At 41.5% G+C, this 72,089-nt stretch overlaps 1 protein-coding gene and 1 pseudogene across 1 annotated transcript; both read right to left on the reverse strand.

Annotated features, from left to right (window-relative positions):
* Positions 1–13,884: 13,884 nt before the first annotated feature.
* Positions 13,885–14,530, reverse strand: LOC122229343 (annotated as a pseudogene).
* Positions 14,531–19,295: 4,765 nt separating this feature from the next.
* CLDN18 (claudin 18) lies at positions 19,296–38,668 on the reverse strand. The gene is made up of 5 exons (XM_042902998.1): positions 38,252–38,668; positions 27,714–27,878; positions 26,962–27,079; positions 22,712–22,822; positions 19,296–21,459 (listed from the first exon to the last, which is right to left on the reverse strand). Exons 1-5 carry the CDS (start codon positions 38,469–38,471, stop codon positions 21,288–21,290), a joined length of 786 nt encoding a protein of 261 aa, XP_042758932.1. The 5' UTR covers positions 38,472–38,668; the 3' UTR covers positions 19,296–21,287.
* Positions 38,669–72,089: the final 33,421 nt, after the last annotated feature.

Consider the following 72,089-nt stretch of genomic DNA (forward strand, 5'->3'; position numbering starts at 1 on the left):
TATATGAAATTTATTGTCAAATTGGTTTCCATACAACACCCAGTGCTCATCCCAAAAGGTGCCCTCCTCAATACCCATCACCCACCCTCCCCTCCCTCCCACCTCCCATCAACCCTCAGTTTGTTCTCAGTTTTTAACAGTCTCTTATGTTTTGGCTCTCTCCCACTCTAACCTCTTTTTTTTTTTTTTTTCCTTCCCTTCCCCCATGGGTTTCTGTTAAGTTTCTTAGGATCCACATAAGAGTGAAATCATATGGTATCTGTCTTTCTCTGTATGGCTTATTTCACTTAGCATCACACTCTCCAGTTCCATCCACGTTGCTACAAAAGGCCATATTTCATTCTTTCTCATTGCCACATAGTATTCCATTGTGTATATAAACCACAATTTCTTTATCCATTCATCAGTTGATGGACATTTAGGCTCTTTCCATAATTTGGCTATTGTTGAGAGTGCTGCTATAAGCGTTGGGGTACAAGTGCCCCTATGCATCAGTACTCCTGTATCCCTTGGGTAAATTCCTAGCAGTGCTATTGCTGGGTCATAGGGTAGGTCTATTTTTCATTTTCTGAGGAACCTCCACACTGCTTTCCAGAGCGGCTGCACCAGTTTGCATTCCCACCAACAGTGCAAGAGGGTTCCCGTTTCTCCACATCCTCTCCAGCATCTATAGTCTCCTGATTTGTTCAACATAGTGCTGGAAGTTCTAGCATCAGCAATCAGACAACAAAAGGAAATCAAAGGCATCAAAATTGACAAAGATGAAGTCAAGCTTTCGCTTTTTGCAGATGACATGATATTATACATGGAAAATCCGATAGACTCCACCAAAAGTCTGCTAGAACTGATACATGAATTCAGCAAAGTTGCAGGATACAAAATCAATGTACAGAAATCAGTTGCATTCTTATACACTAACAATGAAGCAACAGAAAGACAAATAAAGAAACTGATCCCATTCACAATTGCACCAAGAAGCATAAAATACCTAGGAATAAATCTAACCAAAGATGTAAAAGATCTGTATGCTGAAACCTATAGAAAGCTTATGAAGGTAATTGAAGAAGATATAAAGAAATGGAAAGACATTCCTTGCTCATGGATTGGAAGAATAAATATTGTCAAAATGTCAATACTACCCAAAGCTATCTACACATTCAATGCAATCCCAATCAAAATTGCACCAGCATTCTTCTTGAAACTAGAACAAGCAATCCTAAAATTCATATGGAACCACAAAAAGCCCCGAATAGCCAAAGTAATTTTGAAGAAGACCAAAACAGGAGGCATCACAATCCCAGACTTTAGCCTCCACTACAAAGCTGTAATCATCAAGACAGCATGGTATTGGCTGTACATATTTCTAATAGGTTGTAAACTTATTGTTAACTAGACACCACAGCTTTTATTTGGTGTTTCTGGAAATGAATCATCTCACTTCTTACAATGGGCGATGATGTATGTGAGTCCTCCAAGTTTAGTCTCCTGTTTGATACTCTTTTACCAATTGATCTCTTAAAGTAAGTACTGTCCTGAAGACATTCATTTTGTTCTTAACCATACAGTCAGAACCCATAATGAGGAAAAGACATTTCTTCCATCTGCAGTAGTCTATCCTAACCTTGGCCTTAAGGAATCTCTATGACTGGGGGGAGGAGCTTTTCATTCTGGCTTCACCTGGAAACCTTTCATGAAATGTTTGTGGGTTTTTGTTTGTTTGCTTGTTTGTTCTTTGCTTACCTCAGGTCTTTAGACTTGGACAAGCTCTTTCACATCGGGAAATAACCCCTAGTGAGTAAGAATGTCTGTATATGTGGTGTTTGGGAGCTGTTGTAGTTATTGTTTTGGTTTTTTTGCCAATTATTCCTGTGAAATAAAGCACATTTTTGTTTGAGTATGCCTCATATTGCAGTAGGTACTGGATTCCTGATTTAACAGAGGAGGAAGTGGATGCTCTTAGTGGTCTGAGCATACCAGGGTCTCACAGCAAGGGTCCGTACCCTGGCACTCACACCCTGGGGTTCATACGCTGGGATCACCCTATTGAATCTTCACCCTGTCACTCACACCCTGGGATACCATACTGAGACCACACCTTGGGACTCACACCTTGAGATTACACTGAAGAGGTGCAGGATGAGACACCCCAAAATGTGCCACTTTGGCATAAAGATTATTTAGAGTTAGAAGTAATAAAAACCCAGCAGATGCATGAAAGATGCTCTGCTTCCCCCATAACCGCCTACATTTACATCGGAAAGGAGAGCCTGCAACAGGAAAAGTATTCACAGAAGCCCCCTTTACAGAAGGAACTCATCTGCATAATAGAACAACCTTGTTTTTCCAAACATCCTCTTTCACCTTCTTGCTAATGAGTTTTCTCCCCTTTTTGTCTTCAGGCCTTACCCTTCTCCTTAGCTCACGTAAACTTCTTGTTGCTTCATTGTCTTGAGATTTTATGTCTGTGTGGATTCTCCCTCTGTACACTATTAAAGTTGATTTTCTCCTGTTAATTAGTCTCATGTCAATTTGATTCTAAGTCCAGCTAGGAATATAGGGCAGAGGAAGGTCTTCCTCCCTGACAATACTATAGTATCACACCAAGGGATCCACACCTTCGGATCATACCTTGGGATCACATCCTGGGACCCATGCCTTGGGATCATACCCTTGGATCACACCCTAGAATCCACACCCTGGGATCACACCCCGGTAAGCCTGGTTCTCCTTTCATGCTTCTCCAGCCCACAAGTGAGTGGTGCTGCCACGAGGTTCTGAAACCTCCAGGAAGTTAAGGCGCATCTTCCTGGGGTTTCAATTTTATTTGAAAATGAGGGGATGAAAGGTAAACATTTTATTTGGCAAATAACTTTAAAAGAAGCCCAAATTGCCGTCGTTTGCCCCCCACAACAGCAAACCAAGACTTAATTACAGTTTCAACCTATCCCAGGAATGTGATCTTTTAAAAGTCAATCTGAAATATACTGATTAGCACTAGTGAAATAACCTATATGATAAAAACCCTGCAGCCCCGCCTTCCCCACCAAAAAAAGAAAAAGTTCTGGCCCAAAACAATCCTTTCTTTTCTTTTGTTTATTACTTTTGCCCATCCCCCTTCCATTTTGTATAGCTCTTAGGAGCATTTCTCTACTTTCAACTCATGAATCGCTTAATAAAACCAATTAGGTTTTCAAATTTACTTGCTTGAATTTTGTTTTTTAACACCCTTCAAATACCAAAGCACGCAGAGGTATTCTATGGCGCAGAATGCAACAAGCACAAGAGAGACCCTACTTGAGTCCAGGCCCTTCAGGCCTCACAAGGACAAGTTTCCCAAGGCTATTTCCCTTGCTTTTGTTTTGTTTTAATGTGTTTTTTAAATTCATGTAGTATAAATGTTACCACTTTAAAATGCACAATTCAGTAGTTTATAGTATGTTCACGATGTTGTACAGCCACCCCCACCCTTACTCTGTTTTTAAGGGGTTTTTTGGTGAAAAAGTTTGGGAAGTGCTCTTTGCCACTTCTCCAAAGTAGAATTTGCAGCATCAGTGACAGGAGGTAGGAAAACAATTTTATTTGGTGGTGGTTGGGGGGTGCTTTGGGTATCATGGGGATGCATCTTCAGTTCCTCTCAAGTCCTTCCACTCAGGCAACTGCCCTTCTCTATTTGGGAGGCAGCCCGTTCCTTGAGTGTTCATGCTGCATTATGGATGGATTATCTATAGAAGAAACAAGGATGGATTCTTCCTGCCGTAGAAATTACTGAATCACAAAGGACTAAGCAGCTTAGAACCTGTGGAGACTCCTGAGAGAATCGAAGAGGTTGGATTTGCTTCCGATCAGGTTTCAATGCAGAGACAGGTGTCCTGCCAATTCCCTCATTCAAGGACACATTTGTCGTGGCATTAACAAACAAAGTCAGCCTCCCCCCCACAGACCATCAAAAGCCTGATCCAGTGTGAATTTGTGCCTTTCTATAATGATTTGCCTGGGATTCCAGACAGTTTAGATAATGGCCTTCCTCTCACTGTAGATGCCGTAGCTATTCCAGGGGGCCAGACTTGGTGGTTATGTCGCTTATCACTTGTCATGCAAATTCACAGGCAGACTCAACAATGGTGAGTCCCCTTGTCATTCCTGGCCGGTAGTTCGGCTGAAGGAGGACTTGGGAGTAGGAAAGCAGTCTTTGAACTTGCCTCTGATTTGGGATTTTCTCTTCTTGCCGACTCTCCTGAGATTCTTGAGTCAACTATATACTTTCTAAAAGTCATATAACAAAATTTTGTTAACTTTGGTCCTAGATTTCATGATTTGTACCCAATGCAAACTCTGAGAATTCAGTGTGTAGGAAAATGGCTCCTGCCTCTTTGAGAAATGGTAATTTATGAGGATAGGAATAACAGTAGCTATTCTTTATAGACTGCCATGTGGTAGGTGCTTTACACATATCATCTTTATTCCTTGCAACTACCTTGCAAGGTAGGAATTACCCCATGTTGACTGGGCTGCTGAGGCTAGGGGTGGTTAGTAACTGGCCCACTTTCACACAATTCGCTAGGAAGTGCTCTGACTCCAAATTTCCCAGGACCCCTCCTTCCACTTTCCTATGAACCATACTTCTAATTTGGTCTTTGTCATTGTGCAGTGAAACACCATGGGCTTTGAGTTAGACAGACAGGATTCAAATCTCAGCTCCAGTAATCACTCAATGCATGAGTCTGCAAGTCAGGTAACCTCCATGAGCCTCAGTTTCCTCAGCTGTGTTTGTGATAATGATGCTTTCGGAGGTTGTTATGGAAATGAAATGAGCTGAAACACTTCAACCTCCCCAACGTGGTATTGGTACATTGCATAGCACAGCAGGGTCTCAACAAATGATATTTTATCTTTCTTCTTTATTCATCTGTGTACCTGCCATGGCCCCTGATACAGAGTAGGTACTCAAGACATATTTATGAAAGTAAATTCAAAGGATTTTGCATGGCCTTGCTTCACAGGGACATTATGAAGTTGGACCCTCTCCAAAAGCTCCCTGAAAGAACAAAAGAAGTTTTGAAGCATGTCAAATGTACGCATGTTTAAAATCTTTAGCACGAAGCAGGAAGACAAGAATAATCCTAAAAATAACAATAGTACTACGATTCTGAAGTGAAATTCACTAGGTGGAGTGCTGTTGCTTTTTAAGAAATAGCAATAGTTGAGGATTGTTAAGTGCTCTGAAGCATAAGGGACAATAAATGTGATGAGAATGCCTCTTGGGTTTGTCGGATTGTTCAACAATGACTAGATTGGTTGGAGACAGTGCACTTTTATAAGTGTATCCTTGCTTAAGAGTAGATAAAAAATAAATACAAGATTTTTGAACGCATAACATGGGATGTTGAAAGAAGCGCATCCTCAGTGTGATACGGGGAATGGTTGGCTGACTTCCATCTTGGAGGTATTCAGGGAGGTGAGTGTATGGCAAGTGTACTACCATTCCCCAGCCGGTTCCATGACAGACATTGCTCATTGATCACGACATTCTCTCATACCTGAGTCCTAACAACAGTTAATTGGAATCTGTCCGAGTTGGCATTTAAGATCCAGCCATTTGTTGTCCCTGGCTCCAAACAAGGAGACTTTATGTCAGTTTAGTACCCAAGATTCGAAGACCACTCCTCCTCCCCGGGAAACGTCAGTTGCATCTACTTATCAGCCGGGTTGTGGTACTAAAGCTACCAGTACCTCTCAAAGTATGTCATGGAGATTTTAGTGAAGTAGTTGTTAATATTTTTCACTTCTTTTTGTAGTGAGCTTGCCCTAGAATTCAGATACAAGTCAATCTGCAGTAGATTAGAGGACAATCAAAATGAAACCATGACTCTGTATCCAGAATCATCCCTGCTCATCCTTGAAGTAAACTTGTTCTTTCCCACTTTTCTTCTCTTGGGATGGGATGTCCTAGGACATTCAGTTTTCATGTTTGTCATGTTCACCAAACCCATGTAGCACAGTGGAAATTTCTGGAAGAGCTGTATTCATCCATGGTCCTTGATGAAAACCTGGCATGGTTGTCCAAGTTTGTTTTTATTAGCTATTCTCATGCATTGGCTTTAACTAACAGTAAAATTGAGAGGGAGAGAGAGAGAGAGAGAGAGAGAGAGAGAGACTCCCAAGCAGGCTCCATGCTGTCAGCACAGATCCCAGTGCAGAGATATATCTCACAAACTGTGAGATTGTGACCTTAGCCGAAATTAACAGTTGGACACTCAAACGACTGAGCCACCCAGGCACCCCAAATGTTGTATTTTAATAGCAAAATATCTTTATGTTGCTGTAAAATAGACATTAAAAACATACTTATTCAGTAAGTGAATACAGTGAGTCTTGAAAATATATTATGTGCATGAAACTCAATTTGGAAAACAGTGAAGTAAGTGCCAATCTTCGTGTTCAGAAAAAGGAAAGCCAGCCTCCACGTAAGAAAGAGGATGTGAAAGGATTGCATGTAAGTGGAGAAGCCTCACATTCAGCCTCTTTTTAGGGTTTCCACTCTACTGCAGCTTGAATCAGAGCAGAGGAAGGGAACTGGAGGGAAGGCAGCTGTGGGGTTCACAGTTGCATCTTTACTCCTTGTCTGTGCTGCCCTACTCTGCAAACCACACTCCTCAGCAGCTCTCTGAAGTTAAGCTGTCCACTGCAGAAGCCATGATCGTTCCCTTGAGACAGTCTGGCCCAAAGACTGCTGCTTTGGAAAGGCTTTTCCTCCACATCCAGGAGGGGAAATATGCTTAAAGAGAGGGGAGAGTTGAACTATTTGCCACTAACAATAATGACTAATTGACACTATGTAATCCTTCTGTGAATAGTTTCCAGCACTATTGATTAAAAGCAGAGTGGACTTAGTTTTATTTCTTTTAAAATCGTATCTTCCCTACAGCTTTCATACATACACACAATTCCCCCACTATCACCCTAATGTGGAGAAGTTATTTTAGCAAGTAGTTTCAATCAATTCAGTGTGCTAGGCATAAATTTCCTTTGTTTGTTTGTTTTTCTGCTGTTATTCTTTCAGAAGCTGAGAAATCTTCCTTTCTAGAGAGGTCTAACAAATTGATAGCTTGGTGAGAAATATGAAATAAAAAAATATATATTTTTTTAAAGCTGACACTACTTCCTACTGTGGGCCAAGACACGCAGAGAATGACCATTATTTTGTTGTCTTTTGTACTGGCTTTGCTGATCATATTAAGACCTATTAGGAGATGCCTTTGAGATATGAGGCTCATGAGGAAATTTGCCTCCTGGAAACTTCATTTCTATATCAAGTGTCTGCAGAGTAACATTTGCACAATTGTTCTTTCAGTTCAGTTGGTTCCCAAAGTTAAGAATTTCCTGGTTTAGTATTGTGTTTAGAGACTGCCAAGATTTGCCCATTACTATTATTCACAAACAGTTATTTGCTTCTTAATGTGGCTCAATTGATACTCCCAGTTATGTGGGGGAGTGTGGAATATTGACAGCCGCCCAGAATTGCTGTGGTGGTTATGGGGAAGGCTAGATACTGTGCACTGACTCTCAGATTCTCAGGCTTTGAACCTTGCATTATACCTAGTGACATACAATGTTCTATTTAATAAGATCTTCATTTCTTCTTGAAGATCCTTGTTTCCATGTGGCATCATTTCCCTTCAGTTTGAAGAACTTTCTTTAGCATTTTTTTTTTTTGTAGTCAGATCTGCTGGAAATAAATACATGGTTTCCTTTTCTTGGAAAACTATATTTTGCCTTCACTTTTGAAGGATATTTGAGCTGGGTATAGACTTTTAGGTTGAGAGTTTTTCTTTCAGACCTTAGTATCATACCAATGTCTTCTGGTCTCCCTTGTTTCTTTTCTTTTTTTTTAAATTTTTTAAAAAAATGTTTGTTTATTATAATTTTTTTTTTGAGAGAGAGAGAGACAGACAGAGTGTGAATGGGGGAGGGGCAGCGAGAGAGAGGGACACACAGAATCTGAAGCAGGCTCCAGGCTCTGAGCTGTCAGCACAGAGCCCAATGCAGGGCTTGAACTCATGAACTGAGAGATCATAACCCGAGCCTAAGTCGGACACTTAACCGACTGAGCCACCCAGGTGCCACCCAGGTCTCCCTTGTTTCTTTTTGATATTATACTATAAGTCCCTGAGGTTTTGTTTTTGTTCAAACTTCTTTTTCTCTGTTCTTGGATAATTTCTATTGATCTGTCTTCAAGTTAACTGAGGATTTCCTGTCCTCTCCATTTTGCTTTTAAGTTCATATAATACATTTTTATAAATTTCAGAAATCATATTTTCAGTTCTAGAGTTTCTGTTCTAAAAAAATAGTTTCTACTTCTCTGCTGAGATTTCTTATCTTTTCATTCATTATAAGCACATTTTCTTTTGTGTGTTTGACCATAGTTACAATAGCTGCTTTAAAATCCTTATCTGCTATTCTATCGCTGGAGTTATTTTGAAGTTAGTCTCCCTGATTACCTTCTCTATGAATAATGGGTTATGTCCTCTACATGTTAAATAATTTTTATTCTATCCTGTGTGTTGTGAATATTATATTTTAGAGACAGGGTTCTATTATGTTCTTCCAAATAGTGCTGATTTTGTTTGTTTATTTGTTTGTGTAAACAATTAACTTGCTTGTACTCTTACCACAAACTCTGTGTCTTGAGGGCATCTCAAATCTCCATTTAGTTTTTTATCCTAAGCCAGATGTTTACAAGTCAGCCCTGTACTTGTATAGTTCAGGGTTGAATCAGAGAGTTAGGGAAAAGTTTACATACAAAATTTGGACATTACTCCTCTCAGTCTGTTTATTCCAAGATTCCCTTCTCATTTTATGGTGGCTCTGGTTTCCCTAAACTCTGTTCTTTCATTCTTCAGGCCATAAAGAATGCAGGTTTTCTCACTGAGTTTTAGCTGCTCCATGCTGCTTGACTTTGACCTTCATTTGGGCCAGAAGCCACTAGAATGGTTTTATGCCTTTCCTTTCTTCCAAGTGTCATCTATCCTCAGAATATCCCTCTCTTTTTTTGCTCTCCAGTGGCTTCAGGTGGCTGTTTTTTATAGTTTTTTAGAGTTTATATTTGTTATCTGCAGGAGGGTTAGTCTGGCAGGAACTTTCTAAGTCATACTAGAAGTTGAGTTCCTCCAGACTAGTTTTGGTAATAATTTCTGTGCTATGCAAGAGCTCCAAGCCAGGAAAAACTGGTAGAAGCACTGCTTGTAGACCATGAAGTCTTATATACAGCATGGAACATGGGTTCATTTTCCTCACAGGTGATTTCTTTCCCATCCCTAGTGCACAATCAGTAGCACATTTCTGTTCAGTGTTTGTCGGCTAGTGAAGACAGTGTTTCCATTTTTCTTTATGTAGTGAGCTCAGTTCAAATATCTACATGCATGGGGTCTGATGCTTCTCAAAGGAGGTTAAAATATAAACCCATGATGCATGTCTAGTGGAAATCCCCTGTGGGCCATGTGGCATCAACTTCCACTCATCACTCTGGCTTTAAGTTCTTTCTTCATTTCCAGCACTTGTGGTTGCCATGCTCTAGTTTGGCTAAAGATTTTTTAAAAAAAGTTTATTCAGTTTTATCCAGCATTCCTATGTGTTTGAACTGACCATGGGGTGGGGGTAGGGTTCCCATGTCAGCTCAGCTTGCTGCCTTGATTGGGAGGCAACTGCTTAAGCTCCTGATGATTCAGGGTCCCATTTGCCTAGCTGTCTTCTCTCTGAGGTTGGGAGGAGGGGAGGCTCTCATCCAAGAGGAATACCACCCATCCAGTTCCAGACTCTGCCCAAAATCTTGGCATATGCTTCCAGGGGCTGAGACGGGGTAGCTGAGAAATGCCATCCTGTGTTTGATTTTAAAATGTTCTATACCAGATCTGCTGAACCAGTGTTCTAGGACCACACTGGGGCACCTTGCTTCTCTCCTGCTTCAGAGTGACTTTCTTCTCTCCAAGTATAGACCTCCCCCTTCTAATTTTGGAAGCAGACTTTGTTCTCTCTTATTGCTAAAGCCTTAACCTGTGTGTCATGATCCAAGCGTCAGTTGCACAGACATCTGCAATCTTTCTTCCAGATCTTCCTGCAAACAGATCTCCCTCATGGTGGTGTGCTCTGCTGTGTGACAATTCCCAAGGAGGGCATATAGTCTCCACTTCTCCCACCCTCTCCTCCCTGCTCCCTGTCCCTTCATTTCCCCCAAGGTCCTATTTTTTTCTCTATACACACAAAATGTGGTAATTAATTTTTTCCCTTCAAAGCTGTCTGAAATTTTCTTCCCTAAAGAGATTGCTGTGGGATCAGCACATTTGCTGTAGCAAGAAGGTTAACAGAAGGAATTTAATTTGCTCCTTTTCCCATGTCTTCTGGCTGGTCGGTGGAGTCATCACCTGGGATAGGCATGCCAATGGGAAGAGAGCTGAGAGCGGTCCCAGCCCTGGCCCGGGAAGAGTAGGGGTGGGGAGAAAAAGCCAGCTGATTACATAGGCAGGACATCTTGCTGGTTGTTCACCACAGCCTTAGTACAACCTTGCCTCTCTGCCCTGTCTTCCTCAACAGTCCCACTTTTTTTTAAAAAAATATAATTTATTATCAAGTTAGCTAACATACAGTGAATACAGTGTGCTCTTGGTTTTGGGGGTAGATTCCCATAATTCATTGCTTATATACAACCCCCAGTGTTCATCCCAACAAGTAACACGTGGTTTTTTTTTTTTGTTTGTTTGTTTTGTTTTTACCAGCAAAAGAGAAACCAAAAGAGTAAGAGAGAGAGAGAGAGAGAACTGCTTTAAACACTTAACTCCAGCTATTTCTTGCAGACAGGGCTTCTCAAATTTCAATGAGCACACAAATTACTTGAGGATCTTGTTAAAATTCAGATTCTGATTCAATAGGTCTGGGATGGCATTTCTAAAAAGCTCCCTGGTAATACCAAACATGCTGGTCCTTCCTTTGTCCCCGTCTGTCAGTACCAAAGTCCTACAGTTTAGAGGTATAGCCAGGAACTAACATCAAGGGGAGGGAGTCTGGGCCCTGGGGCAGAATGCCATCTGAGATTTTTCCAATACTTCATGGTCTCTGCCACAGTGGGACAATACCAGTGGAGGCAAAGAAGGAATGAGAGGGCATGACATCTTAAATTTGGGGTCTCTATCTTGGCAACAAAACTGTACTTTTATATACTTCATAAATCTGGTTTTTGCTCGGGTCTGATTTCAAAAGGGGGAGAAGTCCACACTGAGAAACAGAAATCTCTATGTGACCAGCATGTGCTATGGAACTTTACCAGTTTTAAACTCCTGTATGTACACACTTAGGCCAGTCTTAAGAAACAATTGCATCAGTTGGGAATACATCCAACTTCCAGTTACAGAAAATCTAGTGACAGTGGGGTTGACTGGTTCCACGTAATGGGAAGTCTGAATCATTGGGGATTGGGGTGTCATCTCTGACCTCTCTTTCTGTATTCCTCCAGAAGTTGGTTCTCAACCCCAGCCAGACCACTTGGGGAGCTTTTAAAAATCCCTATGCCCAGGTGACTGCCTAGAACAATTAAGTCAGAATTTCCAGGATTAGGACCTGGGCATCAATATTTACAAAACCTGCCCACGTGATTGTAATGGTTGAGAACCTCTTCTCTTGGCCTTGCTGCCACACAGCTTCCTCCAATGCTTTTCATCAGGGTCTTAACAACCTGAACTGCTTCCATTGGCTCAGTGCCTGATGGTGTTACCACCAGCATCTCCGTGATTCTCTTGGCCTTTTCAGCTTTGGTTCCCAGATGGCTGCCATGGCCTCACTCGCTCACTGTGTCTGCATTCTAGGCAGTAAGAGGGAGAAAGGGCAGAGACAGGGCTCAGACTTCCACTCACATCTCACAGCTGGAAATGTGCCATGTGGCTTCTGCTAGGACAAATGTGGCTGGATAAGTGACTATTCCAGCCTCTACAGCAGAAGCAGGCAAGAGCAAAGAGAGCTGGGAACGCTATGAGGTAAGAGAACATGTGTAGGTCTTTAAAAATGAGTGCTGTTATTGCAAACATAAAAACTACATGCTCCATACAGAAAATTTAGAAAAACAGAATAGAAGAAAATAAACTTACCCAAGTCTCGGCACTTACACTTGAGAACTGTTAATAGTGTGATGCATTTCCTTTCAGATTGTCTGTTTTCCCCATGATTCGGGTCATAGTATATTTACAATGATGAATTTTGCCCTTTCTTATAACATGAAAGGATGAGAATTTCTCCACTGGCGTGATGATTTTCTTTTTCTTTTTTTTTTCATTTTTTAATGTTTATTTATTATTGAGAAAGAGAGAGAGAGACAGAGCATGAGCATGGGAGGGGCAGAGAGAGGAGGAAACACAGAATCTGAAGCAGGCTCCAGGCTCTGAGCTGTCAGCACAGAGTTTGATGCGGGGCTTGAACTCACAAACCATGAGATTATGACCTGAATCGAAGTCGGCTGCTTAACCGCTTAACCGACAGAGCCACCCAGGTGCCCCTGCTGTGATGATTTCTTTTTTTTTTAAATGTTTATTTATTTATTTATTTAATATATGAAATTTACTGTCAAATTGGTTTCCACACAACACCCAGTGCTCATCCCAAAAGGTGCCCTCCTCAATACCCATCACGCACCCTATCCTTCCTCCCACCCCCCATCAACCCTCAGTTTGTTCTCAGTTTTTAACAGTCTCTTATGCTTTGGCTCTCTCCCACTCTAACCTCTTTTTTTTTTTTTTTCCTTCCCCTCCCCCATGGGTTTCTGTTAAGTTTCTCAGGATCCACATAAGAGTGAAACCATATGGTATCTGTCTTTCTCTGTATGGCTTATTTCACTTAGCATGTGATGATTTCTTAAACATAATTTTATCTTCTGCATTGTATTTCACTATGCTACTGTGCTATAGTTTAACTTCTTTCCTGCTGTTAGGATTAAGAAGGGTTTTCCCCCCTTTTTCTGATGTTACAGAATTAAAAACAACCCTGCATGGAACTTCTTTGTGCCTTCCATCTTTTGCCCCTTTGTTCTATGTATTTCTTTTCTTTCTTGGGGAGGAGGGAGGGGAGAAGGTAAAAAAAAAAAAAAAGTTTGGTGTTTGCTCCAAAGAGCTTTTCCAAAGAGTGGTGATCCATTTGTATTACATATCATCATGGATGACCACTGTGCTCTGGGCTTTCATGACAGTTTGAATTCAAGGTAACATGTGTAATATGTTTTTCTGAAATCTGTGTTCATTTGCACCTATGCGGGGTGTTCTGTGTGCCCTTGTTCTCAGATGAAAGGTATTGGTGTTTTGGTTCCAAGAAATACAGTCTGTTTGATTTGGGTCCAGACTAATTACTAAGGACCCATTCAGCAATAATAGTCTCAAGTATTTAAATACTTAGTGAAACTGCAATGAATTGAGGGACTATTGGTTCTAAGAACTAGGCAACCAACAGGGACTGAGAGAAGAATTTTAAGTTGGACACCAAGTTCAGAGACAAATGTCAATAATCTCACTTGTGCAATACTTATAAAGTAGAGGATAATAAGAATGATCTGAATAAGGTTAAGTAAGAAGTACATACAGAACAGGGACATCTTATTTTCCATTAAATTTGCCACCTATTCCACTTCAATAAAATGCCTGTAAGGAAAATAACAATTCAAGGTGGAAGACTCTATTGCTGTTGTTCAGAAACTTCCTGAGAGTGAAAGAATGAACACTGATCAACTTCCCTGGTTTAAACTTAACTATTTGTTTTACAACATGTTATTTTGTAACTTGAACATCTATGTTATGCCTTCAAAAGTCCAAGAAGAAAGTAAAATCTTATAGAAAGACAGAAACTTCACCAATATATCTAGAAAGACGTTTTCTGGTAGTTTTTGGTGTCTAAAACCTATTTTCCCCACATCATATGGATGCCCTTTTTGTAGGCACAGCCCTGCCAGGAATGAGAACCTGGGTAGTGCAGAGAACTTTTACAAATTCTCCAAGTGGAGAACTCATTCTTTCTATGTGACTGATTTCTTGCTTTTTTGAAGTCAAGGCTTTATTTTTGTTCAGCTTCTTTTTACCATTTCTGTAGTATGTGGATGTGCTTGTGTATTTGGATGTGCAAAGACATGTGTCTGGAGTGATAGCAGTATCAAGTTTCTTTTCACATTTTCTGTACACCATTCTTCTGTCGAGGACTCCCTTAGCGGCAGGACCATGGTCAGGACAATTTCCTTTGAGCAGATTCCCAGGAATGGAACTACTGGGTCTCAGAGAACGAGCCAGGTAGAGTCTTGCTGTATGTTGCCAGGGAAGCTGTCAGGGTCATTGTGATGCCAACTCTCCATGAACCTTTATCGGGTTCTCTGTGTTCTATCAGCTGTGCCCCTCTGCAGGTAGATGGGACGGTCTGTCTGCAAGAAAGCCACTGGAGGGAGGGCTCTGCCAATCCTTGTGACAAGACAGTCACATGCACTCACTGCTGATGTTCAAAATATCTCCATCCATATTCTGACCTCCCACCCCTCAAAATGTTTGTTTACAACTGGAAGTTTTTGTTTCTCTCTCTCTCTCTCTCTCTCTCTCTCTCTCTCTCTGTCTCAATTATGACTTAACTCCTAAGACTTGGGCAAACACTCCCAGTATCATAAGAGGCTGGCTGGCTGGGCAGCCTGTGCCCCATAATGGTATTTTATTCACCCTCCAGTCTCACTCCATCATTCTTATCAGAGCCATTGCTATGGCAACTGTCCTCCTTCGACCATTAAGTATAGGTAGCAAAGTCCTACTTGCCTAATATGTTTGATATTTCACCTTTCAAAAAATACTTTGGGGAAATTCAAGTTGGCTTGTCAAGTAAAACAAATAAGCTTTATTATCGTCAACAAGGACTAAGGGTGGCAGCTTTGATAAGAGGGGAAGACTGGACTGGTCACAAACCTAAGACCAGTCATATCCAGCTCCACTTGAGACAAGAAAGGAATGGGAAGCCTCTCAAAGGTTGGTGGAGACTGACTCAGACCCCAGTGTTGGGGGCCCCAACCTAAGATTAGTGATAAGTTGACATAGGCCTTGGCCCAAACCCAATCTTGGGGACCTTCAGCTGCTACCACTGGAGGATTTTTACCTGCAGACAGCACTTTGGGGGCCCTGGGGTTTTCCCTGCCTTTCAGGTGGCATCACACCACAGTCCTCTCTGGACCTAGAACCCTTAAAATTTTGTACACACATGTTGCCTAGCACCCTGAGAGCTTAGCTGAGGTGAATGCGACAGCTCAGAAGGGACTTAATGTTCTCTTCCATTCCTACCATCTGTCCACCATTTACAATAGATTTGCTCTTGTTTGACATGTTTTTTAACTTGAGAATTAAAAATTGAATTTGCAGGAGTGCCTTGGGTGGCTCAGTTGGTTAAGTGTCCAATTCATGATTTCAGCTCAGGTCATGATCTCACAGTTGGTGAGATTTTGCCCCCGTGTCAGGCTCTGTGCTGACAGCACAGAACCTGCTAGGGATTCTCTCTTTCCCTCTTTCTGCCTCTCTCTCATGCTTACTCTTTCTCAAATTAATTAATTAATTAATTAATTAATTAAAAAAATAGAATTTGCTATGTGCTGTTTTAAGCATTATGCTTGTTGGATTCATAGGCAAATATTTTTTTCTTTAAAGTTGATTTGCTCTTCCCTCCTGCCTCTTCCTTCCTTCCTTCCTTTCTTCCTTCCTTCCTTCCATTTTTCCTTCTTTCCTTTGTATGTATTTTACCTGTTTAGTGAGATTCACTCCAGCATAGTAGAAAGAGAGTGAGATGTGGAGCCATGCTTTTCTGTTAGCTATGTAGCCTTGACATAGGGTGACCAGCCGTCCTGGTTTGCTGGGAGCTGAGGTGTTCCTGGAAATGCAGGACTTTCAGTCTAAACTAAGGACAATCTTGGACAAACTAGGACAGTTGATCATCACTTGGGCAAGATTCAGCCTCACTGAGCTTTGATTTCTTTATCTGTGAAACAGGCATAATAATACTTGTCTCAAGGATTATTTTGAGGATTGGAGCCAGTGTACAGAAAGTGCCTGAACCTATCTCTGAGATCTGCTAGATCTAAACAGATGATAATGATAGTAATATTAACATTTATAATTATCTGTATTTTTTTAAAGGTTCAAAATGGTGTTTCTCTAGCAGTCATTTCTGCCATCAATGCTTTCTTCTTCATTCTTAATGTCTGCTCAGGAAATGGTAGTTTATTCTGGGTATAAAATGAAAATATTGTTGAAAATTTTTGAAAAGTCTGAAAAATATAAAGAAAAAGTATTATTATATCCCTAACCAGAAGCAACCACTTTAAAAAAATTCTTTGGATCCAGGTTTACTATTCTAAACAAATGATATATATTTTTAGGCATAAATATTTATGATCATTTCCTTAGAGGAAATTTGAGAAAGGGAGATTGCTGGATTAAAGGACAAATACTTTTAGCCTTATTTTATATTAGATATAACATTATCTTTATATTCATCCAAAAATATAGGTTGACAGAACAAAGTATGTTATTTTCTATGGAAGGGACCTGTATGTTCCTTGTTTCCACACAGGACCCAGTTTTCCTTGGAAGGCTCTCTAAGGAAGAAGTCTGGTTTCTTTTAGCAACCCCTATGGTAGGGGTGGCTAAGAGATTTCATTTTATTTGGTCATTAGGTAGTAGTTGCTTTTACTATGGAGTATTGTGGTGGTATGCACACTAAGCGATCACTGTTAGAACTTTTTTTTTTTGGTATCTAAATTAAATACTTTAGTGACATTTTGTCCCCATGATATAGTATCTGGCACTCAATATTAAACAAAAGGTTTATCTTCAACTCCTAATGCTTATTTTAATGCTTATTTCATATTAATTTGAGCTATTATAAATTTTTTTTTTAACGTTTATTTATTTTTGAGACAGGGAGAGACAGCATGAACGGGGGAGGGTCACAGAGAGAGGGAAACACAGAATCTGAAACAGGCTCCAGGCTCTGAGATGTCAGCACAGAGCCTGACGCGGGGCTCAAACTCACGGACCGCGATTTCATGACCTGAGCTGAGGTCGGACGCCTAACTGACTGAGCCACCCAGGCGCCCCATAATTTGAGCTATTATAAAGAGAATAATCTCTTTCCTTTCTAACTGTGGATTGGTAAGTAGGAAAAATCAGCCAGGCTTCAGCTCAAGGAATGGAATAGTTCAAAAGCAGTTCTGAGGCACCTGTAAATGCCTAAGAGTTGAAAAAAATCAGATAAATTAGGGACCCTGCCGAGGATCCAGAAACATAACCAGGCGTTTGAGTGTGTGTATCTGTGAGTGTTCATTTGTGTGTGTGAGTGTGTGTGTGTGGTTGCTGACCCGTGTCTGGGAGCTTTGGGCCCCTCACTCAGACTGGTCACAGGTTGGAGGCTAGTGAGATCAAGACTGTTGGAGGGGTAGAGATGAAGCATGTAAAAGTATTAAATGCAGTACTGATGAACACAAAGAATCAAGGTAAAATTAATGAAAGCATGTTGTGAATTCTTGTCGTCGATCCTTCAGGTTCACACTGCTGTTTGGCCTTGGAGTCAGGACAAGTTCGGGTTTCTGATTCCAAGCTCACTGTTCTGTCCAGTGGAAAGTGTTGGCTCTGAAATGCCAGGTGCTTTGGCAAAAACTGCGGTCATTGCAATGGTTGACCCTGTGTAATGTTCTGTGGAGGCGGGATGGGGCTGAGTATTACCCTAGAAAAAGGTGAAAGAATTGGCCATCCCATGGAGACATTGATTATACCTCCTTCCTTTTGGGCCTCAAGGTGATGACAGAGGAATACTCAGTAGTCCATAGCTTGGGATTCGCCAGGGAATTTTATGGATAACGATAGTGAGTCACATTTTATACATGTATGTTATGATTTGATTCCTTCATTTATGTCTTTGCATGAGAGTCTTCAAAATGTCCCTAATCTTGGGAAATCTAAACTCGAATAGCTCAAAATTATATAACCGAGGACAGTTTTCTACTAACCAGTTTTGTAATCCCATTGGTTTAAAGTTGAATGTTACATTTTTGCCATTTTTCTGTTTTAATTATCCATTTTCTGTGAGAACCAGAGTAATCTCTCAGATCCTCCCTCTGTGCTATAAATATGCTGTTTGGTAACTGGTCAGAAAGGTTCAGACGCTGTGCCTCTGAAACTTTTCTTGGAGTTCAGGTTCAACCAAAGGTGTAAAAAAATGAGGCAAAGCAATGAGTTTGCCTGATTTCTAAGGACTCTCGGTCCTTAATGGCATATAACAAGTCTCTACATTTTGACTGTGGGGCCCAGGCTAGGCTAAGCTAAATACCACTGCTCTGGTTATATGAAGATATTTAGGGGTGGCTACATGACTCAAATAGTCCAATAAGCTTTATCAGGATTTTTTTTTCTCCTACAGATATCAGAGAGGAGATACATCCTTTTGGCAAGGCACCCTAGCTGAAAGATGGCATAGGCTGAGAAATATGAGCAGCCATCACTACTATCCTGTGGGGACAACCTGTTCCAGAAGCAAACCAACAGAGAGGAAAGCAGAATTGAAGTATGGGCAGGAAAAAGTAGAATCTTGGTCATATTCCTTGATCCAGCTGTGTCTGAAGCCAACGCTGGCCTCAGGTATCCTAGTTACCTTAGTCAATACCCAGCTTGTCTTAAAGTTATGCAAGTTGAGTGTTTATACCTGCATTATTCCATTATGCTTATCATCCCCATTCCATAGAAACCCACCCTCAGAGAGATTAAGTCCTTTGCTCAACCTAATACAAGTGGTGTGGCCTGGATTTGAGGTTGGGCTGTTCTGACTCTATAGCTCATGTTGCTTCCAAAGCTTGATTCAGCCTCAGTGAGTACAGCTAACTGAGCTGGTGAACCCAGCCCTCGACAGCATTAAGAGGACAGACATTGGCTCTCTTGTTTTACTAGCTCATGGGGAGGCCAATGACATTAGACGCTTCAGGCTGGTGCACTAAGGGTCAGACAGGCTAAATGTGGTTCTTGGATCCCATGCCACATGCCTGGCTGCTCAGGAAATCCCTTTTTATTCAGGCTTCTCAACTTTCAGAAACCACTAACTGGGCTGGATCAAATCTAGTTGGCCTCCAGGCAGCCAGGCTACAGCTGAGCAGACAGTTTCTGCAATGAGAAACACTCCAGGAAGATACCCTCAGCTTTGAGGTGCTGAGACTTCCATCTCCACTTCCTGAAGCTCAGGACAAAAGAGCAGCAGTTGTTCAAATGTGAGATCATAGTATTTTTAATAGTTAACAAAACATGCAGGTCAATAGTCAATGCATATACAATAGGACAGAGCAACAACAACAACAAAATTACAAGGCACAGTCTAACTCCATAGAGGCTTTCAAATGACGTGTTGGATAGAGAATGTGCTAATTAAAAACCCAGATGAGACACACCTCAGTGCCTCAGACCTGACCATGGCTTTCTGGTGGTAGGAAGGAGAGCTCATCGTGCCCATGGCTTTCAAGTCAAATACTGAGAACTCTTTACAATCTCCATGCTCTAGGTTGTTCAGTTTTGTCTTCCCCATCCCTGTTTTTTTGTTTGTTTCTTGATTTATCTATTCATCCTTTATCCCATCTCAGACAATGAGTTCCATGAATACTCTATCTGAGATAGCCTCGAACCATTGGTGTCTCAGTGAGCAGGGTCTCTGAGTTTGTTTTGGCTGTTGGTGAACAAAATTCCTTTCTGTTGAATGGGCTGTGATCTGCATTTCCCCATACAGAATCTGTCCAGCCTGAAGCCCCCTATGAATATTCACCATCTCCTTAGAGGCCACTTTTATATGCACTATTGATGTGAGGACTTTTTCCCCCAAATAATAACCCAGTGGTGAGATTCCCCCATTGCCTGCTGCTCCCTGATTAGGTAATTTGAGAGATTCCCCCCCCCCCCCCACCTTAATTCCCAGGGTGACTATTCTGGCTCTGGTGTCGGGATAGAATTCTGGTAACCTGGAAGGAGTGTAGGCTTCCTACAGCAGTGATGTGAACACCAGGAAGGCGTGCGGCTGCAAAGAGCTTTTGGTTCTTGAACATCCAATGTGGCAACGACTGTAGGTAAATTTAGTGAAGGGAAGAGCTCTCACAGTAACAAAGGTAACCACAATGCCAAGTATGTGACCTCTGGCCATGCAAGTGTGGGCATGTGTCATTTGGAAATGTAACATTACATTCAGGGTCATCACTGTTTTCTTGTTTTTCAAAAGAACTTGTTTCAACTCACTCCCTAGGTTTCATCCTTTGGTTTTTACAGGGTTACACTGTATTTATCGTGTATCGTCACAGTCCTGGAGAGCTCAAAGGGAAACAATTCGGATGAGTGAGCATTTCATGGAATTCAAACTTAAGTGTGATTTTACAAAGTCCATATTGACAATATCAAAAGCAATTATTTTTTCTTTTTCTTCAAGTGCAGGGGTGAGGCTAATTCACAGAGACAGTGTATCATTTCACTAATATATAATTTATTCTAATTATATTTAGAATACCAAATATACTCAGATTACCCACAAGTATCCTTTCCTCATTCTTCTAGGGACACTTTCTGGCCTGCGACAGAAAGATGCCCTGCAGTGGAGAGGTCAGGAGACCCCTGGGGGGTGTCTTGCTGGAATTAGCAGATGCCAACAAAAGCAGAAAGCTTTCTTCAAACTGAAATCACTTTGGTCCAGGTAATGTTCAAGATCACAGTGTAAGAAAACTCAGATAATGAGCTGGAGACATTACATATCTCTTTCCCCATCACTTCTTCTTCAATCAGTGTTTATTAGTAGCCAGGTTGGTGGGGGAGGTTAAAATCAAATAGCAGAAAATGATGTCTTTTGATCGACTCTCCTTTTTTCCTTTCAGAATTGTTCTGGGGGATGAGTTGGGAAATAGATCATTGATGGGCTATTGTCTGATAGGAATTCAAACCACATTCTATCATCAGATGAGGAAGGTTAAATTAAAAAAAAAATAGAGGATTGGAAACTGTGAACTATAGCCTCTAATTCATATCTGATAACTCGGCTGTTTTTGTGATGGAGCATTAGAGACAGAGACATGTGGCCCAGACCATCTAGCCTCTTCATGGATGAAATCAAGGTTTTTCTAACTTCCAACTGTGAGTCAAAAGCAATCAGGAGTCAAGGTAAAATCTCCTTGTTTTTCGAGTGCACTCTAATTGGTGGGGGAGTTCTTCTGCCCATGCCGAGGTGTCTTGGAGTTATACATAGTCGTACTTGGAAGGATGAGACTGTACCTCGTCCTCTGTGCGGGCACCCCCATCGTATATCTTCTTGTTTTTGCTGTTGGGCCCAAAGCCAGTGCTGGCCTTGAAGCCTCCCGGCTTGTAGCCGACGTTGTGGCCCGAGGCATGATAAGACACGGCTTTATAGCTGAGAGAAAAAGAAACATTCCGTGACCACAGATGTATTTGATAAGACGGAAAGCCACTCCATTTCCCCTGGAATGTCTCTGTTTTAGCCCTGAAAGTGTCCCAGGAAACCCTTAGCCCTGGGCAAACTGAGACAGGTGGTCACCCCCAGGCTTTGAGACACCAGCTTTTCTGCCTCTGCATTGGAGCAGAATTTCTTGCCTTGTATTAAGCCAGTCATTAGTGACCAGTGAGTTCCCGCTGTTAATTAAAATGAAGCTGAGCCAGGGGCGCCGGGGTGGCTCGGTCGGTTAAACGTCCGACTTCGGCTCACGTCATGATCTCACAGTCTGTGAGTTCGAGCCCTGCGTCAGGCTCTGTGCTGACAGCTCAGAGCCTGGAGCCTGTTTCAGATTCTGTGTCTCCCTCTCTCTCTGCCCCTCCCCTGTTCACGCTCTGTCTCTCTCTGTCTTGAAAATAAATAAACGTTAAAAAAAAAATTAAAAAAAAAAATGCAGCTGAGCCAGAAACAATGTCCAGGGGAACATGGTTAGGCCAAAAAAAAAAAACAAAAAAAAAAAACAAAAACAAACAAACAAACAAACAAAAAAAAAAACAAAAAATCCAAGAATTTGTGAGTGCAAAGGTACATACATGGAGCCCATCTCTTCTAATCTGCACAGTTTATCGGTAAGCTGACAGAGGCCCAGAGAAGGCAAATGACTTGTTAGAACTCACAGGACTAGTTAGCACAGAACTGGACTAGGATTGAGGTCTCCCAGCTCCGAGCCCCTTTATGGGGTTACAGTGGGGTTTCTCTGCAGCATTACTTTGGCATTTTGGAACAGATGCCTCTTTGTTGTGAGCGCCTGACCTGTGCATCGGGCAAGGGTTAGCAACATCCCTGGGCCCCACCCACTAGATGCCAGGATCACCCCCACCCCACCCCAAAGCTGCAACAATCAAGAGTGTTCAGTTGTTGCCAAATACCTCGTGGAGGGCAGAATTGTTTTCAGCTGAGAACCACAGTTACAGAATACTGGAGTCTGAAGGAACCTGGAGGGATACTTTTCTCTCTCAAACAGGATTATTCCTAAATCTGCTCAGCTGAAATGTTCCTATTCTGTTCTTTAGGTCCCCCATAAAAGAGAAGGCTCAGGATCCTTCAGTTAATAAAGTTCTTCAAAAACCCAGACTGATCCTTCTGGCTGCAAATTATACTTTAAAATGGACTCGGATGAAATGTCTGATTGCATTGGGATGGGGAGACTCACGTGGTTTCCTCAGGCACCAGGCCCCGGCAGGCAATGCACATCATCACACCCCCAATTAGCGTCAGGCCTCCAGCGACCCAGCCCACGAACAGGGCCGAACCAAAGGTGTACCTGAGGGGGGAAGTGAGGCCATGAGTATGGGTGACTCCACTCTCAGACTCTACCCGCTGTGCCTGGCCATGCCCATCCTCTCTGTCAGCCCTTCTGGGGGTTCCACACCTACCCCTGACCATGCTGCTGAATGCTTATTTGGGTCACAGCCGACTGAACAAGGGACCCTGGAGAACAGAAGTGGGACTGAAGCTAGTCAGTAAAACGGCTGTGAGATTTTCGGGCCCCTGGCATCACTCAGGCATGGAATTAATTATAAGTCTCTACTCTCAGAGAAACATCATTGGAAATCCCCCTTCCTCCCTATTGGCATTGGGTGGGGGGTGTCTTCAAGGTTTGGCAAGAGAAATTTGAGAGATATGGAAGCAGTCTGAAGTTATTATTTCTGAAGGAATTTTGGCCCCTCGAGTTCTTACTGTGGGCCAGTAAGCTCTCATCTTACCTAACTCAAGTAGCCCTGGCAGCCGTCCACACAGGTAGGAGCATTATCGTCAGGAAGAACTAATGTGAAGTGACCATTCATTCTTTCATTTGTTTACTCATTTGTTCAGCAAGTATTTCTTGAGCTCCTGCCGTGTGCCTGGCACTGCCCTGGCACTGGGATGCAGGGGTGACCAAGCCCTCACTTTCATGGTGCTTCTACTCCAGCTCATGCTGGAACTCAAACCTGTGGCGGTCTGATTCCAGTGCTGGTGCCCTTCCCTCCCAGGGGAACTCAGTCCCTCCATGGGACTCAGTTAGATCTGACTGGGATTGTCCAAGAACCAAGTCTCCTGAGAATAGAATAATTCTGATTCCACACGGACCTCTGTGGACAGTGGGGAGAGTGGCCAAAAACTTTTAGGATGTCACTGGGTATTTCCGTTGGTTAGAAAGTTACCAACTTTCCCTTCATCTCCAAGAGCCCCACAGAAAAGGACAGCTCAGCATGGCGGATACCTGCCCTTGGAGGTTTTCCCCTCATGTCCACCAAAGAGCATGGGGCTGTCTGTGGAACACCATGAATCACTAGTATGTTTAAAAGTCACCAACTAAGAACATTATACCAGTAGCTGGAAGACAGCAATGTGTGTGCAGACCTCCACAACCTAAGAAAATAAGATCCTTTAGATGTGCTTTAAAAGTACACACATTTTAGCAGGATCAAAGTAAGCAATATAAGCCTGATGACCAAGCGTAATGTAAAGGGAAAAGCTGGCAGACTGAGCTCAGGGCTTGAAAAAGTTCTGGAAGAACATTTATCTGCAGGCAGTTTTTACTTCCTTTGGACTTGGAAGTGACAGACATTTGTTTTGAAAGCTGTTGGTTTGGAATGAAGAACCCCATCCCACCCTGTTGGCCCTCCCCAGCGTGGCTAGGGGCTTAACACCTAACCTTTTCCTGGGCGTCCTCCTGAGAGGCCCCTGCGTAAATCTCCTGGGGGCAGTCTTGGTCCCTCAGCCCTGGCGCAGACAGAACCCCTGTCCTTGATACCTCTAAAGATGGTCGAGTGACCACATAATGTTAATGATGACAACCATCACTAGCATTTATTGAGCCCTTACTGACACTGTGATGGGCACCTTTATCACAATCTCATTTAATTCTTCCAACAGCCTCATTTTGCAGGATTTCTCACTCCCATTTTACAGAGGAGGGGATTGAGGTTTAGAGAGGCTAAGTAACTTTTCCAAAGACCCAGGAAGGACACAGGAGCTACTGAAATTCAAATGCAGATCCTTCTGCCTCCAAAGCCTTCATTGTTCATCATTAAGCTAATACTATCTTCTGGGCAAGGGGAACATGGGGACTGAGGTCTCCTTCTTTCACTCAGATCCTCTTGGTCAAGGTTAGCAAACTTAAATACCTAACTAGGACAGCTAAGAAATTTAAATGAGTGAAGTGGGGAAAACCCCCACAAGCATAATGATAAATGGCCTCAGCGTTGGGACATTTGAGAGTGGTGGGATAAACTGGAGAGGGTGAGCTCTTGCTAAGAGGGCAACTATTTTGCAGCTGCAGAGATTGTTGCCATAGAAAGTGAGGGCCCATTACTGCCGGATCTGATGTTTTTCTTTTACAAGGAGCTGGAAAAACGGATTGCATACGTGTGTGTGTGTGTGCGTGTGTGTGTGTGTGGTGTGAAATATCCTTGTAGTAAACACTAATGGCGCTTTGCCCATGTCCCTTATGTCCCTTTCACCATTTCTGTGTTTCTTCTTCAGCTCCTGTGGTCTTTGCCTTTGCCTGCTGGCCCCCATGTTTTCCTTTGGAGGTCAGGTTTTGATTTAGCCACTGGAGCCATTTTGCCCATGTGCACAGAGGCTGATTGGTGCTGAAGTATGAAAGTTTGGGAGTCAAGACAACTCTGAGGTATGTTTCATGCCCCACAGCTCCCCAGGATTGGGCTGAGTCCCAGAATTCATTGCAATTACCCTCTTCTCTGTCCTGGGTGCCTCACTCCCTACCCGGTCTCCCCTTCCTTAATATATCACTTGCACATGAAACCTCAGAATCTGTTTTTCAGGCTCTGTGTTTGAGTAACCCAACATATGACACTTCTAATTTTTAAAAAGTAGTGAATAATTCAGGTTATAAAATGAAGTGTTTAGGCTAATACAAAACACCTCACAAGCTCTGAATAGCATGAAAGCAGGCACTTTGTAGCTTGGGTACCCTTAACACGGTGTTGGCAGAGGATGGGATGCTGGGACCAAATGGGGTACCAGAAAGCCCATCAGTTCACTGTCAAGAACTTTCTTGGCAGCCATGTTGTCTTGTGTGACTTCTGGGTAGAAAGGATGAGAAAACAGAAAGAAGGGAAAAACTGCTGCCCATCTATGGAGGAAGGCACTCAGTGAACATTCTAGAATCTTATAGTCTCAATCTCAGGACTGAAGTTGCCTGACCGAGGGATGGTACAGGTTGTAGGGAGATGGTGTGAGAGGATGATGTGGGTATTAGCACTGTGTGCCAGTGGGGTGGGTGACTCCTCTTGGCAGGGGCAGTGACACAGGTGCCCAGATACTCTGGGTAAGGTAGGCTCTTCTAAGTAGGCTGACCAACCATCCTGACTTGCCCATGAGGGAGGAGTTTCCCAGGACGTGGGACTTTTAGTGCTAAAACTGGTAAAGTCCCAGGAAAACATGGTCAGCGTACTTCTAAGTTGCCCTTATAACCAAAAGACCATGGGAAGATCACAGAAGAGGATGAGGGGAGCTTATGGGGATCACTTCCTTCTCATTCTTGAAACAAAGCAGGAACATGGATGGGGACTGGAGTTCCTGGGAGCCAGAAAGTAATGGATTTATACAACCTCACCCCCTGTCTGTATCCCACAATGGTGTGGCTGGAGAAATACCAAGTGTATCCACTCCAGAGATGACGGGTCACTTAGATATGATATTTACATCACTGTCTCAGAAGAAGGTTTTTTTCTCCATCAAGAATTTACTGCTGCTTCTTGCTTTGAAATATGTCCCTTTGAAGTGACTAAATGAATATAGGTGTTAGAGTTGCTCTTCCAGCGTTTAAAAGTTCTACCCTCCTTCAGACACCAAATTATAGTGGGGTTTCGTCTCCCTCAGCTAGATTGTAACCTCCGTGAGGATGGGGAACTTGTCTTATCCCCAGCTTTCAGAACAGCTCCTGGCTCACATCAGGTGCTCTATACATTTGTAGAATGAATGAATGAATGAATGAATGAGAAGAAGAGGCAACTGTACAAGGAAGAAACATAACATTACTCTTCTCACCTATACTGCACCTTTCTCAGTTCTACTCAAGCTTTCGCCTGTCCCTAGTCAGGTTCCCGTCATGGTCTGGGGATGTGGGTTGATGCTCATTTACATGCCTGGGCTAATAGTGCCTGTTTCATTGCCACCACAACGGGGCCTGTGTAAGCATGTTAGATAAATACTGTGAACTGTCGCTGTATTTCAATGCAAATGTCAGCTCAGCCTCAAGTCATAGCACCAAGGATATTTCACTGAAATGAAGTTTATGAATTTACAGATCATTGTTGATTTACGATATGGCATGGTTGCCTCTGATAAATTTTTGCTATTTCAGGCACTGACAGTCACATTAGGCATATGTGTTTAATAGGATTTTTATAACAATATTCACCACAGGATACTAAGACTAGATTGGAAGCTTACCTGGTCTGAACAGTCTGCACCATCCCACCCATCCCAGTGTACATGTTCGCTGTAGACATCCAGAAGTTAGTAACCAGCATGTTGGCAAACACAGATACTCCAGCAATTGCACAGAGACCTGCGGGCAAAATACAAGAAAGCGCCAGAGTCAGCTTTAAAGGGATCACAGCGTTTCTGAGGCAATGTATGCTGAAATGAGTTTAGATGAGCAGGCTGCGAACATTCCATTCATATAACAGAATAGCTAATCCAAGCATTGATTATTGAATTCCCACTATGTGCTAGACATTATGTTAGACTCTCTTAGAGTGCTTAGATTCTCTTATCTCTCTAACTGTGGAGGGATTTGTATGTGTGCAGAAAGAGATTTTTCCATGCATCTTGGGACAAAGGATTAGTAATACAAATATTTTGGGTCTGGTCCTTCGATGGTGTCAAGTGCTCTTTCCTTAAAATCATTTTCAAGAATCTTGCCAAAATAATGTCTTTAGGGACTGACTCACATGGCTACCTTAGGACTGAGAATTTCTTATAATAATCAGATGGCAGCTAAGGGGGACCTTAACATTCATGATCATTCTGTAGAGCATAATTGGGCTCTAGTCTCAGATCTTGAATCCTAGTGTGTAAAGTTCTGATCCATGTTCAAACTGTGTTCATTAGGGACAAACCATGTTTCCTCTGCCAGAATAATTTTACTTTGACATTCCCAGAAAAGCATTTGAGAGAGGGAACCCTGGCTGCTTGTTTACCTGAGATGATGAACATGATCCCAGAGGTCAGTGTCATGTTGGCTTTGGCAGAGTCCTCCATGCTGCCTATGCGGATGCACTTCAGGGCGAAGATGGACACCAGCAGGCCAATGGCACCCAGGACAATGCCCACGATCATCAGGGCTCGCACTGCCTGCAGCATGGCTGTGGGGCAAGAGGCAAGACACAAGCAGACAGATGAGACCACTTCTGCATGACCACCAGGCTTTAGTTTAATAAAATAAAGCAACCACAATCAGCCAGCATCCAATTCCTGAGAAATAGCAAGTCCATAAAATGTGAACCTTGTCATTGCCAGGGGATGTGGAATTGTGAGAAATGCAAAACCACCACATACAATCCTCTGATTGTTGAAGGACCTGCATGTACACAATTGTCTGTAGAATGACAAAATCATGAACTGTTGGGAGTAGAGACAACCAATGGATAGCTATTTCATTTCCTCATTTTAAAGCCTGATAAGCTGGGGTCTAGAAAGAGGAAATAGCTTGATTAAGGTGACATGAAAAATTACTGATAGAGCTTATAGTAAAACTGCGTGACTTTGGCTTCTATCCCAAACGTCGTTCTCCTCTAGTCTTTTCATATGGGCTCAATGCTTCATATTGTTGCGTCCGCTTTAGAAAAACCCGATATTCATTCATAGCATGTGATGAAGCAAGGTTACTAGGTGATATACTAAGGGCACCATGTTTTTGCTTGTTTCCAAAGGGACTACTATAGTCAGGGTAAGCTGTAGGTTTTGGGTATATATAACAGACTGCTATATCATTCACAGGCCTTTCAACATGACCAGCTGATCAGCAGTTCCCTTCTCAGGAAGCAATGGGAGCTGTAGATCCTGCTGGAACTCTCCCCCAATGCCTCCCCTCCAGATAAATCCAAAGTGGTTTCTAGTGTGTCCTTAATGTGCACTGACTCATCTCAACAGTTTTTTTCTGAGCCCCTATGACTAGGCACAGGGATGACAGTAATTAATAGGTCAGCCATGGTCTCTCCGCTCACGGATCTTATGTCGAAGTGGAGAAAGACAGTCATTAAACATGCCCGCTACAAGCATAATGCATTTACAAAAGAAAGACAAATGAGTCTTGGTGTTTTCCAGAGGGAAAGGCCCCAAGTGTGGGTATTTCTGGTGGAGCAGAACTGAAGAATTGTGTGAAGCAAAGCAGAAAGCTCTGTCTTACCCTAGTTATCAGAGCCAATTGCAACTTTTGATTGAAAGCTATAAGTCGCTTTTCAGACATGAACAAATCCAGTCCACATTAAAAAACCCCTGCAATGTCGGTGATATGATTACCTTCATTTTATAATTGAAGAAATTGAGACAGAGAGGTTCAGGAACTTGCCCGAGGACATATTTTGAGGGACAAGCAAGAGCTGGGGATCAAACCCAGAACTATCTCCAAATTGTTTTTCCCATCACAGTACATTCCTTTGAGGTACCTAATCCTGGAAAAACAGGCTGCCATCAGGGTACAGGGATCTGTAAGCACCTAAGAGAATGTATCCTCCAAACTCGGAGACTCAGCCATGAAATATCAACCTCTAAAATGGATGCTAAAAATGTATAAAGAAATATTATCTAAAAATCATCTCAGGGAATAACATGTCCTAGGAGATTTTATTTGTGAATGTGGCTCTCAAGACAAGGACGTCCTGGGAGGAATTTCTCTCTAATCTCTCCAGGAAGATTTTCATCTCAAATATGGCCAATATCAATGGAGCTGCCAGCTTATTCACTCTAAGGTGTGTATCACAAAGCAACTTGTCATGATGGAAGAATTGGGAATCAATGAAGTATACTGAAAAAGGAGAGGCAGATCATTCAGAATTCGTTAAAGAGCCTTTGGCATTGTCTGAGGAATGGAGGCCCTGTCAACTTTCTCTCCGTGGAGGTGATGGCATCCAGCCACTCTAGTTCTATGCCACTTGATTCTTATTCTTTTCCCCTGAAGCAACTTCTGATTTGAACTTTGCTTCTCTGCTGAGAAGAGAATTCTACAAGCAGCTATGTAATCAGTCTTGGTCCTATTAGCAACTATATTTGCAGGATAAATATATTGGTTTATGGTGTGGATCAATCCTCCAGGATCTGACCATTCATCCCTGGAAGAATTGAATTGATTAACATTGGCATCTTGAGATTACAGCTGAGTTCTGATGCTAGAGCTGTGGTGACCCCAGTTGGGCAAAGAGAACCAATGAGGGCCTTGGAGTTGCCCTTGGATCCACTCTTAATGTAGGAGGGCTCTAGAGGGCCACCTTTGTTCTCTAAAGCCTTGCTCAATGGTTTTGCTGGCCCCACAGGATACTGGGAACAAACATTCTGTTCATTCCCTTATTAACAAATGCAAGCGTGTGTCATGTACTTGTGTATTCATTTATATTTTTGTGTTTTCACTCAGCACATGTTGGTATGTGCTCATAGTCATATGTTACATAATCATATAACTCATCCATGAATTCATTCATTCATTCATCAAGTATTTTTAAGCTCAAATTCTCTACAAAACCCTATGTCAGATGTTGTAGAAGATATAAAGTTTCATGAAAAATAGTCACTGCCTTCAAGCACTTTACAATCTGGGAAGATCATATTTTTACTGGAAATCTTGAACCTCAAATTTCTTTTCACTTTGAGAGTATCTATTCTCATAGTTGCTTACGATGTGGTTCTAGTTCTCTTTAATGCATACAATTATACTACTACAAGCCTGGTTCAGGACAGGTATGGACAGGACATTTGCTGGGCAGCCCCAGGCTTCAGGAAATATCCTCCAGGCTATACTGATGTGAATGTTACTACCAGAAAACTGGACATATGGAAAGAGGAAGGTGCTTGACTTTCTCTTCATCTTGTCCTCATGGGCCTCTTGTGAACTTCAAATCCACCCAGAAACTTGCTGGAGATTTTAAAATCTGCTCTTGTTCTGACATTTTAAGCCTTAAGCTATTCAGAAAACAAAATCATTTATCCCTTTTGAGAAACACCTGGCAAGGCATCTGGTTAAAACAACCAAAACCAACCAACCAACCAACCAACTAACCAACCAACCAAAACCAACCAACCAACCAAACAAACTAACAAAAACCAAATAAACGATATTAACTAAGCAGGATAAAGGATGTCCTTTCCTCATTCTATAACAAATTAACATTTCTCCTGGACTCTCAGCAAGGGTGGGGCCATTAACTCTTTAGACTGAGTAGTTTTAATGTTTGTTCTTGAAAACACATCATGAGGTGGCCGTGGCTGAGGCACATGGTCTTGCCTGTCATTGCTGGATTAGAAGGGCTGTGAGATTGGCAAGTGGGAGGTGAAATCACTGTGGACTTGCCTGGTATGGAGAGTTGCTGTTGCTATGCCACAGGAGCCCTTGGGCACTGGAGCCTGGGCCAGCCTGTCCTGCTCAGCCTTTGCCTCAGGCTGTCAGATGCCCTCTTGTCTTTGCTGAGTCAGGTATGCATGGCAAGGCCTCATTTCCTTCCTGCTATCTCTTGACCTCTGGATTTCTGATGAACACTGGCACCTGCTTTGAATCAGGGGTCTACCCTCACCCTGAGCACATTTCTCTTAGCCCGTGGTTGGAAAAGACACAACATTGTTTTATAACTTGTGGGACCACTGTCAGAGTCACAATCCTGGGCCTGGATGCATAGATCAAGTTCTTCCTTGCTTCGGAGATCCCTCGAGGGGTGCTTCTGAGAGAGGGAGCTGTGATGGGGGCAGGTTCCAGGAAGTAGGAGGAAATGTTCTCTACCACTCATTGCTAGAACCACCCCCCCCCCCCCCCGCCCATGTCTAGTAATGACCATGGAGATGCATGGGGGTGACCTGAACTTCCTTTCCAGCTGGAAGAATCTACCATCTGGGATTCTAATCTTCCATAGATAGGTACCCAGAGAAACTGCTCCCAAAGGGGGTAGGTTTCTCTTTTAGCCACACTGTCTCTTATTTGCTATTCTGAGCAAGAGGCACATAAGCTTATCAGCTGATAACAGGTGAGTCAACGGCTCTATAGACTGATTCCCTGCACCAAAGGTGTGACTACGGCATTCTTTCCAATGAACAATGAGGCATTATCAGACTTGAAGGGTGGGCAGGATTCAGAGCTGACAGAAGCAAACAGAAAAATGGGAACTCAATGTTCCCTCCCTGTTGCAAAATATCTTATTCCCCCAAACTAGCTATGGACTGACAGGCAAGGTGCCTTTGGGTGTGGTTCCCAACCCTGGTTGTACTTTAGCATCTCTTGGGGGAGCTTTTAAAGAAATATTAATGTTTTGCCTCCACCCCTAGAGACTTTCATTGAATTGTTCAATAACATAAAATTTCAAGGAATAATTTGGGAAAACAACCCTCAAGAGGCTCAGGAGGAGGTGCTCAGAGCAGGGAGTTGAGAGGAAAGAGTTCTCAGGGGCTGGCATCCCTGAACTAGCTGGGGTGTGGGTGTGAGGCTTATGAGACAGCAAATCACCAGGAGCCAAAGGCCTGGACCTGAGGCTTTTGTTGGTGGTGGTTAGAGAGGACCCATACCTCAGGCACAGCTTGGCTTCAGATTGGAGGCAGGGGAGGCTGATGGAGGAGTTCAAAGGAGGAGAGGCCAGAGAAGGGAAATCTGAGGCCAGGCCTCAGAGAAAAGGCCCTTCAGAACAAGGGTGAGAGGGCCTAGCTCCTCCTGACATCTCAGGGAACCAATATGGAAGTCCTTTGTGTCCCATGAAATCCTACAGAACGGTGTGATGCCAGGTAGGTGGCATTCGGCAAATCTTTTAACCTCACTGAAGCTGAATTTCCTCAACCCTGGAGCTGGATAGAGATATCTCTTGCACAAAGATGTTGTGAGGACCAGCTGCTGCTTGGCACCAGCATAAAACTAAGCCAGCCTCAACCAATGTCGGTTTCCTCCCCTTCCCTAAAGAGAAGTTCTCTTTCTTCAACCCCACATGGCTTTGGCTGGTACTAACTGTATAAACGTGAATCCTCTCATATGGTGATAGAATATGGTTGAGGATTTGAAAAAGCCATGCATGAGGGAGGATGAGGGGTGAGAGGGGAAGCAGATTGGAGAAGAGTAGGAAGCATAAGTCCTGGGCCAAGGCAGAGAGAAGATCAGGAAAAATGGACTTAAGATCTGGCTGGCAACGAGGAGGAGGGGCAGGTGAGACAGTGAGGGGTGAGGCGCCGTCTTCATTGTCCTTCCTTTTTGATTCTAAGGCGGGGTCCAGCTATGTGACTCTGGCCATGTGTGTCTCCACCAAGAAATGGAGACCCCCCCCCCCCCCCCCCCACTGACTAGTCCACGCTAGGGCCTGATGCTTTGCGTGTGACTGCCCTGCTGTCAATGCAACCGCCACCACAATCACAAGCTGAGGACGTGTTCTGATTCCTGCATCTGCATAGGGCAAGCGGTCACAGTTTACGCCTCAGGTACAGGTCCTCTCCGGCTTTGCAGATGTGTCCTCAATTCTCTGTGGGATCTTTGGATGTACGTTAGTGGGGACACATTTGGATGTCTGTCCACATATTTAAAAAGGTATGTTTGGGCCAAAATAGATTTCTTTCTTGAAGAAAGGGGAAAGCAGCTTGACCAAAAACCAAGGGGCTCCCTCCGATTTCATTTCAAGTTTATCACTAACTTATAACCCCTTTACCTCTTAGGGCCAGTTTCTTCCACCAGACATCGGGGAAAGACAAGCTGGTTTCACAGGATCAGGAACACTGGACTTAATGTCAAATAGCCAATCGTAAGAAGAAACACACCAGGTGGCTCCTTTAGAAAGGGTACTGGAAAGCAGTTTGGTATTTTTTTTTTTTCCTTTATGGATTTGTGCTTTAGATTTTGTAGAATTGTTTCCTGGGTTAAATGTGGTTTCACTAAAACCGCCCATTCCTGGGTGTGTAAATATGATTGGCAGGTTGATGGGACACTCTTTAGGTCTTCAGTGGCTGTTGGTTTTTCACATTGCTAGAGAAAGGGGGCCAATGTGGCCAGTTGTATGAAAGAAAACTCAAGACCTTTAGTGCCTGCAAAGAGGCTGGGAATCAGTGATGTGCCAGAACACAGGTAGCATGGGGGGACTGAAAGAAGAAAAAGAGTACCCTAAATAATATTTGGTTTGGGTATTTGGATTCATAAAAGACACTTGATTTTGGAGAAGAAAAAAAACCTGGAAGATCAAATGTCCTGTTTGAGAGATTTGGGTGGTGTAGACAGGGCAGTAATGACTGACTGACACCAAGAACCAGATCTGCTAAATGGATTGCAAAGCCCTTTCACACAAATACCTTATTGTGAGGCATTTCACAGATGGGGAGAGCAAGGTTGAGAGACCTAGCTGGCCAAGCTAGCCCTTGATCCCAGTTCATCTGCCTTTAACTGTAAGGCCCTGCCATGGCACCAAATTCAATCCAAATATTTGCAAACACATTAGAAAAAATATCACTTGCCTATAATGTCATCATGGGACCAGGGACATGAATTTGCCAGGTCTCTGCCTCCTCTTCACCCTGTTCATTGACAGCCTTCTGCTCTCCTCCCCCCACTGTCTCCAGGGCAGGGGGTGGGTGGGTGGGAAGGAAATGACACACAAGTCATCCACTCTTTAAACTTGGTACTCCTAATTGTGCATTGTGACGATATGGCTATAAATGGGTCAAGGTGCAGATGTACCCTCTACTCTTAGCGTGCTCAAGTGCAGGCCAATCTCTTCAATTCTAAAGGCAGCTCCTTGTATCTGGAATGTAGAAGCAGGGCCTGAGCATGGGCAGGGCTAAAGACACAGACTTGGAAGCGTTTCAGCCTTGTGTTCATTTCCTGCATCTGATATCTCCTGTCCATGGGAGCTTGGGCACCTTACCTTGTCTCCATATCTGAGCCTCAGTTTCCACTTTTGTAAAAACAAAGCTGATACACATTACCCTGTATTGCTGTGAAGGTTCAACTGGTAGGTCTATGTGCAGTTCAAGAAATGGTCGGTTTTTATTTCTGGGCACTGTCCTTGGAGAATGACATGCTGCTCTGACTGTTTGGAATACAATGAGAGGGCGTCTTGGGCTATAAATTATACAGAGCTGGTCATATATAGGTAAATAGTCCTGCTACTACAACCATTAACCTCATTAATCTATCTGTAGGTTACATAATATAGCTAGTCGAATGGAATTAAATTATTCTATGGCTGTAAGTTCCAACTAAACGTGATACATTTTTATCAGATGAATGAAGGGTATGTGAGATTTTGCAAGAAAAGAGCTTATCCTTAGGAAGAATTGAATAATTGGCAGTGATTATTATGACTGTTAACTGAAGTATTACAATGGTATCTGCCTCATGCTTTTATAGTAACTTTAAAGCTTAATTCTCTGCTGCAGGCTGGTACTCCCCTGAGCTCTAGGTCAAAATTAAACTTTCAACCTTCCATTTCTGTCTCTGGATGTTTCACCCAGCTCCTCTGCTTCAGTCTCTCTTCCCTCGGCCCCTTGTCATGCTCAAGAAAATGTTCTCAGCAGCTGTTTCAGTGCCCTCTAGGTGCCAGGTCCTGAGTAGTTAATGTTACCCCTTTCAGCTTCCTCTGGAGCCCTACAAGTGTCTCTGGGCCACCCTCTGGCCTTCTCTCTGGCTGCTCCATCTTCTTATGTTCCTGCCTTCAGGTTTTGAGGGTCTTTTTAGCCTATTCCTTCTGGCAATCTTCCCACCCATCTCCTACATTAGTCAGCCAAATCTTAAGTCACCAAACAAATATTTGAATTTTGGGATGCCAATTTACATTGTAGTCACTTTTGCTGCACAAAAGCCTCTCTATTCTTTTTTTTTTTTTAATTTTTTTAAATATTTATTTATTATTGAGAGAGACAGAGCACGAGCAGGGAGGGACAGAGAGAGGGAAGACACAGAATCTGAAGCAGGCTCCAGGCTCTGAGCTGTCAGCAAAGAGCCTGACACGGGGCTCGAACTCACACACTGCGAGATCATGACCTGAGACAAAGTCGGACGCTTAACTGACTAAGCCACCCAAGCACCCCGAAGCCTTGCTATTCTTAAATCCACGCTGTTCTCCATGGCCATACATTAACAGTGATTTCAAGTATCTCCGTTTATGCATATTCAGGCCCAAGAAATGTTTTTCCTGGCTTTTGGTGGAATCCTGTTCCCCTGACTCAGACAGGCAGGACTGGGATATGACTCTGTGATGGCTGCCTGGAGCTTTTCAGCTCTTCCAACTTGCGAGCAGTGTCATGAGGGTGGATGTGCCCAATGTTATTAGAGTGCCTGGGTCTGGTACAGAGATCTGGGGGATCCTATTCAATTTAGGGATGTGAGGAGGCTTCACAAAGGAGGTCATATTTGGGCTGGACCCTGCATATGAGAAGATTCATGGAGATGGCAGTGGAGTGGTGGAGGGGGTACTTGGCAGTGGGAGAAATGGGTATCCAAGATCAAGCCCAGGGTAGAGTAAATAGACAGGGAGAAGCAGAGGCTGGGGGGCAGAGGAATTGTAAGAGATAAGTCAGGCAAGATGAGGGAGATAGGAGGGCATGGGTGTCAGGCAGTCATGTCTACACCTAATTAAGCTGCAAATGGGGGAACCATGGGAGGGTTTGGCTTTTAAAATGCCCGAGAGATGAGAGATGAGAACTGAGAACTGGCAGTCGGTGATTGGAAGATTCTACCCGATCTGCCATAGTCAAAGGAGCAAACACTCTAGAGAGATGAAGGATAGAAACCGGACTGAGAAAGACGAAGAGCGACAGGTGATAGTAAAATGTATTCTTTTCATTTGGTTGTCAGTGACCCAGGGAGAGACAGAACTTGACAATGATCAGAATCATGAGATCTTGTAGGAAAGGAGGATATAAGCCTAAGTGAGGAGGAGAGATGACAAGAAGAATAGGGGCTGATCAGACAGGATGGTGTGGGGCCCCATGTGTGGAAAGAAACAGAATGAGCAAGAGATTGGTAATGTGTGGTTTGGCCCTGAGCTGAGGTTATTGAGCATGAAGTTATGGGATGTCATGCCTCAATTTTGAATATGAGGTCAATCTTTTTCCTTCATTAAAACAATTTTTTTTAACATTTATGTATGTTTGAGAGAAAGAGAGCACAAGCTGGGGAGGGGCAGAGAGAGAGAGGGAGACACAGAATCCGAAGCAGGCTCCAGGCTCTGAGCTATCAGCACAGAGCCCGACACGGGGCTCGAACCCATGAACTGCGAGATCATGACCTGAGCCGAAGTTGGATGCTAAACTGACTGAGCCACCCAGGCGCCCCTTTTATCTTCTTTTAATAGTTATAATGAGGTGTGACTCGACAGTCTATGGTCTTGCACCTCCTCCCTTCTGACCTCTCCCTTCCCAGGAGAGCATGATCCCTCCTCTGCGCTGTCTTCCTGTGGCCAGGTCCCACCTGCCTTGCTTCCCTAAGCAGGTCTCAGTTAGTGATCCTGCTGGTCCTGCAATAGGAATGGCTTCCAAAATGCAGTAAAAACCCCAGTTCTGCTCTGTCACCCATCTTCTTTTTCTTTCCAAAAATGAAGACAAATTAGTTGAATTGCTTTTCATCATTCAATTTCAAGTGCTTCAAAGACTCTTAACAGTTTCATGCAAGTTTATTTCCATCTACCTGTTCATAAGGTGTTAGTTTCAGAGTGGCAAATCAAACACTGTTCCCTTCCTCACCAAACTCCTATCTTGGCCACTCCTTGGAGCCACTGATTAGACTGACATTTATTTTCTTTTTGCCCACCCTCTTTCTTTAAATACGAGTCGCTTTCATAACATCTAGAATGCAAAGTTCCTATGTGCATGTTTGAAATAATTATCTGTATTAAAAGCAGGGGTTTAACTTCATCTTCAGGGGTGAAAAGATGTCACATTTATAATTATATTTATATTATGAAATTACTATAATATAATTATAACTTATTCTGGCATGCAATGTTTCTTAGGAGTGCACACTAGAACCTCTTAACGCAAAGCAAAAAAAGGATATTTATAATTTAATGGCAATATGCATTTCTGACACTTTCAGAGACTCCAGCTTTTCAAAGCAAAATTGAATTGAATTGAAAATGAAATGAAATTAGTTCTCCATAAGCGTTTTGGGCTAGAAGAAAATAATTCACCAACCTACTTCCTTGCTCCCACGTATGTGCAGGCAAGAGCAAGTCACATGCACACATGCACACAATTTTCTCCTTTGAGGACCATTAGTCTATTCTAGTATCATGAGCATGCTTGCCCTTACAACAAATCCCATTCTTTTCACCACCCGCAATTCCTTTGACTTGAGTATGAATTCTCCGATTTTCTCCAGGACGACTATAGCCCTCTTTGTCATGGGGCCAACTTCTCTTATTCACACCTTTTATTCTGAGCTGCAAGGGTCATACCCAGAGGTGGGGAGCGAGGCTCAGTCCCTGGTGTGATTTCTGAGGTCCCTCCTGGCTGCAGGGAGCGCAGACACCCCTCCCCAGCCCTCACCTGCTCGGGCCCCCCGTGCTGCCGGGCCTACCTGGAAGGCCCAGGATGGTGAAGTAGGGCCTGCACTCGGTGAACCCTGAGCTCTGCCTCACGCAGCTCCGCCAGAGCCCCTCGTACTGGAACACGGAGGTGACGGGGTTATCGTACAGGTCCTGGGTGCTCCACATGTCCATCCCCGTGGCGGCGATGCACCCCGCCAGGCCCAGGAGGGACAGGAGGAAGCCCACCACTTGGCACGTGGTGGTGGACATGGCCTCGGCCCCGCGCGCCCTCCACCCGCCGCCCGAGGTCTAGTTGCACCTTCCTCCTGTGCAGGGTGTGCGTGGGCCAGTTGTGCTCCCGAGCGGAGCTGCCCTAATCAGATGGTTTCCCTCAGCTCTTGGTGTTTGCTCACTGTGTTTTCCTTAGATAGTTCAGTTTCACTCTTGGTTCAAGGGCATTATGTTTTCATTTGTTAGGGAAGCGGCCCCAAGAGGCACTTGTCGGCCGAGCTGCGCAGGCCCAGCTGGTGTGGGAGCAGAGTGGTTGGAATGGACACCCTTTCTGAAGGCCTTGCCAGCCTCCCTTGTCCGTGGCTCTGGCTGTGACACGAGCATGCCGGCCACCATCTGGGTAGAAAGGTGACGAGTCCAGCGCCGCGGGCAGCCCCCACAGCCTTTTCCTCTAGGCTCTGCTCGGCAGAGATTAATGCCGCTTAGGCTGACATCACTTAAAATAAAGGCCCCAGGAGTCTCCATCTTCAACCAGACTTTCACATTTCCTCCTCCACAGCTCATAAACTACTTTTCCTGCACGTCTTTCCATTGCACTCTTACAGGAATGGGTGGAGTAGGTATTATTATCCCACACCCATATATTTTGAGTGAAGTGAGGCACAATAGATTAAGGAACTTGTCTAAGGGCCTTGAACCACAGATGCTTTAAAGTCAGTAAAGGCGGAGCTCCAGTGCCCACTCCCAGTCTGGTGCTCTTTCTCTATTTCCATGTGGAGAGGCAGGGGCAGGCATGGTTGTCCCCACGTTTGGGAACAGGAAGTCAAATCCAAGAGATAATGCTTTCATTTTACAGGTGTTGGAAATAGGATGAGAGGAAGCCAGACATCCTGCCGACCTCCACTTTACCTTTTCACTCATGCCACAAGAACCACGTGAAGATCACGTGGCAGACACAGAAGCTTCTAGAAAGGCCAAAGAAGGGATTAGGACTAGCTGGGCCAAAAGCCCTGATTTGGTTACAGAGAGACCTGGGATCTGCTCCTTACCCTGTTACTAATTCGCTTTGTGCTGGGTGATTTGGGGCAAACTGCTCAGCCCCTACAGGTTACAGTTACTTTATCTGTTCCATTTGCAGACTAAATAGAATACTTCAGAGCCCTCCCGGATCTCATACACTGTCTTCCACACTTGGCAGAAAAGTTTTTACTACAGTTGGTCAAAATATCAAGAATTATATAATCCTGAAAAAGAGAGACTTGGCCAGAAATTAGCCATTGCATTTTGACTACCCAATTCGATTTTGTTCGAGAATTGATTAACCTGCCACTTCCTGGGGGGTCATGTGTATCAGGTGTCTGAATTTGGAACCATTTTAATTCTGGCTTACCCAACTCTGGGTTTCCAGGCTGGGAAACACACTCACCAACCAATGTCTAACCTGTACAGGTTCTCCAGGAAACAAGCCTGTGCATCTGGACATTTCAATGTTATCTTGAGTGTGTCCAGCCACTGCTCCCACAGCTTTTTACCCAGCAAACACAGAAAGCAAATATGGAAGGTCTCCCCCTAGTATGAATGGAGGCAATACTCCCCTCAAGTGCATCCCTTGCTTTAGGTTCTGTGATCAGTGTAGAGAGTGAATCATGAGCCAGAAAACTCAAAAGAAGAGAGTAAGCAAGAGTTACATCACTTAGGGTGAAACAGTGTTGGTGTGTCTGTTTTCCCTAAGCCAAGTTACAAGGCCAAGTCCAAAAGGTGGGGAGGGAACAACCAGAAAAAGTGATTCTGATCTTTGCTGCTGGAGGGGGATTAGATTGGAAAATATTGGAATAGTTCTGGAATGATTCTGCCGCAGTTTCTGTGGACAGAGTCCATTTTGCTCTTATTTCAACCAAGAAGCCGGCTTTTTATTCATAAAGAGATCTGTAGATGTTTGGTTTCCAACATTTATGTTGGAACATTTATGTTCATTTTATGACATTGGTCTAACACCCACCCCATACCTTGACTACGGTACCACTGAAATAGTCGATTGAAAATGGAAAAATAAAAAAAAATAGGTTTTTACAAGTTATCTACTCTCACATGGCAGTTTTTCCTCTCCCCTTCCCTATGGAAATATTTTTATGCGAGATTTCAAGACAGGGAAAAAAAGTTATTCTGTAATAATGAATTAGCTTTCTTTCCTGTTTGGAATGGTGACAGTGATTTTATTTTTTGGGAGAAGAAAGGGTCAATTTTATTTTTTTTTAATTAGAAAAATTTTCTTTTACATTTATTTATTTTTGAGAGAGAGAGAGAGAGAGAGATGAGCATGAGTGCGGGAGGGGCAGAGAGAGACGGAGACACAGAATCTGAAGCAGGCTCCAGGCTCTGAGCTGTCAGCACAGAGTCCAACACATGGTTTGAAATCATGACCTGAGCCCAAGTCAGACCTTAACCAGGCGCCCCAAGAAAAGTTAATTTTAAAGGATAAACTGAAGGTGTTTCTACCTAGTAGAATACTGAATGAGTAGAGAGAAAATGTAAGTCTACATACTTTTTAAATATGAAATAAATATTGCTAGGTTTAAAAACATTTGGAAGATTTAATTTGTCATTTTCTGGTGGGTTTTCTGTGCTATAAAGTGGACCACTGCTTTAAAAAAAATTTTTTTTAACGTTTATTTATTTTTGAGACAGAGAGAGACAGAGCATGAACGGGGGAGGGGCAGAGAGAGAGGGAGACACAGAATCGGAAGCAGGCTCCAGGCTCTGAGCCATCAGCCCAGAGCCCGATGCGGGGCTCAAACTCACGGACCGTGAGATTGTGACCTGAGCTGAAATCGGATGCTTAACCGACTGAGCCACCCAGGCGCTCCTGGACCACTGCTTTTTAAGTGTCACTGCCAAAGAGTGAATGGGGGGTCCACAGAGGAAAATCTGGCTTCTTCGTTCATGTAAGAGGCTTTGTCAAAATACATTAAATGTGTCTCTAATAATAATAATAATAATAATTTATGGTCTGACTATAACAATATATAATAATACTTATTATTTTTATTATAATTATAATTATAATCATATCATTATATAACTATTTATAATAACCATTATTGTTATTCATGGTCTGATTTTGTTTAACAATAATGGAGTTGATATAGCTTTGTTTAAAACCGTTAAAGTGGAGCAAAATGTTTTGCTGGTTTCTTTGGGGAAATCATCCTTATGTTCACATTTAAATATGGTTCTGGCAGTACCATTTCAGGTTATAAATGTTTAGAAGCTTATATTATTTTACTGATATTGGAGAAAAAAAATTTTCTCACCTTTTCTTTACACCTTTTTAGGAACATTAATATGTATAAAACCTTCTATGGTAATTAGGCAAAAATGGTGGTCAAATAGCAATAAAATGAGTAGACTAGTGAGACAAATAATTGATACATCTATTAACTTCTTTCTCTCAAAGTATTACCACACTGTATGTCCCTAATTTCTGATTCCTCCTTTTGGTACTCATAATAGAAAATTTGGAGGTACAAGGGCACCAGGGTGGCTCAGTCGGTTGAGCGACCGACTTTGGCTCAGGTCATGATCTCACCATCTGTGAGTTCGAGCCCCGCACGGGGCTCTGTGCTGACAGCACAGGGCCTGGAGCCTGCTTCAGATTCTGTGTCTCCCTCTCTCTCTGCCCCACCCCTGCTTATGCTCTCTGTCTCTCAAAAATGAATAAACATTAAAACAAATTTAAAAAAGAAAATTTGGAGGTAGAGAAAATTTTAACAAATCACTCATAATTTCAAATCCTAGACAAAATATTTGGTATATTTCCTTTTTATCCTTTCTTTGTATATATATTTTCACATGATTAAGAGATTATATAACTTGATGTTTTGCACTTTTTACTTAATTGCATACATAATTAAATCTCCTTGTAAACATCATTTAATATATTTAATATTAAACATTTAATTTGTTATGAGAAAATTAGTATTTTAATGCTAGCATATTAGTATTCAATTACATAAAGGTTCACCTAAACAGCATCTATTCTTATAAATTTGGATCATACCCTTCCCCCAGTTGTGTGTGTGTGTGTGTGTGTGTGTGTGTGTGTGTGTGTGTGTGAGTGTGTGAAAAACAACGGTATGGTGAAGATTTTTTGTATAACTATTTGCCGGCATTTCTGTTAACTCAGGATAGATTCCTAAGAGTAGAATTAAGATGTCAAAGGGTGTGAAGTTTTAAAAAATCTTTTTTTTATAGAACTGGACTTTTCCCCCCATGAATATTATTCTAGCAGCAATATTTGAAAGATCTTGTTTCACTGCACCCTTATCTAGTTATTGAATTTGGTAAGTTATATATGACCATTTGTTTTAATTTGCATTGCTTTGATTACTAATGAGTTTGAAACTTTTTTTAAAAAGAAAATATTTATGAGGGCGCCTGGGTGGCTCAGTCGGTTAAGCGTCTGACTTCTATTCAGGTCATGATCTCACGGTTGGAGCCTGCTTCGAATTCTGTGTCTCCCTCTCTTTTCTGCCCCCCTGCTCATGCTCTGTCTCCCTGTGTCTCAAATATGGATAATAAAACATTAAAAGGTTTTTTAAAAATAAAAAACAAATACTTATGAAGCATTTGTTTTTTTCCTTTTCCTGAATTGTCAGTTTGTACTTCTTCCTCATTTATGTACTAGAATTTTCGCATTTTGCCTATCAACTTATATAAATAATTTATTTGTTAAATATCTTAATATACTGTTGTAATTACCAAAAATATCTTTTCTCATTGATTATTTGCTTTTTAAATTTTTGCATGGTCTTATGTATTCCATTTATGTGCTTCACATAATTGTATGATGAGCATACCTGGTGCATAATATATGCTTAATAAATGGTTGCTGAATGATGTAGTCAAAAGAGTTTACTTTTGTGTTTCCTCCATCATTTCTATGCTTAGAAATTTATTTTCAAGTTAGGAGATAAAAGCAATGTTAGAATTATTTTAGAATTTTAGAAGACTGAAAAGTATCTTATATATTTTTACATTTAATTAATCTGGAATCTATTTTGATATATATGTTGACTGCTACTATAATTCTTTTTTTCTTTCAAGAAAGCTAATTAATATTATGTGTAGTTTTGGCAATTTCTTATTGAATAATCTTTTCTTTCTCAATGCCTTTGTAAAACCTCCTCTATTTACATTAAATTCACATATATGTCTTTCTAATTTTAGACTTTTTTCCATTGATCTGTCTGTCCATCTTTGGGCCAAAGCACACTTTTAATTACCATAGCTTTATTTGTTTTATTTAAAAACTTTGTAATGTTTATTTTTGAGAGAGACAGAGACAGAGAGTGAACGGGGGTGGGGCAGAGAGAGAAGGAGACAGAGAATCTGAAGCAGGCTCCAGGTTCCAAGTTGCCAGCACAGAGCCCGACGTGGGGCTCAAACCCACAAACCATGAGATCATGGCCTGAACCGAAGTTGGACGCCCAACTGACTGAGCCACCCAGGTGCCCCTAATTACCATAGCTTTAGAATTTGGTTAAATATCTGGCAGTTAGACCACTATTTTTATTTTATTCTTTTTTCTTTTTTTAAAGTAGGCTCTACCCCCAGTACAGAGCCCAAAGTGGGGCTTGAACTCACAACCCTGAGATCAAGACCTGCGCTGAGATCAAGAGTGGGACACCCAACCAACTAAGCCACCCAGGTATCCCAATTTTTATTTTATTCTTAAAAAAACTATTAAAAGTTAATTTCATTTGCTGCTTCTTATAGATAAACAACTTTGTCAAATTCCTGAAGGAAAAACTCTCACTGGTATTTTGATTAGAATTTTGGTATGTAGCATAGGTTCTAGAGAAAGTCTGCCTAGGTTTGAATCCCCTGCCTCTTGACTACTATAGTGTCCTTAGGCAAATTCTTTAATCTTTCTGTGCTTCAGTTTCCTCATCTACAAAATGGAGATAATACTACTACTTACCTCATAAAGTCATTGTGAAAATTAAAGTACGCATAGGTAATTTATGTAAATGAATATATAATTATATAAATTATACATGTTATTATATGTTAATTTATTAAACTAATACCTAGCACATAGTAAAATCTCAATAAATTTTATTAGTAATAATTATAATAAAAATAATTAAATCATGTTTATTATTATACATTAATTAGGGACAAATTCACATCTTCATAAATTCCCATCTTTATAAGATTACTGTCTAGGAATCTGTAGTATATATTTCCACTTAGGACAACTTTTTCTTAGTAAAGCTTCTTTTTCATTTTGATTCTTGCAAAATATTTAAAATTTAAAAAATTTTAATCTTTGATTTTGAGAGAGAAAGAGAAAGAGAACACGAGCAGGGGAGGGGCAGAGAGAGAGAGAGAGGGAGACACAGAATCCAAAGCAGGCTCCAGGCTCTGAGCTGTCAGCACAGAGCCCGTTGCTGGGGCCCTAACCCATGAACTGTGACATCATGACCTGAGCCAAAGTGGGACACTTAGCCAACTGAGCCACCCAGGCACCCTGATTGTTGACAAATATTTAAAGATATTATTCCTAAGTGTTTAATGCATATCATTGTACTGTATTGCCCCCTCTTCAGCACATATCACACAAAACAAAACTAAGGTACTTTATTTCTCTTAACACGCTATGCTCTCTCATGCCACTGTGTCTTTTCCAGATGATGTTCTCTCTTTCTGGAATACCCTTTAGCTCTTTGTCTTCTTGGGTAACTCATACATGTCCTTAGTAGCTCAGCCCAGCTCTCATTTCCTTTAGGAAGGCTTGGTTCTGATTTTGCCCTCACATGAAATAGGGCAATGTCTGGAGACATGTTTGTCCTGACTGGGGTAGGAAAGGGTGCTGCCACTCCCTTTGGTTGGTGGAGACTAGAAATGCTGCTACCTATCCTATCATGCATAGAACAGTACCCTACAAAAAAGAATTATATGGCCCAGAATGTCAATAATGCTGAGGCCGAGAAATGTTGCATGGCACTGGTCTGTTTGCTCTTTGTCTCTTTCTAGATTTGTGATAACTATGTTCCCCATGTGCAGATAGCCTGGGACATAGTAGGTGCTCAACAAGCGTTTGTTGAATAAATAAGTGTTCCTTCGAATACCACAATTGCTGTGTTATTTATTTTCCTATTATTTCCGGGTGTGGGAGAGGACCAAAGACCTTTTTTTTGAGGGGACCTTGTCCAAACTGGGTCAGCCCAGGACAGGTTGCGCCTAGTGAAATGATTTTATCTAGGAAGGCTGACTGCCAGCCCTATGCCTAGAATTTCTGTGGAGGGTTTGATTGTGCCTGACTTTTTCCCTCTGAGCCTGAGAGTCTGTGCTTGGGTTTTTCGGGAGTGTGTATCTTCTCAATGGAAATTTAAAAACTATACTTTCATTTCAATGACAATGGAAGGGAAATTGAAACAAGTGTGGATCAGATCCTCAGGCTGGCCTCTTATGGTTCATGTTTGTGTTGGTGTTAATGATCATGTTTATACTAGAGGACAGTGAAGTCATATTCTCAACTGCTATATGAACAAAGGGTTCATTCTTGCTCAAACAGAAAATGAGGTCAGGGGAATTTCTTTCCACTTGGTGGTACTGACACTCCAAGCTAAGGCACCTGTACCTTGGGGTCAACACCACTTGACCTTCACCAGCAAGCATTGCACTGTCTTGTCTTTACACATACCTGATTGCAACAGTTAGTGGCAGTAAGTATACAGCAGAGAACGTTCTCTCCCCAATTCCAGAAACAATAGGGTTGATAACCTTATAGCTACATTTCAGTACAACCTTACCTCAAACGAACAAGACCACTGCAAAGAGCTATCGAGCCACAGAAACCTCCTTACCACAGACATGGCAGAGTTGTGGCTCGGTGTTAGATGTGAGTACCTCAAACTTATTAATACCATTTTGTAAAACAAACCTATGCAAGTAGAGAATCTGTGTTAATAATATTGAAGTCAAAACACCAAAAGAGGTAAAATGCAAAACTGGGCTTGAGACTGTATCTCTGTCTGTTAGTAAGTACAATTTAAATCAACATTGATGGTCTATAAGAGGTTTTTTCCTTTAAAAGGGATTCCTACAAAATTCTTTTTAAAAAATACTTCTCCAAACTATCTAGTGACAGGATTTACACACACACACACACACACACACACACACACACACACACAACACTACAAACGTTCTGAGAGAAAGCTTAACAGTTTTAGTCTGGCACAATTTGAACTCTGTGAGCTTGGGCGAGTTGCTCTGCCCCTCTGAGTCTCCGTCTATAAAATAAGTGTGGGTTATGTTGACAGCTGTTGTTAGTCCAGGACATCCCCCCCACCCCCACCCCAAGAAGAAGTCTGTGTGGGGCTGGGGCACCAGACTTAGGTAAGAGGTGAGGTTAAGAAGGGCCCTCTGCACTGGGGATTTCTGCTTTGGGTCAGGAGAGATTTCTGTTTCGAGTCCGAGAGTCTCAGGGCTCCACATTAGAGCAATGAGCTAGGGCTTAGGTGAAGGCAGGACAGGGCATGAGCCCTGACTCCATGTGTATGTGACTTTGGGCAAGTTACTCAATCTTACTTTCCTGGTTTCTAAAAAGGTGATAATAAGAGCACCAAGCTCACAGGTGGTTTGCAGAGGTTACACAAAATGTTGCAAGCCAATTGTTTAGTCAAGTTCTAGTGTAGGATCCACCATGTTATCCACCCTTTGTGAAGCAGCATGAACTCCTCAGATGTCACAAGGGTCCTCTGTGTGGCCAGAGGTCAGCTCTAGGCTGATTCCTTCCATCAAGTCCTCTAGCTCTGCATGGGCCCAGGTCCTAGCCTCTGGAGAGATCTTGAGCTTTTGCATTGAGGTGAAGGAGAATCCCAAGGGCAGATGGTTAGACTAAGGTTGAATCAGCAGGATACAGGGACGTGGGAGTGGCTGGCTCATCTTTCCTCCAGTCTCTATGGAGGGAGATGCCACTGAACCCGCAGCTGGTCACCCACTGAACTGGCTCATGTCCTTGTTTACACCCAGTCCCTACCTCTCAAAGGTTGGCATTCAATGCCCTTCACAACCGTGCCCACACAAACCCTCTCCTCCAGCCAAGGTCACTCTTTGATTTTCCCAAGGAGGACTCATGCTTTTGCTCATGCTGTTTTTTGTTCTGTGTTGCTGCCCTTTTCCAAACCCTACCTGATATTCAAAGGTCATTTATGGTTTTTCCTTCTTGGTGGAGCCTTTCCCAAGCAGTTCCATCCTCATCTCACCTCTGCAGCACTGGCCCACTGGCCTCACTTGGTGTCCTGTCCTACTCAGCCTGGGGTGCACTTGCATAGTTTTTAGGGTGCTAGCCCCGAGAGCCCTGAAGTTACATGAGCTCCCCATTCTATGTGTGTCTTAAGTCTTCACTTATCACCTTCTATGTGTGTCTAAGTCTTGGCCCTGCAGTCAGATGGCAAGCTGCTGGAGGGCAAAGCCCCATTTTTTTTTCATGTACATTTATTTATTTATTTATTTATTTATTTATTTATTAATATATGAAATTTACTGTCAAATTGGTTTCCATACAACACCCAGTGCTCATCCCAAAAGGTGCCCTCCTCAATACCCATCACCCACCCTGCCCTCCCTCCCACCCCCCATCAACCCTCAGAAAGCCCCATTTTCTATTCCTGGTGCTCCCTACAACGCCCATCTTGGATCAATGTCCCTCTCGAGACTTTGATGTATATTTATGGGAAGGAATAAAAAATTACAAAATAAAAATGATAAGTTTATTCATTGTCTTATTCTGCCATGTGAGTGAAAGACACTTTTAACATTTACTCTTTTTTTGATATACTTTTAAAATGTACTCTTGAGACTTGAATTTTTCTTCAAGTTAAAATTACCAATCTACTAGGCAAACAAACGCACAATCCTTGCATGGCTAATACTCCAATCTGGGGAGATGGGCTGTAATGCCCACATACCTTGCCTGCATGGCAGAGCTCACTTGCCCCAAGAGGTCTCTGCAGAGAGCACCCTGAATCTAATTCCATGTAGCCAATATTTTCTGGAGGTCAGGAGTGTAGAGCCACAGAGAAGGGGCCCATCTGATGTACCCCAGAGAAACACAGCACTCAGTTTTTTTTCTTTCCTCTATCTCCTTCCTCTGCCCATTTCTGTTGCTGCTATAGGGCTTAGACTTCCCTGGAAGCTAGACCCAGGCACCAAATGGCCTGGAGATGAAATTCCGTTTATAAGATTCACAGTCCCCAATTCAGGGAGGGGGAATCTTGGGGCTAAAGGAATAAAGGGGCTAAAGTATGGGCCTCTTTAGTCCTGTTCCTGTATGCAATGGAGTCCCAATGCCATTGCTCACATAAGAGTTATTTAAAAGGTGTAGCCCTTGGGGAAAAGTGGGCACCATCCAGTTAGGAGAACAGGAGCCCTGACCGCTCAAAACCTCTCCCTAAGCTTCCTGAGCTCCTATTCTGACTCTGGTGGTGGTAGCTGTTGCCTCTCATTCCCCAGTGGTCCCTCTGTGGTGCCTCAGCCAGTGGCCTCATTCTCCCTGGCAGGCCGCTGGCACCCAGTCCTACCTGGCAGCCCCAGCAGGGTGAAGTAGCCCCGGCACTCAGTGAAGCCAGAGCTCTCTCGGACACAGGATCGCCACAGCCCTTGGTAGTTGAATACAGCAGTCACCGGGTTGTTGTACAAGTCCTGGGTGCTCCACTGGTCCATGCAGGTGGCAGCGATGATGCCTGCAATCCCAATCAGTGAGACTATGAATCCCAAGCCCTGGCAGGCAGTCACGGCCATGATGGGGTGCAGTGTTGACACAGAGCACCACACGACAGAGGGACACCCCGGTTCTGAGAGTGCAGGATGTAGGGATGGAGTTTTCTCGGAGAGGCTGGTGCACACGTCATGAAAGGGGCATGTAATGGAGGAGGGGACTCAACAGTGCCACCCGAGCTCGCCCTTCTCCTTTATCTACGCAAGTGAGATAATTTCCACAACATGGTACCAAGAACCATTTGTTTTCCACCATATGTACACTCTACTCCCTGTTTACCTTCAGAGGGAGTTTCTTTTTCTGATTAGCCAGGTTCCCCTCTGTAGAGGGTAAAGCAGGTGCAGAGGCAGAGGGCACTGCCTGAAGGGCCTGCGGGTTGGTCATGCCTCAAAAATACTTGGAGATGAAAGGGCTTCATCTGTGAGGCTTTCCCAAAGTATCACTGCTGCTTTAATTCAATAAATTAAGTAGAACTAAAACATAGAAGTGAGAAAATTATGCAACATGTAGACAGAAATAAAGAGATAGAAAACATGAACAACAGTAAGAAACACGGAAGATAGAATGAGAAGCTCTAACATATATGTAATAGGAGTTCCAGAGAAAGAGAAAAAGAGAATGAGAGAAAGACTATATTTGATAAGCTATTGCCTAAGAAGTTTCTAGAGTGGATGAAAAGCATTAATCCCACATGGAGGATGTCCAATAGTTCCACAAAAGGTAAATAAAACAAATCAACATCTGGGTGCATTGTAGTATTGCATAGTACAAAAGATAAAGAGAAAAACCTTTAAAAACCTGAAAGAAAGGAATTACAGTCATTATATCAATTGCAACAATAGAAACCAGAAGACGACAGAATTATATTTTGAAAAATTGAAAATAAAAATAGCGATCAACCTCAAAAACAAGGAGAAGACAAGTCACAGACAGAGCGAAAATATTTGCAAAGGGAAAATACTTGCAAAGAAACGTTTTGTATCCAAAAAAATACTTGGATAAAGGATTCTTCTCCAAATTACACTAATGCCTCTTAAAATTCAACAATAAGAAAACAAGCAGGCTGATTAAAACATAAGCAAAATATCTGAACAGTACCTCATCAAAGAAAATACACAGATAACTAGCATATGAAAATACGCTCAACATCTTATGTCACTAAGGAATTAGAAATTAAAACAACAAGTACTACTACATACCCATTAGAATGGCTAAAATCCAAAACACTTGTACCCAGTTCTGATGAGGATGTGGAGCAACAGGAACTCTCATTCGTCGCTGGTGGAAATGCAAATGGTCCAGGCACTTTGGAAGACAGTTTGGCAATTTCTTACAATACATACTCTTAGCATACGATCCAGCAATTGTGCTCCTTGGTATTTACCCAAAGGAGTTGAAAACATGTCCACACAAAACCTACACCACATGTTTATAAAAGCCTTCTTTGTAATTGTCCAAACTTGAAAGTAACCAAAATGTTTTTCATTAGGTCAATGGATAAATAAACTGGGATATCCAGATAGTGGAATATTATCCGGTGCTCAAAGAAATGATCGATAAGCCCATGAAAAGACACGGAGCAACCTTAAATGCACATTATTATGTGCAAGAAGCCAATCTGAAAAGATTACATGCTGTATGATTCCAACTATATGAAAAAGGCAAAACTATGGAGGCAGCAAAAAATACCCATTGATTGTAAGGAACTCAGGGCTCTGAGAGGATTAATCGAAGGAGCACAGAAGATTTTAAGGCAGTGAAACTGTCCTGTATGATACTACAATGGGTGGACACATGTCATAATATACTTATGGAAGTCCATAAATGTATAACACCAAGAATGTATGCTAATGTAAATGATGGACTCTGGGAGATAATGATGTGTCAGTGTAGGTTCATTGATGTACCTCTCTGGTGCTGGACGTCGGTAGTGGGGGAGGCTTGGCACGTGTGCTGGCGGGAAGTATGTGGAACTCTCTGTGCTTTCCCTTCCGTATTGTTGTGCACCTAAAACTGCTCTAAAAATTAACGTCTGAGGGCTGAGTTCAATATTTGGGTTGATACTTGAGTGGAGAAGGAAGAACAGCTCTGGAAGGGCAGAGCAGAGGACAAGGCTTCAGTATGGGCAGGGAGTTGAAATCTGAAGAGGGCATGAGAATGTAAGATTATGAGCAATCTTGGAGTGGGAAGTAGACTTACCCAAAGTGGAATGAGGGCTCAAAACAATCTCATTTAGATTTTCAGGGAAAGGCAAACTGCCTGGGAGAAATCTCAGTTATATGACTAGCAGAAAAGCAGGGATCGTATCTTGGTGATGTGTTCCATCACGGGAGCACTGAACTCTAGCAGTTGGGCAATTGTGAAGCCTCAACTGGGAAGAGAGAATTTTGATCCAAAATGCTCTTCAGTGACTGTGAATCTTTTCCTTATAGCTATGCCTCTCTGGCTGCTGGATACCCACCTTAATCCTGCAGTCAAGAGAAAATTCCTTGTATCTAACCTTCTCTCCAGATGGTCAGTGGTCAAGGATTCTTGGAAACTTACAGGATGTTTTTTTTAGTTCAAAGTATTATTTTTATTTTTATTTTTAATTAATTTATTGTTTAACTTACATCCAAGTCAGCATATGGTGCAGCAATGATTTCAGGAGTAGATTCCTTAGTACCCCTTATCCATTTTAGGCCATCCCCCCTCCCACAACTCCTCCAGCAACCCTCTGTTTGTTCTCCATATTTAAGAGTCTCTTATGTTTTGTCCCCCTCCCTGTTTTTATATTATTTTTGCTTCTCTTCCCTTATGTTCATCTGTTTTGTATCTTAAATTCCTCATATGAGTGAAGTCATATGATATTTGTCTTTCTCTGACTGACAATTTCACTTAGAAAAATACCCTCTAGTTCCATCCACGTAGTTGCAAATGGCAAGATTTCATTCTTTTTGACTGCCAAGTAACACTCCATTGTATATATATACCACATCTTCTTAATTTTTTTAATGTTTATTTATTTTTGACAGAGAGAGACAGACAGAGCATGAGTGGGGGAGGGGTAGAGAGAGAGTGAGACACAGAATCTGAAACAGGCTCCAGGCTCCGAGCTGTCAGCACAGAGCCTGATGCGGGGCTTGAACTCATGGACAGCAAGATCATGACCTGAGCTGAAGTCAGATGCTCAACCGACTGAGCCACCCAGGCGCCCCACATACACCACATCTTCTGTATCCATTCATCCGTTGATGGACATTGGGCTCTTTCCAGACTTTGGCTATTGTTGATAGGACTAATATAAACATTGAGATGCATGTGCCCCTTTGAAACAGCACACCTGTATCCCTTGGATAAATACCTAGTAGTGCAATTGCTAGGTTGTACAGTAGTTCTATTTTTATTTTAAAAAGTTTTTTAAACATTTACTTATTTTTGAGGAGAGAGAGACAGAGTGCTTACAGGGGAGGGGCAGAGAAAGACAGAGACACAGAATCTGAAGCAAGCTCCAGGTTCTGAACTGTCAGCACAGAACCTGATGCAGGGCTCAAACTCGTCGACCACAAGATCATGACCTGAGCTGAAGTCGGACACTCAACTGACTGACCCACACAGGTGCCCCTATTTTTATTTTTTTGAGGAACCTCCATACTGTTTTCCAGAGTGGCTGTACCAGTTTGCATTTCCACCAGCAGTGCAAAAGAGATCCTCTTTCTTCGCATCCTCGCCAACATTTGTTGTTGCCTGAGTTGTTAATGTTGGCCATTCTGACAGGTGTGAGGTGGTATCTCATTGTGGTTTGGATTTGTATTTCCCTGATGATGAGTGATGCTGAGTATTTTTTCTGTGTCTGTTGGCCATCTGGATGTCTTCTTTCGAGAAGTGTCTATTCATGTCTTTTGCTCATTTCTTCACTGGATTATTTGTTTTTTGGGTGTTGAGTTTGATAAGTTCTATATAGATTTTGGATACTAACCTTTTATCTGATATGTCATTTGCAAATATCTTCTCCCATTCTGTTGGTTGCTTTTTAGTTTTGCTGATTGTTTCCTTTGCTGTGCAGAAGCTTTTTATTTTGATGAAGTCCCAATAGTTCATTTTTGCTTTTGTTTCCCTTGCCTCCAGCGATGTGCTGAGTAAGAAGTTGCTGCAGCCAAGGTCAAAGAGGTTTTTGCCTGCTTTCTCCTGGAGGATTTTGGTGGCTTACTGTCTTGCATTTAGGTCTTTTACCCATTTTGAGTTTATTTTTGTGTATGATGTAAGAAAGTGGTCCAGGTGCATTCTTCTGCATGTCACTGTTCAGTTTTCCCAGCACCATTTGCTGAAGAGACTGTCTTTATTCATTTGGATATTCTTTCCTGCTTTGTCAAAGATTAGTTGGTCATACATTTGTGGGTCCATTTCTGGGTTCTCCATGCTGTTCCATTTATCTGAGTGTCTGTTTTTGTGCCAGTACCATACTGTCTTGATGATTACAGCTTTGTAATAAGTCTTGAAGTCTAGGATTGTGATGCCTCCAGTGTCGTGTTTTTGTTTTTTTTTTTTTTTTTTAAGATTGCTTTGGCTATTCGGGATCTTTTCTGGTTCCATACAAATTTTAGGATTGTTTGTTCTAGCTCTGTGAAGAATGCTGGTTTAATTTTGATAGGGATTGCATTGAATATGTAGATTGCTTTGGGTAGTATTGATATTTTAACAGTGTTTTTTCTTCCAATCCAGGAGCATGGAATGTTTTTCCATTTTTTTGTGTCTTCTTCAAATTCTGTCTTAAGCTTTCTGTAGTTTTCAGTGTATAGATTTTTCACCTCTTTGGTTATGTTTATTCCTAGGTATTTTGTGGTTTTTGGAGCAATTGTAATTGGGATCGATTCCTTGATTTCTCTTTCTGTTGCTTCATTGTTGGTGTATAGGAATGCAACCGATTTCTGTGCGTTGATTTTATATCCTGCCACTTTACTGAATTCATGGATAAGTTCTAGCAGTTTTTTGGTGGAATCTTTTGGGTTTTCCATATAGAGTATCATATCATCTGTGAAGAATGGAAGTTTGACCTCCTCCTGGCTGATTTGGATGCCTTTTATTCCTTTGTGTTGTCTGATTGCTGAGGCTAAGACTTCCAATACTATGTTGAATAACAGTGATGAGAGTGGACATCCCTGTCTTGTTCCTGACCTTAGGGGGAAAGCTCTCAGTTTTGCCCACTGAGGATGATGTTAGCAGTGGGTCGTTCATATATGGCTTTTATGATCTTGTGGTATGATCCTTCTATCCCAACTTTCATGAGTGTTTTTATCAAGAAAGGATGCTGTATTTTGTCAAATGCTTTTTCTGCATCGATTGAGAGGATCATGTGGTTCTTGTCCTTTCTTTTATTGATGTGATGTATCACATTGATTGTTTCATGGGTATTGACCAGCCCTGCATGCCAGGTATAAATCCCACTTGGTTGTGGTGAATAATTCTTTTAATATATCGTTAGATCCGGTTGGCTAGTATCTTGTTGGGGATTTTTGCATCCATGTTTATCAGGGAAATTGTCTATATTTCTCCTTTTTAGTGGGGTCTCTGTCTGGTTTTGGAATCAAGGTAATGCTGGCTTCCTAGAAAGAGTTTGGAAGTTTTCCTTCCATTTATGTTTTTTGAAGCAACTTCAAGAGAACACATGTCAGCTCCTCTTTCAGTGTTTGGTAGAATTCCCCTGGAAAGCCATCTGGCCCTGGACTCTTTTATGGGGGGAGATTTTTGATTACTAATTCTATTTCTTTCCTTGTTATGGGTCAGTTCAAATTTTCTATTTCTTCCTGTTTCAGTTTTGGTAGTTTATATGTTCCTAGGAATTAGTCCATTTCTTCCAGATTGCCCATTGTATTGGCAATAATTGCTCATAATGTTCTCTTATTATTTTTTGTATTTCTGCAGTGTTGGATGCTCTTTCATTCTTGATTTTATTTATTTGGGTCTGTTCCTTCTTCTTTTGATCAAACTGGCTATGGGTTTGACAATTTTGTTAATTCTTTCAAAAAACCAGCTCCATGTTTTACAGATCTGTTCCACTTGTTTTTGGTTTTTGTTTTTTGGTTTTGATAGCATTGATTTCTTCTCTAATCTTTATTATTTCCTGTCTTCTGCTGTTATTGGGTTTTATTTGCTGTTCTTTTCTTCCAGCTCTTTGAGATGAAAGGTTAGGTTGTGTATCTGAGAACTTGTTTCCTTCTTTAGAAGGCCTGGATTGCTATATACTATCCTTTTATGACTGCCTTTGCTGCATCCCAGGGTTTTGGGATGTGTGTTTTCATTTTCATTGGCTTCCATGTACTCTTTAATTTCCTCTTTAATTTCTGGTTAGCCCATTCATTCTTTAGTAGGATGGTCTTTAGTCTCCAAGTATTTGTTATTTTTCCACATTTTTTCTTGTGGTTTATTTTGAGTTTCATAGCATTGTGATCTGAAAATATGCACGGTATGATCTTGATCTTTTTGTACTTGTTGAGAGCCGATTTGTGTCCCAGTATGTGACCTATTCTGGAGAATGTATCATGTGCACTCGAGAAGAATGTGTATTCTGCTGCTTTAGGATGAAATGTTCTGAATATATCTGTTAAGTCAATCTGGTCCAGTGTGTCATTCAAAACCATTGTTTCCTTGTTGATTTTCTGTTTAGATTGTCCATTGCTATAAGTGGGGTGTTGAAGTCCCTTCTATTATGGTATTATTATCAATGAGTTTCTTTATGTTTGTGATTAACTGATTTATATATTTGGGTGCTCATGTTGGAGCATAAATGTTTACAATTGTTAGGTCTTCTTGGTAGATAGACCCCATAATTAGGATATAATGCCCTTCTTCATCTCTTGTTACAGTCTTTATTTTAAAATCTAGATGGTCTTATATAAGTATGGCTACTCTGGCTTTCTTTTGGTGACCATTAGCATGATAGATGGTTTTCCATCCCCTTACTTTCAGTCTGAAGGTGTCTTTAGGTCTAAACTGAGTCTCTTGTAAATAGCATATAGATGGATCTTGTTTTCTTATCCATTGTGTTACCCTATGTCTTTTGATTGGAGCATTTAGACTGTTGATGTTTAGAGTGAGTACTGAAAGATATGAATTTATTGCCATTATGTTGCCTGTAAAGTTGGAGTTTCTGGTGGTGTTCTCTGGTCCTTTCTAGTCCTTGTTGTTTTTGGTCTTTTTTGGGGGAAGGTTCATCTTTTCTCCCCTCAGAGAGTCCCTCTTACAATCTCTTGCTGGGCTGGTTTAGTGGTCATGAATCCCTTTAATTTTTGTTTGTCTGGGAAACTTTTTATCTCTCCTTCTATTTTGAATGACAGCCTTGCTGGATAAAGAATTCTTGGCTGCATGTTTTACTGATTCAGCACATTGAATATATCCTGCCACTCCTTTCTGGCCTGCCATGTTTCTGTTCATAGGTCTGCTGCAACCCTGAGCTGTCTTCCCTTGTAGGTTAAGGACTTTTTTTTTCCCGTCTGCTTTCATAATTCTTTCCTTGCCTGAGTATTTTGTGAATTTGACTATGCTATGCCTTGTTGATGGTCGGTTTTTATTGAATCTAATGGGAGTCCTCTGTGCTTCCTGGATTTTTATGTATGTATGTTTTCCCAGGTAGGAAAGTTTTCTGCTATGATTTGTTCACATAAATTTTCTACCTTTTCTTGTCTATCTTCCTTTTTTGGGGCCCCTATGATTCTGATGTTGTTCCTTTTTAATAAGTCACTGATTTCTCTAATTCTTAAATTGTGCTCTTCTGTCTTAGTCTCCCTTTTTTTTTCTGCTTCGTTATTCTCCATAAGTTTGTCCTCTATATCACTGATTCACTTCTCTGCCTCATCCGTCCTTGCCGCTGTGGCATTTATTTGAGATTGCAGCTCAGTTATAGCATTTTTAATTTCATCCTGAGTAGGTTTTACTTCTTTTATCTCTTCAGAAAGGGATTCTAATCTATTTCCAACCCCAGCTAGTATTCTTATTATCATGATTCTAAATTCTGGTTCACACATCTTGCTTGTATCTGCTTTGATTAAATCCCTGGCTATCATTTCTTCCTGTTCTTCCTTTTGGGGTGAATTCCTTCATTTTGTCATTTTGAAGGAAGAAAAGGAATTAATAAATTTAAAAAAACCTTAAAATTAAAAAAAATTAATGATAACACAAATAAATCAATTAAAGGGTGCTAGATCCTAGGTGTGTTTTGGTCTGGTTGTTGTATGAGGCTTGATAGATGAGAGGAAAAAGGGAAAGATAAGAGAAGAAAAAAAGAAAAAGGGGAAAAAAAGAAAAAAAAGAAAACTTTTGAAAATTTGAAAAAGTGAACACAATAAAATGAAATGATGAAAGTAAAATAGAATTAAAAATTTACAAAAAAGTAACAAAATATAGTAGAAAAAAATAACAAAAAGTCTTTTTAATAAAAACATAAAGTAAAAATAAATTTTTTCTCTTTCTGTATTTAGGAATAAGAAAAAGAAAAAAAGAATTGAATAAAAGGACCAGCGAACAGAATGAAGTACGATTGAAATTGCATCTGGTTTCCCATAGAAGTCAAGCTGTGAAGCACTTTATAATCCGTAAACTAAGCAGGCACAGAGACTTGCATTTGTTAAGAGCGCTGTTGGCCCATTTGGGCAGGGCTTAGTGTAATGGCTCCGTTTTCACTAGATGCCACTGCTTAGCTCACTGGGGTGGATTGCTATGGTGCATGTAGGCATGTGTGTGCATGCACAGGAGGGGTGAAAATGGCATCACCCACCTACCCAGTCTCTAGTGTCAGAACTCTGTGTTCTCCATGACTGGCAATCAAACACCCCTCCTTTGTCTCCAGCTTCTGTCCACTCCCCACTTCTACACTCCATGACCAAGCCATCAGGCTGCCAGGCAGCACTTTCCCTCCTGAGTTTTATCTCAAATGTAGCTGTGTTTCCCAACCCCTCACTTCTGAGGGACTGTGGCTTTGACCCACTCAGATCCTCTGGGGGAGGGTCTCGCTGAGCAATGGCCAGGTGCTGTTTCACCCCCAGGAATGTTCGTGAGACTGTGCTTCTGCTGATGCCCAGGGACTGCAGCTGGGTGCCAGCCCGCCTGAACAAAAGTTCACGCGATCTTGTAGCAGCAATGTTTTAGGATTATGGAAAACCACAGCACACATTTGGCACCAGGCTTCCCCCTTAATATCCTTGTTCCAGCACCAGTGAGTGTGGTTGTTTTCCAGGGTCAGCTGGGACCTGCTGTGCCCCCCCCTCCCCCACACAGCCTCTACCAAATGTCCTCTGAGCAGGGGACCCGCCACTCCACATGTGGCCCACAGACCCCTCGGACTTCACTTTTTGTTCCTGGGGATTCATCTTTCCCACCAGAGCACCACCAGGTATCGAGTTGCGGAGTTTCAGACTCTCCACTCCCCCTATTTATAGTGTCTTAATGGAATTTAAACCTACTCCTTTCTCCTTTCTCCCTTTTTTGTTCAGTCCCTGTGGCTGTTTCCACTTTTCCACTTTCTCTCCAGCTGCTTTTGTGTGTGGGGTGCTTTTCCCATATTCCTCCCCCCACCCCCCACCGCTCCTACTGCCATCTCCATCCTCTCTCCTCAAGCAAAAATAGCTCCCTGCCCTCAGCAGCTTCTCTCTCCCCCAGTTCACCTCTACTTGCCATGTACCTGCTGAATTCTGTGATTCAGGTTGTGCAGATTGTTGTGTTAACCCTCAAATCAGTTTTCTTGGTGTGCAAGATGGTTTAGTGTTGATCTGGCTGCATTTCAAGGATGAGAGACACAAAAAAACCTTCCATGCATTTCTGCCATGTTGGCCCCTCCTAGGATTTTTTTTAAAACCAAATCTGAGAATCAGAGGCAAAGCTATCTCAGTATGAATGATAACATATGAAGAAGTTCATGTTTTAACCCTAACGCTGATTTATACCAAAACTGGGCCTCTGTTTCCTAGAGAAATAAGGAATATATTTTTAAAAAGTGTTTATTTATTTTGAGAGAGAGGAAAGCGCAAGTGACGGGAGGAGCAGAGAGAGGGAGAATCCCAAGCAGGCCCCATGCTATCAGAGGGACTCGATCCCAGTAACTGAGAGGTCATGATTTGATCTGAAATTCAAGAGTTGGATCCTTAACTGACTGAGCCACTCAGAAACCCCAGGAATTTTTTTTATTTGCTATATAAGAACGTTTTGAAAACAACAGGCTGCACACCACTATGTCCAAAGGTCCTTAACACTGAATGTGGGCTCTGAAAAAACAATTTAAAATTTCCAGAAGTGAGAGAGCCAACCTACTCTTTCCAGGTGAAATGTCCATTCCAGATTCGGTAAGAGAAACTCAGCATGTTCTTGCCATGAGCTCATGCTGCCGAGTCAGATATGACTCAGAACAATGACCAATGAACCCTGAGTTTCAGCCTAATGTGGGTGTTTCAGGAACAAGAATTTGCTATTTAGTGATTCATTTCCTTCTGGTTTGGCTTGTGGGAGTAACAAGATAATACTCTTCTGACTGTGGATGGGGGTACAAATGGCCCAAGTGCCCCATGCCATTTCATTCTCGAGATTTAATTCCAAAGCCTGTAAGCATGGGTATCCAATACTGTCCAGCATTCATTGGCTCTCTAGATCTGGCCATGTTTTAGAGTCCCAGTTTACATGACTAATAGTATACAGATCTTTAATAAAAAATACACCTGGCATATTTGGAAAAGAATTTGAACATTATGCATTCTCCCAGACTAAACAAGAATTAGGTCCTTATTTGTCTGCCAAACAGAGTGTCTGTTGGGAAACCCAAACCTTGTCCCCTTTGGTGATAAAGCAAGATGTAGCAGGAATATGGATGTTATCCACAATGTCCATGTTTTTACTATTGCCAGCAAATGTCAATATCAAGGAGTACCCTGAAATATATAAGGGAGGCCCCCTTAGGGAAAAAGTTCTAAGACAGAATCAGGCCTTGGTATGAATGTGATGACATCACAGATAATCCTGACTACCCTGCCTCCACCTGTCTATCTTTCTTTCAGACTACCCCTTCCTCACTGATGCTTAGTGTTCGGGGCTCCTCATGCTCCCCACCCCCCAGCTCTAAACTCTGTTATAGGAAAGAGCTGTGCTAAGACATGATGATTGAATAGCACAGGTTAGTTTGTAACCTCTTCTGAACTACTTTTATTTTATCCCATGAATCAATTTCTCTTCTCTCAACCTTAAAAACAAATCAAACAAAACATTTTCTGTTTGTTGATGGTTCAGTTATCTCCATACTTTTGAATTGTATGAATGAGCAAATTTTCATATAAAAGATTCCAAGGCCCAAAAAGGACTACTAGATTTTGATTTTTCCCAGTAAGGCAATAACTAATTATAAAAATCACTCTTGTTTACAAGGAAAATATTTTAATATAAAAATATAGAAAACCATAATCTGAGAATAAAGCATAATCATGGATAGCTAGGGCATATATATTTGTATTTATGTTCCCCCTTATCCTCATTTTTTCCCTCATTTATTTTCAGATGGAAAAACCATTAGCATGGACCACTACAGGTACAGAAGCCCACAGCTGGAGGGCAAAGAGTTGTCCTATAGACAGTGAGATACTTGTCACTAAGGTTGTTGAAGGGGAGCAATGCCAAGATATAGGGGCCAGAAACATGGCTCTTGAGCTGAAGGTGAGGGTGGGAATTTTGGTGATTCTGAGGGGAGATGCTGACTGTGGGAGGAGATGTAGATGGACAAAGATAGGAGACCTTGAGGACTCAGGATGGTCAGGTTGAGGGGACAGGGGCTGAGATGGGTGAAAGTGGGGGTGGTGTGTTTGGTGAAAAACCATTCACTTCAACATGGAAGACAAGGGAAACAATGAAAAGTCCCTAAAGACAGTGACTATGACCTTACAAGGGACTCATTTAGAATGTTTTGCAGACAGAGACTAAGAAACATCATTGATTGATTGATTGATTGATTGACTGATTTCATGTGATTGACTTGATTCATTCATGGATGCATTTGTCTGAGGAGCAATAATTAAGCAGGCAGTACCCTAAGCACTGGGAATATGGAAATGAATAAAGTACCATCCTAGTCACCAGATATATATAATCATAAATGATCTATATGTGCTACTATATTTATGTATTGCACTGTAAAACATAGCCTAACATGGAAATGAAGATAATACAAAAATGATTGTAAATAGAAGGTCTGAAATTATCTTTCTGTACCTTAGTGGATTGCTTGGTCCATCCCTGGGCTGTGTCCATTCCCTATTTGGGAATTATTGGCCAAAGCAGTTGTAAGTGAGTTGGGAGAGACTGGCAAGTAGGAGCGATGAAAGAGGAGCATTACTATAAGGCTGAGGAATAGACATGGGCTCACAGAGAGGGTGGCCCTACGTCTTTAGGATCAAAGAGAAAAGAAGGAAAAAGTAAAGAGAAGAGAAATGAAGCAAGAGAAGAGAGAAGAACGTGGACATGGGCCTGGGGGAAATACAGTGATTGAGAAACTCTCAAGGGGTTGAGCGACCCTCAAGGTAGAGCTTACCAACAGGAAGGGCACTTGAAACTCTGGTTGGAGTGAAATCAGGCTTATTTGGATCCAGCCAAGTGAGCAGCATGAGGCTGAGTCTGTTGTTTACGTATCTACCCCACACTAAGCCAGGGACAGTGTGTGCTCAACCACAGAGGACAAGGCAGGAAGGGCTTCCATGAAACCTGAAAGAGGAGAAACCCTAAATTTCGAGGGAGAATCTTATACTGCTTCAGATATATAGGTCACAGGGCACTGTGACTCTGGGTTAGCTTTTTGGATCATTTGATAACCAGCACTAGGGTGACCAGACATCCTGGTTTGCTTGGGACCATCCAGTTTATATCACTGAAAGTCCTAGGTCCTGGGAAACCCTCTGAGTTTTAGGCAAACTGGGAAAGTTGTCACCTAAGTTATAGCACCTTCCTCTTTTGAGGAACAACCCCTTATCCTTATCACTCCATTAGGTTCCAGTGTAGTGGTTTCCTCTCTAGGGGCAGACACGTGACTGAGTGCTGGCCAATCAGCACCTCTGGCCTTGGTCGCAGAGATTAGATCACAAGGGCACATGAATGCGGCAAACCACGTCAGTGAGACTCAATTTTGGACATTTTGTTGGGACTGTTGGGAAAGTAGAGGGACTTCTTTGCTGGGACTTCTGGTACCGAGTCTGATGAATGCTTGGAGATGCTGGAACCTCCTACTGGAATCTGGAATAAAACCAAGTTTAGAGAAAAACAGAAAGGAGAGATGAAGAGATACTGAATCTCGATGATGTCTGAGTCCCTCTACTAGACCATGCCTGAAGAGAGCTTTACTCTTAAAATTTTTCAGTTATGTGAGCCAGCGAATCTCCTTCCAACACCACCATCCCACTTTACCCTTTGCTTAAGCCAGTTTGAATTGGGTTTTTCTAACTTTTAACTGATGGGGGTCCTGACAATGCAGCTTGTGTTGATCAGATAGAGATAGCGAAATACATATTATCCTACCCAGAAGCCATCTTTAATAGCTGCATCTTTCTGCATCTTGATGCCTCGGGAAAGGGGCACAAGGAGCTGCCAGTCTTCCCTAAGATAAAGGAGATAATCAGTAGTTGTATGGGCTTTAATGGTCAGGAATAAAAGTGGAGAACTGATGTATAATGGGACTTGGTTATTACTTCAGAAAGTGGTAAGGAGTGGTAATGCAGGACTAATGTTATAAGAGGGTTGGAAAATTTCAGATTTTTTTGCTTAATTGTATTTATTCCTTTATTTTTATTTATTCCCTTGCCTAGACTGATTAACTGCAAATTTTTGAAAAACTATATTAAAGTGGGTTTGTGAGTGTCTTTTAGGGAGCAGCTAAGCCAGGGGAAGATGAAATCAAGGACTAATCATTTAGAGCCCTCTGTCCAACGTAAAGTCTAAATATTTGTTCAACATTTATTTACAAGTGGAAAAAACAACTTATTCTTATGAACAATTCACTTCCATTGATTAAAGTTGTCCTAAAACTATTCCTAAAACTTTAGGAATAAAATAAAATGTTCACTTTTTTTTTTGTAATTCTCATTATCCCCTTTAGTTTTATTATTTTCTGAAGCTGACATCTCCTTGTAGGCTTATTCACAAGTTTACAATTTTAAAAACAAATCTCAGTAAATGGCACTATGCTGCACATGATTCATTTTTATGATTTTAATTCTCTGTAACAGAGAGCTTCAGCAACCATTAGCAGTCTGGTTCTGGGTTGGAGAAATTAAGAGAAAAATATAGGTGCTGAAGAGATGTGTCTTAAAATTTTTTACTGCAGGGCATATTCTGCTTTGGAGGGAGCGGATCTATTTAACTTTTCACCAACAAGGTAAGGAGTTATATAAGGAAACTTAAGTTAGTTGACATTATATTTCCAATGTATTCAGTGATGGTTTAATATCCCATATGGACTGTTACCACTATCAGTTGCCTAGTTAGCCTGGCCTGAATCCAGCTCTGGAGAGAAAAAGTGGTAGCACTGAGAATCACTGAGCGGAAGAAGAAGCTGGATCTCTGAATCTTTAGGAAAGGATGCTTTGAAAAGTTCAGGGAAAACTGGTCTATAATGTTTAGGATGGGCAGTAGAAATGGTAGAAATGCCAGCCAGGTGGGAAGGTTTCCTATTTTTAGAAATGGTGGGCTAGATAATTTGATTGAACCTTTTACTAGGAACTATTTTCAAAAGCTGAAAAAAACTAAGACAGAGCTTCTTGAAAACATAATAAAGTAACAAGATAATAAAGAATTACCAGGCCAAGGTGAAGGAAAAACAGGACCCTGAGATGTAAATGAGCATGGATATCACTTTTAAATGAGGACATTTGCTGAGGTATCAAAATTAGGACCTTTGTTTTGACAACTTGGTAGGATATGTACAGAGGATAAAAGACATTCCCACATTAAACTGGGACCTCAAAAGTGCAAATGCTCAAAATAAGGATGATTCTGAAGTTTAGAGCTGTAGCTTAAAAAAAAAAAAAAGCCTAGTATTGCAGATAATTTGATTCAAGGTAGTTTCATACTAGCAACAGTCACAAGCACCTGACACAAAAGAAATTCAAATTCTCCCTTGAGCACTGTCTCAAATTATTCTTTTAAATAATTAAAAAAAACATAATATACAACAAATAGCCAAAGATAACCAGGCATACACATAAATAAGACTCCATGAGAAAAAGCCAGCAAAACCAAAAGACAACACAATAGCAGCTTAGACATACCCAAAGAGGGAATTGATGAACTGATAGATTCATCAGAAGAAATTATCCGGAATAGAGTATGGGGATAAATAAGAGATGGGGTGGGAGGAAGGAAGGAAGGAAGGAAGGAAGGAAAGGAAGGAAGGTAGGAAAGGAAGGAAGGAAGGAAGGAAAGGAAGGAAGGAAGGAAAGGAAGGAAGGGAAGGAAGGAAAGGAGGTAAGGGTCTTAGAAGATACAATGATAAGATACAAACATATGTTTAATGCAACCCAAGAAGTGGGAAAGAAGGTAGCAGATGCTGTATTTGAAGAGATAATCACTGAGAATTTTTCAGAACTGATGGAAGACACCAATGCATAGATTTAAGAGGCCCAAATTCCCAAGTAAGATAAAGGAAATATACTCCTAGGCACATCATGACATTGCTGAAAATAAAAGATAAAGAGAACTTTGAATAGCAGCCAGTGAAAAAGATATTACTTTCAAAGGAGTAGCAAGTAGACTCACAGCAACAATGGAAGACAGAAGACAGTGGAATCTCAAGGTGCTAAAAGGAAATAGCTGCTGACCTATAATTTTATATATATGTGGCACATGCATCTTTCAAGAATGAAGAAAAAAAATAAAAAAAATGAGTGAGTTCTCCATCAGCAGATGTGTAACAAAGAAAATTCTAAAGGAATTTTTTAGAAAGTAAAAATATGACTCCAAATGTCTTAAATCTGATACAGGGCATCCACAAAAACCACAAAGTTAACATACTATTTAATGGTGAAAGACTGAATGCTTTCACTCTAAGATCAGGGACAAGACAAAGATGTCTACCTACTTTCATGACTCTATTCAACATTTTACTGGAGGGTCTACCCAGGGAAGTTAGGCAAGAACCTGAAATAAAAGGCATTGAGATTGAAAGAGAAGAAGTAAACTATTTCCATTTGCAGATGACATGATCTTATGTATAGAAAACACTAATAATACTAAGTCTACGAAAAAACTAATAGAGCTAATAATGAGTTAAGCAGGTGGCAGATTATAAGGTCAGTATACAAAAATTAATTTCATTTCTATATTCTTGCAATGAAAACTCTGAAAATGACATTAAGAAAATAATTCCATCTAAAATAGCATCCAAAAGAGCAAAATACTTAGGAATAAATTTAATGAGAGAAGTATAAAACTTACATTCTGGAAACTATAAAACATTACCGAAAGAAATTAAAGGAGACAAAAATAAATGGGAAAACATATCCTGTTGTTGGATTGGAAGACTTAGTATTGTTATTAAGATGGAAATATTCCTCAAATTCATCTTTAGAGTCACTGCAATATCTATAAAATTTCTGGCAAACTTCATTGTAGAGATGATGAGCTTATCCTAAAATTCATATAGAAATCCAAAAGACCTGGAATAACCAAAACAATCTTGGAAAAGAACAAATTGAAGACCTCACACTTTTCAACTTCAAAACTTATTACAAATCTTACTACAGTTGTGATACAGGCATAAGGATAGATGTATGTAGATCAATAGAATGGGACTGAGAGTCCAGAAATAAACACATTATAGTCAACTGATTTCAGACAGGGGTGCCAGGACCATTCAACAGGAAAAAGAGTAGTCTATTCAACAAATGGTTTTGGATGACTGTGTATCCATATGTGAGAGCATGAGGCTGGAATTCTACCCTTCACCATCTACAAACATTAACTCAAAGTGGAACCAAGACCTAAATGTAAGAGCTGAGACTGAAATTCTTAGAATAAAACGTAAGAAACGAATCTTCATGATCTTGGAGTAGGCAGTGGTTTCTTAGATATGACACCCAAAACACAAGCAACAAAAGAAAACAGAGGAATGCGACTATATCAAGATTAAATTTCTTGTGTGTCAGAATACATCTTTAAGTAAGTAAAAAGACAACTGACAGAATACGGTGATGTGAGAAATGATCTTATTTAAGAATTTGAAATCGAAATCTCACTTTGGAGAGTAGAGGTATGCTAAAAGAAAATACACTGCTAGTCCTCCTGGGAAGATTTTGTATGTTGGGCTGATAAAAGGGAGTGCTGTGAGGTCTCAGTACATTCCCCAGAAGTCAAGTGTGGTGACTGTTTTCCAAACTAAAGAGTTTGTGTACATCAGTTGGGGAGGGTTTTTTTCCTCCTGACTTTCGATATTGGAAATAAAAAAATATTAAAATGCAAAATGAAGTCACCTTTAGTTAATGTAAGTAATAGCTCCCTATATGGGAAGTGGTTGGGGTGATGATCACTGAGGTTTTCATTTACCCACCAGCTCGCACCTTATCTGAGCCAACACTCAGAATCAGGAAGCAGTGGAACTTTCTGTCTCCCGCTCTCAGGAAGAGAATGAGGCAAGAGAGCAAACAAGGTGGGGGCAGCTGGTTTCTATTTGACTAGCTGTAGGCCCTCAAGCCTCCCTGCCTCCTCCTGATACTCAGCACACAAACTGCATGTTCACTTTCGGGTGTTTTTGTTCAGGGGAGCTGAACAGACACCCAAAGAGTTTCTGAGTCAAGGGGAAAATGAATGCTTCAACTTGCATTTACCTTCACAAAAGGGTTTCTTTAAATGACAGTACTTGTTTTTTTCTCATCATAAAAGTAATATAAAGTGGTAGAAAGTGTTAAAGAATAAAAAAGTTTAAGGATCCTGAAGAGGGATAAATTAGTGGAGCATAGGATTTTTAGGGCAGTGAAAGTACTCTGTATGATACTATAATGGTGGATACGTGTCTAAACCCATAGAAAGTACAACATCGTGATGTGTCAATGTAGGTATTCTGTTTGTAACAAATGTACCATTCTGGTGGGGATGTTGATAATGGGGAGGCTGCGCGTGTGTGCGGGCAGGGGGCTTATGGGAAATCTCTGTCCTTTCCCATCAATTTTGCTGCGGACCTATAACTGCTAAATCCAACAAAAATTTCTTTCAGTAAAAGGAAATTTTTTTTTAAATCCAAGAAATAAAAGCATAGAGAATAAAATGATAAACCATGAGTCCATCTCAAGAAGTACCATGGCTTTATTTCCTTCTAGTCTTCTTTCCTTGAATAGGTATTTTTTTACATAGCTGATGAGATCATACTATAGACCGTTTTTATCATGCTTTTTTATTTAGCTTTGTATTTATCAAAAATATTTCTTACTTCATCAAAAATTCACTGCAAGCATAAATTTTAATATTCAATTATGTGGAGGTATCATGTCTGTTTAATCTTTCCCCCATTGTTGAATATTTACGTTATTTGCAATATTTAATGTGTGAAATGATTTTTGAGAAAGCAAAACTTCTGGTTTTTGAAAACTTGAGGATAGAAGTTGAGAAAGCTGGCATTTAAGCTGTAAGCAATTTTCTATTTCATTAGAGATGGGGGCTCTAATACTGTTTCAAGACAGGTGGTATTTTGTTCTGGGCACTACTGGAATTAACACTACAACTACACACATGTAAATTACTTACTCATTTAGTATTCTTGGGGAACATGTGGTGTCACCACCAACCATAACAGAAGTTTTTGTAGATTGAGAAACCAAATATCCTTATAGTTAAGAGATATATATATATATATATATATATATATATATACACACACACACACACATATACATATTTATTTATATATATAAATAAATATATAAATATATATACATATTTATATATATAATTTATATATATACATAATATGTACATGTATATATATGTATTATATACATATACTATAATATATGTACATACATATACATATAATAATATGTTTATATATAGAAGTATATAAATGTTATATATATGCAGACAATTTTATTTTGTAAAAAAAATATATATGTATACATATACATGTCTATATTTTTTTGTAAGAAGTGAATGGAGTGAAAAAAAGTTTTTTCTCAGTTTGAAACGAAAGTTTTTTTGCCTAAAGGGTATGGATATTCACATCCGTGTATATGCTGTGGTACCCAGAACATTCAGCCTCTGGAGATCTAAATAAGGCTAGCTTTATTACTCATTCTATAGCTCATGAGTCTCCAAAGCCCTGCCCGAGAGTTCTATGACTTTCTGAGTCTTATGTTCTCATCGCCTTGGCTTCTGGGAACCTGTGCTCCTGCAGCTCTTCCTGTTCTATACCATCTGCACCCAGATGTTAAACTAAGCTGCATCCTCAATTTCCACAATACTCATACAGCTCATCCCTATGTGGGGAAATAATAATCATGACCACTGACATTTATTGAGCTCTTACACTGTACCAGGTATTATTGTAACAATTTTAGAGGCATTGCCTAATTTGATTTTTGTAACAATTCTAGGAGATAGGAACTGAAATGTCCTAACTTTGCAAATGCAGAAACTGAAGCACTGAGAGATCAGGCATAATTTAGGTGCCAGTGTGTTTATTAAAGCGTTCACTTATTGAAAAAATTAGTAAGCATCCTAATAATTCTGTGGGGTGCTAGAGATTCAATGGTGAATCACACAGACATAGTCTTGGCTGTCAGAGAGCTCACAGTCTAGAAGCAGGAAACAGAAAATTAAGAAGTTACCAAAAACACAAAGTAGGTGAAGTATAGAGTGACACTCCAGAGAATTTTTTTGACTTCTGTAGTTATTGGAACTTCCTGAAGGAAGTGACAACTAATAAAGACCTGCAGGATGATTGGAAGTGAGCCATAGAAGGGTGGAGAGAATCAGCTAAAGAATATTCCAGGTAGAGAGCAGTTTGTGTGAAGGCTGGAAATGAAGCGTAAGTATGGTGAGTGCCAGGTGCTAATGGAGGTTTGGAATGGCTGCAGCAAAGAGTGAGGTGTGGTCAGCAATGAGAAGATGGGCTGGGCAGTTGGGCAGAAGCCAGGACCTGTAGGCCTTGTAGGCCATGGAAGTTCTGGAAGTCTCATTAGGAATATTAACCTCCAACCCAAGGGTAAAGGCAAGCCAAAAAAAGGTTTAAGCAGGGGAGGGACATGACCATATTTGCATCTAGAGTGTTCTCTAACTGCATATGGAGAATGTAATTGACCAGAGGGTGATGACTAACAGCAGCAAATCCAGAAGGCTTTTGAGTGGGCCATGTGAGAACTCGTGGTGGCCTGGACCCAAGAAGTGGCAACGTCAGTGGAGAGAAGCAAATGGATTTGAGATTTATTTAGAAGGTTGTATAGTCTGGGTTCTTAGTTGCAAAGAACAGAGCCCATTCCAGGTGATGTAAGCAGGAAGGGATTTATTATTGGATATTTGGGATATTATAAGATATTTATAATGTGAAAGAAAGATCAAGAAATAAATTACTATTTTGGAAAAAGAAATAATTAAAACCTGACCCACTTTACAAAATTAAAGGAAATCTGAACCATTTCCTATGATTTTGGCTGTGCTCTGAGGGGACATCATTTTAGTCAGATAGGACAAACCAGGGTTCAGAGGGGGCCCCCTGGGTGAGCAAGGAGGTATGTGTTTTGGTCCCACAAAAGCTCCAAATCAGCTGGCTTGGAGAGAGGAAGGACTTCCTCCTCATCCTTCTTAGGCTGCAGATGGTGGGTGTTGAGAACCAGGAGGACTGCACCTCCTTTCATGGGATCATCATAGACCAGGGAGGGGATATCCCTTTGGGTCACTTTTCTTTCTAAGCCAGCTGCCTCCCAAGTCTAGAGTCCATAGTTCACTATGGATTTTGCCATTCATGCATCCTAGTTGCTATGGAATTTATTCACTATCTTAAACACACACTATTTACCCATTCAGCCACTCATTCATTTATTCATTCATTCACTAACTTGCATATTCACACTTAACTTGCTTACTCAACAGAACTTTTATGTGTTGGGTGTTGTGGGGCTAGAGGACAGAGGTGGGTGTGTGTTCAGAGTTTGAAATCCAGGACTGTCTGCCTCGGCTAAGGGCACTGGGCAGACCTATCTTCCTCTTCCTGTACCCTTTCACTTTGTTGGTGGCTGTCAAGCTCAGTGCTTCTAAAACACTGGTGTCCTCATGAATCACCTGGGATCTTGTTAAATTGGAGATTCTGGTTCAGTAGCTATGGGCGAGGTCTAAGATGCTGCATTTCTGACAGACTCACAGGTAAGACCGATGCTGCTGGTCCTCAGACCTCATTCTGAGTAGCAGGAGTCTAGATTGGTGCTTTCCAATAGACATATTAGGGGGCCCCATCTATATTATACACCCAGCTAACTCAGAGGTTCAGATAAATACTGAATTTGATTTTTAGTATAAGTATGTCCCAAATATTGCACGGGACATGTTTGTACTAATAATTTACTAAATATACTAAAAACTTTATTTGTGTTTACCCGAAATTCAAATGTAACTGGGCATCCAGCATTTTTACATGTTAAATGTGGCAATCTTATGTATGATCTGAGCCACAAATGTGAGCCACATATGTAATTTTCCCTTTACTTTTAGCTCCATTTTAAAGTAAAAAGAAGTGAGCTAATTTAAATAGCACACTTTATTTAGCCCAGTATATACAAAATACTATTTTAGCATATAATTAATGTAGAATTATTAAGATATTTCACATTCTGTTTTTTGTTCTAAGTGTTTGAAATCTGGCATGTATTTTACACTTACGTGTCAATTTGATCTAGCCACATTTCAAGTGCTCAGTAGCTGCATGTGGATAGTGTCTACTATGTTAAACAGGGTAGATCTAGATCTCCCAAGATATTCTTACTTCATTGGCCTGGGACATAGGTATGTTTTAATAGCTTTCTGGTTATTCCGATGTGCAGTCAGATGGCCACCTGAGCTCTACCAGGCTGCCTGGTCCCAGATTATTCTGTGATGAATGGCAGCTGCCACAAGAGGGAGCCAGTCTCTAGGAATAAAGGCTTCTCAAAGCCTCCTGGTCTTCACTAGGCAGGGGACTTGAGATAGGCTCTGTGGATCCACAGGCACAGCGCCTGGACCTGTTCTTCAGTTTTCGTCCCACTCACTTTTCCAGCCAAGGTTACCCCCGGTCTGGGTCACTACTGCAGATCTCTCTGTTAAGTTGCTCTGTTAAGTATCCCTTTCATCTGCAGTATCTCTCCTCCTTCCTCCCACCAACATAAGGTCTTTCCCACCATAGCAGGGTGGTAAGGTACAAAGACTGGGAACCAGGGGTCCCGCAGATTGAGGTCTGAGCCCCAGCTCTGCTGCTACTCACTGGGTAAGGGTTCTTCCAACATGCCACATAGCTGCTGTCAGCCTCCTCACTAGTTTGAGAGCATCTCAATCTCATCATCATGTCAAAGAAGGACAACATGTGATCATATACTTAAAGCAGTGCTCAGGAGTTGCTCATATAAGGTAAAGCAAAGCAGGTGCTCAGGAAATAATGGTTCATTCCCCTGCTCCCCGCCATGCCCTGCAGATATATTGGAGGTAGTGTGATAAACCTAATATATTAGTTCCCCAACTCAGCAGCACCACCATGGGGTCACCTAAGGAGGTTATGAATATATCCTATTTTTTGATCCTCTCCCCCAGAGATTCTGATTCTGTAGGTCTGGGATGAAGCCAGGGATTATGGATTATGAATTTTAAAGTTCTCCAGGTGATTCTGAGCAGCCATCCTGATACTGGTGTTTTGGGTTGTTTGAGAACCA

Source organism: Panthera leo, chromosome C2 (assembly GCF_018350215.1).
Source record: "Panthera leo isolate Ple1 chromosome C2, P.leo_Ple1_pat1.1, whole genome shotgun sequence".
NCBI lineage: Eukaryota > Metazoa > Chordata > Mammalia > Carnivora > Felidae > Panthera > Panthera leo.

Bases quoted from the DNA above. Each gene is read 5' to 3' on its own strand.
- CLDN18 (XM_042902998.1), bottom strand. From the start codon at position 38,471: ATGTCCACCACCACGTGCCAAGTGGTGGGCTTCCTCCTGTCCCTCCTG. The intron at 27,080-27,713 runs GTAAACAAGCAG...TTTTGCCCGCAG, and splicing joins GATCATGTTCATCATCTCAG to GTCTCTGTGCAATTGCTGGA. The intron at 21,460-22,711 runs GTGAGTCTCCCC...TTTTTCTCTCAG, and splicing joins CTGGTGCCTGAGGAAACCAC to CTATAAAGCCGTGTCTTATC.